At 35.3% G+C, this 60,948-nt stretch overlaps 2 protein-coding genes across 2 annotated transcripts; both read right to left on the bottom strand.

Annotated features, from left to right (window-relative positions):
• Positions 1-2,773: 2,773 nt before the first annotated feature.
• LOC128858018 (tyrosine-protein phosphatase 10D-like) lies at positions 2,774-9,581 on the bottom strand. The gene is made up of 2 exons (XM_054093937.1): positions 8,612-9,581; positions 2,774-4,094 (listed from the first exon to the last, which is right to left on the bottom strand). The coding sequence occupies exons 1-2, from the start codon at positions 9,579-9,581 to the stop codon at positions 4,063-4,065; spliced, it is 1,002 nt and encodes a 333-aa protein (XP_053949912.1). The 3' UTR covers positions 2,774-4,062.
• Positions 9,566-53,047, bottom strand: LOC128857516 (tyrosine-protein phosphatase 10D). The gene is made up of 13 exons (XM_054093267.1): positions 53,033-53,047; positions 43,838-44,084; positions 30,910-31,188; positions 30,520-30,567; positions 22,580-23,252; positions 22,091-22,515; positions 21,585-22,016; positions 20,431-21,518; positions 17,790-18,096; positions 16,803-17,485; positions 16,478-16,736; positions 16,276-16,404; positions 9,566-9,877 (listed from the first exon to the last, which is right to left on the bottom strand). Exons 1-13 carry the CDS (start codon positions 53,045-53,047, stop codon positions 9,651-9,653), a joined length of 4,812 nt encoding a protein of 1,603 aa, XP_053949242.1. The 3' UTR covers positions 9,566-9,650.
• Positions 53,048-60,948: the final 7,901 nt, after the last annotated feature.

Genomic DNA, 60,948 nt, shown 5'->3' with positions numbered 1-60,948 from the left:
GCATGCCCAAATGAGTGAGCAATTGAATTAACCCTCTGTTCGAAACCTTTTTTAAAACCTTCGGTTGGACACCCGGGTCTGGCCTTTTTTTCGTCCCATTCGAGGAACTTTTTAAAAGGTTATAGGTGAAAATTAAATTTTAGGAAGCTATCTGGAAGCTCAAGTCGTTAGCTATAATAGAAATATGTTCAATTTACGTCCAAAGTCGAAAAAGTCCGGCCAGACACGGGTGTCCAACGGTGAGTTAACTAGAGAATGACCGAACTTCTGCTTCGGTTCGGCTATGTTTGGCTACAAAATTTTAGTTCCGCTTCGGTTTGGATTCACCCAAAAAAGGAGCCGAACTTTCGCCGAACATTTCTTTAAACTTTTTTGTTACAATTTTTTTTATCAATTCTTAGTTTTTCAAGCATTTTTTGAATACTGGGTACAAAGCCCACATTTTCATCTGCTCATCCATTGGTTACGGTTAAAAAGCAGCTGTTTAGTGCAGCAGGTCAGCCACTTCGATTCACCATTTCTATATTCGCTATGCTTGAGCTCTGCTCGCTTCACGACAAATTTGCATGTGAAAGCAACAACTAAGCTGTGGAGCAATATTCTTCGCTATAGCGAGTCATAACACTGGTATAACAATCTATTTTCAATGCTACCAAATCTCTCTTCTGATATTTCATTAGTTGTTGTTTAGTCTACTGTTTGGTCTACTGTTAACAACAATGGCGATAGCGCGCCGTACAACATTATCGACAAAATTCTTGAACGCGAGGACAGCTGGAACGCGGTAAAAAGATACATCGAGGACGTACTACGAAAAAAAAAGATAGACCTCGATATAGCGCAACAAAGCGAATCCATACAGCCTATAGCATGAAAGCAGGCTACATATACAGCGAACCCAGACGTGGGTCCTCCGAAGTAATGCAGAAAGTAATCCCAGGAAGCGTGTCTCCCAAGATTGTTTTAGTGGCCACACCACTCGACGCAGTAGACGACGGCCGCTGTAAGTGCGAAGGCATTTTGAACTCTACCTAACCCACAAAAATATAGAATAGTAGTTCTAAGTTCTTCTTGAGAATGAAATCTGAAATTATATATTATCCAGAATTAAAAAAGCCTACTCTATGGGCAAGATGAGAAAACGTCCTTAAACTGTTGTTATTTTTTTAATTAAAAGAAAGTAGAAAATAAAGGAAGAACATTTTTTTTTAATTAAAAAAAAAATAAAAAATTATATATTTTTTTAAATGAAAAGAAAACAGAAAATAAAGATAAAAAAAGAAATAAAACATAAAAATTGTTTTTTTTATTAAGATAAAACAGAAAAAAAAAATATTTTTTTTAAATGAAAAGAAGACAGAAAATAAAGGAAAGAAACCATTTTTTTTTTAATTAAAACTAAAAATAAAAGAGCAAAAAATTATGTTTTGTTTTAATTAGAAGAAAACAGAAAATAAAGGGCAAACATTTTTTTTGTATTAAAAATAAAAACAAAAAAATTTATATAGTTTTTTAAATGTAAAGAAAACAGAAAATAAAGGAGTAAATAACGGTTTTTTATGAAAAGAAAACAGAAAATAAAAACAAAAAAATTCATATAGTTTTTTAAATGTTTCGAAAACAGAAACAAAATTTTTTTTAATTAAAGAAAACAGCAAAAAATTTTTCTTTTTAAATGAAAAGAAAACAGATAAAAAATTTATTTTTTATTAAAAGAAAACAGAAAATAAAGGAGTAAACAAATATTTTTTTTAATTAAAAGAAAACAGAAAATAAAGAAGAAAAAAAAAAATTTTTTTTTAACTAAAAGAAAACAGAAAATAAAAGAAAGAAACATTTTTTTTTAATTAAAACAGAAAAAAGAGCAAAGAATTATTATTTTTTGAATTAAAAGAAAACAGAAAATAGAGGAGTAAACATTTTTTTTTTAATTAAAAGAAAACAGAAAATAAAAACAAAAAAATTTATATAGTCTTTTAAATGTAACGAAAACAGTAATTTTTTTTTTAATTAAAGAAAACAGAAAATAAAGAGGCAAAAAAATATTTCTTTTTAAATGAAAAGAAAACAGACAAAAAATGTATTTTTTATTAAAAGAGAACAGAAAATAAAGGAGTAAAAAAATATTTTTTTTAACTAAAAGAAAACAGAAAATAAAGGAGTAAAAAAATACTTTTTTTAACTAAAAGAAAACAGAAAATAAAGGAACAAAAAAATATGTTTTTAATTCAAATAAAAAAGAATAAAAAAAATTGTTTTTTTTTATTAAGATAAAACAGAAAAAAAAAAATATTTTTTTTAATGAAAAGAAAACAGAAATTAAAAAAAGGATACAATTTTTTTTAAATTAAAACAGAAATTAAAAGAGCAAAAAATTATTTTTTAAGAATGAAGTAAACAATAATAAAGAAGTAAACAAATATTTTTTTTTAATTAAAAGGAAACAGAAAATAAATGAGTAAATTTTTTTTTTAAATTAAAATAAAACAGAAAATAAAGAAAAAAATTTGTTTTTGTTTTACTAAGATAAAACAGAAAACAAAAACAAAAAAATATATGTTTTTTTAAATGAAAAGAAAACAGAAAATAAAAGAAGGAACTAATTTTTTTGTTTTAATTGAAAGAAAGTAGAAAATAAAAGAGCAAAAATTTTGTTTCTTTAATTAAGAAAGCAGAAAATGAAAGGAAAAAAATAACAGAAAATACAAACCATTGCCGTAATATTTAATATAGCCAATAAGAAAATCAATTAATAATTAAATATGTTTTTGGAAATGTTTCTATTTTATTTCGAATTGTTTAGGCTTAAAAAAATAATCTTTCAACTATTTTACACTCTACACATTATTTAAAAATATTAAACATTTGCTTGATAAAAAAATAGTTACATAATTTTACAGTTAGTAGCAACATAAAATAATAAAAGTAACTTGTTCCTGGCTTTTTAAATTTATATAAACGTTCTCCTTCTCCTCCTTCTTTGCTTGATTCATTCTTTACAAATACAATTACAAACTTTCAATTGCACATTACAAAAACAATATTATATTTGTTTATATGTATATTATAAAATATTACAACACTTTCATACAATACGTACAGACGTGATAAGATTTGCTACATAGACATTTGTATGTATGTATGTGATAGTCTATGTACTGTATATGTATGGATATTTATGTATTAGCCATATATGTACATATGTATATGTATGTGTAAATTGGCTTTCTTAACATTAACTCAGCACTGCGGGAGTACAGTCATGGATAAATAATAAAATTACAAAAAAACAAATACGCAATTATCACCGTTCACTATTTTATGAATTCAGTTAAAGAGAACGAAATACTTTGGATTGCAAAAAATAGATTCCTATATGTAGTGGGTGGTGCAGGCATTCTATATAATGCGTAAAAACGTAATACTTGCTGCAAAAAACAAAAAAAAAAACTGTGTGTTGCTGCTGCTGCTATTGCTATTGATCCACAATTACTTAAACGTAGTTTAGTTAGTTAATTACAGACTTAATTATTTATAAAATGTAGGTATAGCATTGTTTTTGTATTATCATCATTTGATGTAAAAAAGTTTACATTGGCTTAATTTGCACATTCACTAATTCTTATTTTCGTTTTATTAAGTGTTTCTAAGTATAAATATTTTCTTTTGTTTTTAAATATTTGTTCGTTTGTTGGCGAGATTCTTTTCGTTTGCTGCCTTAACGCCGCTCTCGACATGCTGCTATCCACTATTTGCATATTTCCCATAGTAAGCAGTACTTTTTTGTTGTTCTTCTTTTATTTGCTATGTTTATGTATTTTTAATCCTTGTATTTTACTGTTTTTATTTAATAATTTTCATACACTTTGAGTTTAGCGGAGTCGCATGCATCTGCTCTGCTGCAAACAACGGTTCGTGTGGTCCGTTAGTTAAAACTTTTTTTCTTAGTGCATTCGCTTATTGATCAATTTAGTTCGCAAACGTCTGATCGCCTACTTATTTGCATTTGTTCAGCTTTAAATATACATACATAGTATTTAATTTGACTGTAGTTAGTGCTTTTTACATTCCCGACTCCGCGATGCCTTCATCATCTGTAAAGTGGAGTAGAGTAAAAGGAGAAGAAAAATGTAAAAAAATATTCTTTATAAATATGTGAAGCAATGAATATTTAATATACAGTTCAGGTAGTTACTCATGCGGGGAATTTTAATAGCCATGCAATTAGTATGGGAATTAGAAAATAAATAATTTTCACAGTTAACAACTTTTGCCAATTGAAGGATAAACCAAATACTACTACTACTATAACTATAACGATTTATGTCTATTGTGCAGCACTATAACTAAGATATAAAAAGCAGAAATAATGCTCAGGCAGGCATTTGTATCTGGTGTAAATAAAATATTCGTATTGATCAACGAAAATTGTCTTTTTTTCAGCATTTTGCTTTACGATGCTTGTGCTGAGTTCGAAGATTAAAAATCGTATGCAACAAAAAATCTTAAATCTTACAATCAATTCCGATCATGGAATTCCGTAAAGGTGAATTCACTAATTTCTACAGTTTGTCTACTAACCTTGAACCGTTTCAGGTACTAGAGCATATCAACTTGGTTAGGGTCTAGATGCTATTGCTTCTAACACTTATAATCTTAATATTTTTAATAGCTTATAGCTTTATTTATGTTCCAAGTTAATTTTATATATTGTAAATAAATAAGTAAACCATTTTGCTGTGAATCAAACAGCTCAGTTACGAGTATGCACCCAGAAAAAAAGCCCACTGATAAAGAGCCGAAGGCAAATTCTCAAATTCACAGTTTGCGATGTTTGAATTTTACCGAATTAGAGCTGGTTTTTTCCTATTTTGTACGTTTTTCCTATTTTGTGCGTATAATCAATTTTGGATTTGGGATCCATCTTTTAAAGATAGTTGAAATGCTCATTACAGTTTCACTAGAACGTACAACGCAACTACAATTAAATTTAACCCGTCATGAAATCAGGTTGTTAGGCAACATTTAATCAACAGTAATTATTGATTAATGTATGTTAGTAGGTCACAGTGAAGCGCTGATTAAATCCAGATATCACTTTTTGGTATCACCTTAACTAGAGGCTCATGGCCTAGAGGCTTCGCGAGGTACCTTTTATAATTCGTGAATCAATGCAGACACAAGTAAACTCAGGAGATTTGTTTCCTACTTCGGACCATACAAATATACAGATAATTTTGCTTTTGAATAACTTTTTTACTAAAAAAAAAACAAAATTATTTTGAGTTATGGAGATTTTTATTTTGACCTTTACGGGCTCCATCGCTTGTCTGTTTGTATACTGCAGCTGTTTAGTTCACAAAAGTCAAATACGATTGATGTGCGATGTCATTTTCGAAAATTATAAAACTTCCGATGGGGTGATTAATTTTGCGCCATCGTGTACACGTTCATATAATCTTATTAAGAGCCAATACTTGCAAAGAGGTGAGTAGATACATATTTATCTATCGAATGATGACCCAACAAAATTAATTTCTTTTCTATGACCAAAAAAATGAGACCTATTTTTTATAAATTTTTTTATTTAAGGGGTTACATATGTCCAGAATTAAAAAAATCGATTTTTTTTCTATATTTTTTCTATCTTAAGAATATACTGTGAAATTTTCATGCGGAAATTTCCAATATTATAGCTTCTATAGCCCATTAACTAGGTAGAGTGCGGTCCGCGCGCTACCTCAAACTTTAAACTCGTTTTTCTCGAAAGTACTTTTTCCGGCACGGTCTGCATGATAACTCATACAGTTTTTAATATTTCTCGGTGTAGTTTTTTTAAATATTTGAAAGTGTTTTCTCCAAGATTTGATTTTTGATATTTTTATTAAAAAATTTTATAAACATAATTAAAGTGTGACATTTATGATGCATACTTTTATTTAAAATGTCGTAAATTGCAAAATTTTTCGAAATTCAAAAATCCGGCTCTACAGACTATAACTACAACTTTATTTAGCAAGAATTTTTTTACTTCTTACATATCCATCAACATTTCAAGAAGAAATGATGCAGACCGTGGAGCATCATTTTTTCATTGCACTTTGGGCCACGTGTTTTTTTATATAATAGGTCTATTTATAAGTTCGTGCGGTTTTACAACAGATGGCGTAACTTGATTATTATTCCATCGATCCACATTTCCAAACATTCATTGGAGAGCTACTGTCGTAAGGCACAAACGTCAGTATAAGTTTTTTATTTGAAGCGTAAACAACAATATTTTTACCACACTTGAAAATGTCGAATTTCGTGCCAAATAATGTGTTTTTGCGGGGAATTCTTCTTCATTATTTTAATATGAAGAAAAAAGCAGCCGAAAGTCATCGTATCTTGGTGGAAGTTTATGGTGAGCATGCTCTATCTGAGCGAACGTGCCAGAAGTGGTTTGCACGCTTTAAAAGTGGTGATTTTGGCTTGGAAGACGAAGAACGCGAGGGTGCGCCGCCAAAGTTCATGGATACCGAATTGGAGGAATTGCTCGATCAAGATCCGGCTCAAACGCAAGAAGAGGTTGCAAAAACTTTGGGAGTTGATCAATCAACCATTTCCAAACGTTTAAAAGCCATGGGAATGATCCGAAAGGTAGGCCATTGGGTGCCGTATGAATTGAAGCCAAGAGACGTTGAACGCCGTTTTATGGCATGCGAACAACTGCTTCAACGGCACAAAAGAAAGGGTTTTTTGCATCGAATTGTGACTGGCGATGAAAAGTGGGTCCATTACGACAATCCAAAACGTCGGGCAACGTATGGATACCCTGGCCATGCTTCAACATCGACGTCGGCGCAGAATATTCATGGCCTGAAGGTTATGCTGTGTATCTGGTGGGACCAGCTGGGTGTTGTGTATTATGAGCTACTGAAACCGAATGAAACGATTACGGGGGATGTCTACCGACGACAATTGATGCGTTTGAGCCGAGCACTGCGAGAAAAACGGCCGCAATACGCCGATAGACACGACAAAGTTATTTTGCAACATGACAATGCTCGGCCACATGTTGCACAAGTGGTCAAAACATACTTAGAAACGCTCAAATGGGATGTCCTACCCCACCCGCCGTATAGTCCAGACCTTGCGCCATCCGATTACTATCTCTTCCGATCGATGCAACATGGCCTGGCTGACCAGCACTTCCGTAATTACGATGAAGTCAAAAAATGGATCGATTCGTGGATTGCGGCAAAACCGACCGAATTTTTCACAAAGGGAATCCGTGAATTGCCAGAAAGATGGGAAAAAGTAGTAGTAAGCGATGGACAATATTTTGAATATTAAATTTGTAACCATTTTACGTCAATAAAGTTTCAAATTTCGAAAAAAAACCGCACGAACTTATTCATAGTCCTATTACTAATTTTTGTAAAGAAAAACTAAAATGAATTTTGTTATAAAGTTTAAGTACCAATAAACAATGATACGTTTTTTTATATTTATTTCTATTGTTATCCCTTCTAAAAACAGTTTTTCTGTACCACCAAAGCTTTGAAAATGATCGGTAAATTCCGTGTAAGATGGAAGAGTTTTGTCGAGGCCCTATGCTCCCGAGAAGAGTGAACAAGGAAAAAAATGGTTTGACAGCTTAACATGGCAAACTGTGTTGAGTAAGGTTTGGCAAGTCATCAGAAATCGTTTAACGCCAGAGCAACGCTTTCAAATAGTGGAAATGTACTTAAAAATTGCCGTTACGGTGAATAGCGAGTTCAATCGAGCCATACTGACAGAATTTTTGTTTCTTAAAATTAATCAGCTAAACATCGACGACATTTGGTTCCAACAACACGGCGCTCCTTGCCATACAGCGCACTTAACAATCGGTTTATTGCAATATTCATGCCAACTTTGAATGGCTTCACGGCCAAATTTATAGGAAAAGGTAGTCAAAAATTGTACTGATCGAATGGATTCTGTAACTTGCGGCCACGGCGGTCATATGCCGGATATTATATTGCCATAAAATTATCTATTAGATTATCCAATAAGAAAAAAAAATCATTCCAACAATATTTTTGTTTTGTATTATCAAACCCGCAAGGGAGCAGAGGTCGAGGTCGACCAAAAAACACTTGGAGCAGGCCCATGTTGCGCGAACTAGCAGATGCCGACATCTCATGGGACGGTGCAAAAACAACAGTACAGAACCGTGTGCGATGGAAGAGTCTTGTGGATTCCGTATGCTCCCGAGAGAAAAAAAAAAATATTTTTCTCCTTGTTCACTCCTCTCGGGAGCATAGCATAGGGCCTCGATAAGACTCTTCAATCTTACACGGTTCTGTGCTGTTGTTTTTGCACCGTCCCATGAGATGTCGGCATCTGCTAGCTCGCGCAACATCGACCTAAGCTCTTAAAAAAACACCCTCTACATAAATTAAACGGAGTTGAAAAAAAAATTAAAACTTATATTTTACAAATCTTAAAATCTAAACTACTTAACTACCGTATATACGAGTATGCCATACAATATAACAACAAGAGTAACAACATAACGCATCACACAAACTTTAGTAAACAAGCACAATTTTAACGTATTGTATAGAAATATTCTACAAACCCATAAACGGATTGGCGTATATGATGCCACCGTTCTCACCAATACCACCATTGCCAACACCATTTAAAGCGGCCTTGCCCTTAACAACTGTTTTACATAGTTTCGTATAGTTATCGCCTTCACCAACCAGAGTCGCTATTTCGTCTTCGTCATTGCGCGTATTGCAACTGCTGCCCAATAACTGATCATAACAGCTAACATCTGTGCTGATCACATCCGCCTCAATGTCATCGTCGTCCTTTTCCAAACTATTGCGATTACTACCCGCCAGCGAGCTATGCATTGCATGCGAATCCTCATAGCTACCACCGCCACTATCATCATTGGCATTATGCGCCACATCAATATGTGTACCATAAACATCGTCGAAGAGGCCATCGTCCTCGGCCTCCTCCTCATCCTCATCGACATCGATCGAGCGCCGCCGAAATACATCATCATCGATGTCGCCGTCATTACCTGAACCGGAGCCACCGCTACCAGAGCCGGAAACTGAAATAGAACCACCACCACCACCACCAGCAGTGCCATTGGCCACAATCATTATATCTTCCTCGGCGAAACTGAGGCGTACATTGCCGCCACCGGCACTGCCACTACCGGCGCTGCCATTGCCAATGATAACGGCGCTACCGTTACTAATGCTGCCCACTATGCTGCCGCGTGGTCCGCTGACAACACTATTACCGCCACTGCTATTGCCGGCATTACTATTGCTATTGCTGTTGCCATTGTTATTGACCAGAATAACCTCATGACTGAGGCTATTTTTAATATCACAGGATGATGCGCTGAATGTGATTAGCTGTGACTTTCGTCGGTGCTGCAGCGTGTGGTGGCCATTCATCGAATTATTGCCACCGTTTGAATTGTGATGGTTTCCTCCTGCTCCCACGCCGAAGGTATTGGTTGTGTGGACCACATTGCCGCCGATGCTGATTACATCGATGGCACCCTCCTTGCAGATCATCGAACTGGGTTTGTTATCCACCAGAACGATAACCACTGAGTTATTGTTATCGTTCTGGCTAACCGAATGTCATCTGTCCGCAGAAATGGTTTCGGGATACACATGTGCGGCTGTGCTGAACGATGAGGCCATCGAAGCACCATGCGCTGCGCCACCAAATCCAGTCAATGGCTGCTGATCATCGTAAATAATGGCTGCGTTCTCATTATCTATTTCTTCAGCCTCCTCCGGTTGCAGTTCGTGTGCTTCAATAGTAGCAATCACTTCACCATTCTCGTCCAGCTGTTGTTGTTGTTCTGTAGTGACGCCATTGCCAACGATGTGTGGGATTAATTGAAAACAATTGTGCGTGGCGATATTGCACGTGAATGAGTGTGTATGTTTGTATTTAGATGTGAATTTATGGGTGGGTGGAAAGGGTGATAAGCGTTTGGTTTGCGTTCCGCATTTCGTAGTTGTGGAAAAGAAGAAATTTTCGTATTTATTTGTTAGTTACAGGTTATAACCCGACACCTTCTTAGCTTCTTGAAAGTTATCCAAAATATAATATAAATGTAAATATGTGAAGCAAGAAATAATTTAGTTAAACCATTTGTTAGTGAATAACAACAAAAAAAAAAAAATGGCATAAAATGTAAAAGCGTAATTTTTCATGTTGGGGCTACAAAAAATTTCAGTCGTCTTGAATTAATACTCGCTGTAAAAGTTTTTTTTTATTTATAAAAATGAGAAACAACAATATAATTGTTATTGTACAGCAAAAAAGGAGCACTGGCTGCCAGGGCCTTCGGCTGTAAAAGTTAAAGTTTTTTATGTATTCTTCCTTGGTATAGGATGCAATAAATTGGAGTTATCTTACATTCATTAATCTAAAGAATTTTTGTAATATACACCTTCAATCTGTCTGATAAGGCCCAATAGGAAATCTTGTTCTAGAAAGTGGGAACGACTAAGAACAAGACAATCGCAAAATATGCTTCAACGTTTCGAGGTTAGCGTAACGCAAAACAAAACCAAAACAAATAAAAAACACTAGACCAAAATTTTAAGTACCAACTTTTTTGGGACACTGGACACTGAAAGCTAATGATATAAACCAGCTATTGCGATTTGAAAGATCCATAATGAGAAAAATCTACGGTCCTATTCTGCTTGAAAATGGCACGTATCGCATCTGTTATAACAACGACCTTGAAAACCTTATTGATGGTGAAAATGTAATACATTTTATTAAAGCGCAGCGGAATAGATGGAATGCCGAACGAAGAATCCAAAAAAGGGTGTTTACTTTGCGTCCAATTGGAGGAAGAAAGAGAGGCCGACCAAGAAGGGGATGGCCTGATGACGTAGAAGCAGACTTAAAAGCGATGAACATTCGTAATTGGAGAAATGAGGCAAGAGAGAGACTGAATTGTAGGAGGTTTGTTGATGAAGCTGTGGACCATAGACGTGAAGCTAAGAGAGAGAGAATTTTTGTTGAGGTCTTTTTTAAATACTCTACTTTAGTGGCAATCATAACTGAGTACATGATGATTTTTTTTAAATATTTGCGTTGTACTATATTATTTCGAGTTAGAATTTTTTCGTTAGTTTTTCCTTTAAATATTGCTAGTTCTTTAGTCAAAACCATACAAATCAAACTTTGAAACTTCATACAAATTAAAAAAAAATCAACCATTTTCATCTAAATTTTGAATTTTTTAATCTGAGTTTTTTAAAAAAAATTACTGCGTAAAAGATGGTTCACAAAATTTTAATAAAATAAGTCCAAGTTTTAAGCGGCTAAAAATCGCGTTGAGCTACACACAGAAAAAAAGGACTTTTTTCACCCATTTCAATGAAGGTTGAAGAAAATAATTATATAATAATGATTAAAATGAAACCCGAGGTGCCCAACTTTTCAAATCCTTTTTTTGTCTTGTTCGAGGAGCCTTTTTAAAAGGTTATATCCATAAATCGATAAAAAATAAAATTTTAGAAAGCTACCTGGAAGCTCAAGTCGTTAGCTATAATAGAAATACAATATGTTAAATTCATGTCCAAAGTTGAAAAAGGTTTGGCCAGACTTGGGTGCCTAAGGGAGGGTTCAAAAAATTGTTTGGTGATGGCTCTTTGCTGGATTTGATGGATGTGGTCTAGCGCATTTGCTTCCACAAGAAATTAAATTTTATATAAAATAAAGTGCAAAAAGTTGTCGAAAAAAACGTATTAGAATTATTAAACTTGCATTTATTGCTTTTTTTACAGGGTGGGCCAAATAAGACGTACTAATGTTAAGCACAAATAACTTTTTTATTTTTTGACATATTTATTTTTCTCTTTTTGTAGGTTATAATTGAATTGTTGGAAATTTATTATGGAACCCTACAGTACAACACAACGAGTTAAAATTATCGAGTTTTTCTATTCTTACACAATTAGCCACACAAATTGATTTTTTAAATAATGTTTTGATGTCGGATGAAGTGCATTTCCATTTAAATGGTTATGCCAACAAACAAAACTGTAGATTGTGGTGCTCTGAAAATCCAAGGGCAACACACCAACATCAGTTGCACCCATCTAAATGTATTGTTTGGTGCGATGTTATGGGCACTAAAGTTATCGGTCCATATTTCTTCGAAAATGAGGATGAAACGCCGGAATGGATTTCCGGGGCTTCTTACAGAACATTGATTGAAAATTTTTTGCGGCCAATGGCGGAGCAGTATCCTAATTTGTGGTTTCAACAAGATGGAGCAACTGCGCGTACTGCTAGGCAGTAGTCTTTAGTCATTAGTAGGTCTTATTTGGCCCACCCTGTATTAATAAATCTTATACACTCAAACGCTAAATTAATAATGAATGGCGAAATATCTGACGAATTTGAAATGAAAACCGGCGTGAGGCAAGGTGACTCACTATCAACGCTTTCATTTAATTTAACACTGCATTCAGCAATAAGCGAAATAGCTCAAGGTGGCACAATATTTAAAAAATGGACACAAATATGCGCATACCCTGACGACATTGTAATTCTTGCGAGAAATAGGGAGGCTCTTCAGAACGTTTTCATGCGCTTAGTGCTACAAGACCAGCGGGCCTCAAGATAAATGAAGAAGAGATGAAGTACATGACACGATCGTTTCATGATAGTCACACCAGAATCGGAAGTTATGTTTTTGAGTTCATGCAAGAGCCGCCGTAGCCGAATGGGTTGGAGCGTGATTACCATTCGGAATTCACAGAGAGAAGGTTGGTTCGAATCTCGGTGAAACCAAAATTAATAAAAACATTTTTCTAATAGCGGTCGCCCCTCGGCAGGCAATGGCAAACCTCCGAGTGTATTTCTGCCATGAAAAAGCTCCTCATAAAAATATCTGCCGTTCGGAGTCGGCTTGAAACTGTAGGTCCCTCCATTTGTGGAACAACATCAAGACGCACGCCAAAAATAGGAGGAGGAGCACCCAAAAAGGGTGTACGCGCCAATTATATATATATACGAGTTTAAATACTTAGGCGTAATACTCAGCATAAATAAGGATCCGTACTTATCAATACAAGAGCGCATTCAGGCAGCTAACAGAGCATATTTTGGCCATATCAAATTTATGAAGTCTTCATTGATATCAAAGGAACAAAAGCTCCAGATGTACAAAACTATAATAAGACCGGTTCTCACCTACGGCTGTGGAACATAAGTCCTTAAAGTTAATGACGTGAATTTACTGATGCGATTTGAAAGAAACATTCTTAGAAGAAGACGGTACATGCCGTATACGGCGTATTGCGTATTGTAGAGGAGGCAATGGTCCTCCCCGGACTGTAATGTCAAGATGATGACTTATTTTATTAAAATTTCAAGAGCCATGTTACTACGTACCCCAAAAATTTTCTAAAAATTCAAATTAAAAACATCAAAATTGAGGTGTAAATTTCTTAGATTTTCTCAATTTTGTGTAAAATTTGAAAACTTGATGCACAACTGTGAGCATGAAAATAGCAGTACCTTTAATAAATTATTTTGAATTATTGTCATTTATGAAGTCCTTTATTTTTTTCCTATAAATCATACAAAAGAAAGTTTCATTGCCAAATAAAGGGTTTTCTAATAAGAGGTGTTATTCCCGTAAAATATCAATGGTTTCATTGTTTGTGTGGCACGTAGCGCCGTCTTGTTGAAAATAAACGTTGTTCAGATCGATCCATCTAATTCTTGTCATAAAAAATTGTTTTTCATCTCTCGATAGCGCAATCCATTCATATAACTGTTGCTTTCTACCTTCTAGTAAGGTCCAATGACTCCGGCGGACCCAGATCTGACTAATTTTGCTTGTTGACGAAGCCACCGAGGAGGAAATGGGCCTCATCACTCACGATGATTTTTCGATGGAATTCCGGATCACTTTCATGCATTTCAACGACCCAATTAGCAAAGATACGACGTTGTTGATGACGTTTGTGGAATGCCTAATTCCAAAGAACGACGAGGAATGCACAAACCTGGGGTTTCTTCAACACTTTCTGCTACAACAGCACTTTCAGCTTCACATCACTTATCCCAACAGCTCGATTTTTTTTCACCAATTTCTGTATTGCGGTCTGACAAGGTGCTTTAGGGTGACCCAAAAATGTTCGAGTTTTACGACTGTTTTTGCCAAATTTTCACCATTTCTGTAGTGAATTTTAAACGTTTATCGTTCCATTTTTATTAATGGCGTAGTTCCTACTTGTCAAATATCAAAAAATGACAGCTTCAAAAGTGACATCAACCGAAATAGCAGACTATTCAAAATAACACCTGTTATTGGAAAACAATTTATCTACAAAAGCTTAAGGGATTTCAGATGTGTAGAGTTTATCTGAATAAATCTGACAACTACGTAAATAACTGTGCTTTATCGGTGTCGCTATGTTTTAAAGTGAAACATTGAAATAGCAGTGCCTTCAGGTTTTTTAAGGTCACACAAGGAATATAAATAAAATTTTGCACAGATTTAGACGAAAGTACGTTTTTTATTATTACATATATTTTTAATTTGATGAGTATCATGCATATATTTCTTACGTTTCGACTATAGTGGATCGAGCGGAACACTGCACCACAGAACAGCGAAAGCAGATTCTGAAATTGAGCGCAGATAGAAGATCTTAAACAGAAACACAAAATATTCTTTCATGTTCAGCAAAAATTATTTCAAATGCAATCAAATTTGTGGAAAAGCCGGAAAGAAGAGGAGGAAAATAAAAAGGTTCTCCGCATGACTTTCGCAGAATTGTTAGAGAATCCCATGAAGTCAGCCATACAAATTAAAAAAGAGTTGAACATAACGCAGGCCCCACACACAAAATTGATGGCTTGTCGGACACAATATTTATGTGGAAATAATGCAGAATATTGTGTTTCCGTATTGCAGAGAGAAAATGCCAATAAAACGGGTCTACCTGTAGCATAATTATTCTAAACACACGAGTCGGAAGGACAAGGATTGGTTTCGCGCAAATAAAATTGAGGCTATGGAATTGTCTCATTCTCCCGGCCTCAGTGCTATAAAAATCTGTACGGGGACTTAAAAAGAGCTGCACACAATGCCAAATCGAATGACAGTTAACAACTCGCGGAAATTATTAAAGCTGTGTGGCAGAAGATTTCGCGGCAGCGATGAGAGCAATTGGTGTACTCAATGTCTCGCCGTTGCGCTGCCGTAATTCAAAAATTGGGGAATTCAACTTAATATCAGTTACAACTCTGTGTCTGCAAACTTTGTAAATGTAGTTTGGTCAGAATGAATTATTTATTTGCCCACTGCAATTTTAGTGTTAGCCCTGAATTTCTAACTTTTGTTATAAAAAGTTTTGATTTTCGTTATAGAATTGATTTAAATATTTGTTAAGTTAAAGAATTAAGAAATAGAATAATATTTCAAAATAATAATAACAACTTTTTAATCGCATCATAGATTAAAATTTTTTTTGAAAAAACTCAAAAATTTTTTGGTACTGCTATTTTCGTGCCCGCAACTGTATATGGTTTTTGAACAAAAAGAACTAACAAAACTAAAAAAAAAAAATACGAACAACTTTTGTATACAAGGTGGCGAATATTAATTATACAATTTTTTTTAACAACTTTTTACTCAATAAAAAAAATGATTTCGAGTGATCAAAGTCCTTATTTTGACCTTTACGCGGCCCATTGTTTGTCTGTTTGAATACTGCAGTTGTTTATTTCAAATATGATTGACGTACGACGCCATTGGCAAAAATTATAAATCTTCCGATAGAATGATTAATTTTGCGCCACCTTGTATTTATACATATTTGCATTTGCTTTTGCAGGAATTGCTTTCCATACATCTGAGAAACTAAAAATATTTTTAAATATATGTATATAAATAATTGCAATGATTACTTTTAACTTAATAAAAAGACTATCCCTGGGAATATGAGATTTTTTTATGTAAGATATTTTCACTTTCTGTGAAATGTACTTAGATGCCTAACGAGAATAAACACGAATAACCTTAAACCAGCCCAACCAAACGGTCTAACTCTGTTAAGAAGTTATGCTTTACTTAGAACGCTTTTACATTTTTTGTACCATCAAAATCAACACCAAAACCGAAAAATTAAATAAAAAAATATTAAAATTGTAAAATCTGTTAGTTCAAATTACAAAAAGCAACAACAAGAAAAAACATGAAAAAGGACTCACCTTCGTAGCCTTCATTGTCATGAATTTCCCGCGCAGGTCCAACAATGTTCTCCTTACCTTCAAGCACAGCCAACAAACACTGATGAATGCAGATGTACTGCTGTTCCGTTTGCACCATCCAAACACGTTCTGCAACAACAAAGAAATGCAATATGGTTAGAGCGTAAAATATTTCGTTATTTGAAAAAATTCTTTGATTTACCTTTACGCATGGCATAGACTATGCCGAAAATGTCGACAAAATCTGACGTCTTTATCTGCTGTAGAATGCGATCGAGTGTGATGAATGTGCCCGAACGACCCACACCAGCACTACAATGCACCACTATTGGGCGTTGATCGGTGCCGATACGATCGCGGAAAGCACGCACGAAACGCACCAGAGTTTGTGGTGGATTTGGAACACCGAAGTCCGGCCATGTGGTAAAATGGAAGTGACGCATGATGCGCTGCTCACTGCCCTGTTTGAAAAAAATTCATAAAATCAGGTCTTATAGCAAAAACTGATATAGTTTTTAAAAACCTACCCTGCACAGCATAAATTCGGTCATTACCCAATCAGCATAGTGACTGTCATTCAATATTTGCACTTTGATATCACCATAAAAGACGGGCACCGTATCGTTTGGCCAATACTGATCGCACTTCTCACGTCCTTTCTCAAAACAGCGAGTCAACATCACAATGGCACGCGAATTACTCTCCCAACACATGCGCCAGAAATCGTCACGTGTCGAATGCAATGGGCCTTGTGTGACAATAAATTCACGCGGCGAATTATGGCCTGGCACATAGTTTGCATTAATATAGTCGGAGCCCTCATCATCGTCGACTGGCTGCAGCTTGAAGCGCGAGTGATCGTAAGGTAAAATGTTGGTGAAACGATTTTTGGGACGATTGCATGGTAGATCAGCGAATGTGCATGGCTGATCGCGTCCGATATGCTTTAGTTCTTCAAATTCCTCACTAAAACGGAAATCCGAATCGGCCGACATCAGACGATAGTGTTCCGCGAAATTCTTTATCAACACGGGACGGTTTTGTTCGATTACGCTGTCTGGCAGCGACATGTTGTCGTTGGCACGAGAGTCTTTGGTTGCTTTGCGGCAACTGTTGCGACGACGTTTAAATACAAACAAAGTAATGAGTAACACAAAAATAATGGTTAGTGGCACGGTGATGGCGACGATCAGCGAAGTGTTGTCTTGATCTGTGAAGGGGAAAATAATGAATAAGTAAGTTGAAGCTGTGCGTTAAGTTTAATAAGTAAAGGAATTAAAAAAAAAATGAAAAAAACTATTTGTTATGCGCCTCCCGTTTAGTATACTCACCAGGTGAGATCAATAGATCTTTAGGTGCATATATTTTTTGTGCAAGACATGGCATAGGGGAAATTGAAAATTTGTAAGCAAATCTCAGTAGACAATTGCATGGTTTTCATTATTCATAATATTTATAATTACAAATGTGAAATATCACTTATAAATTGAATTTTATATAATTCATCTATTCACCTGTTTGTATCGGGAAACTGTAGGCGGTGTCGGTAAATTTGTCGGGTGCTGTGAATGCTCTCACTTTCACCTTGTACGTGGTGCCAGATTTTAGCGGTCCATTACAGTAGCCTATTTTACGATTATCGCAATTTTCTGTGCCAATAGTAAAGTCCTCTACGGAGCGATTTTCAAATGGATAATATGGGTCGATTGCTTGATACGGCAGCCATACACTATACGATTGCACATCATGCCAACTGGGCATCTCTAGGCCCGAAGCATTTTTGGTGTCATCCTCGGCGACAATGATTGTGTACCAACGAACCTTAAATAGAAGGATATTTATGTACGTACTTATATGCAAACCATTAAAAGAACAAATATTACTTATATTTATAATTCTAAAAGTATATAATACACAGTATACTTAGTCCTGCCATAAGTTCTGTTACAAGCTAAGTCCGTTATAGATATAAAATTAGAAACGTTTTTTTAAGGGGTTAGGGGCTCAGAATTTTCTTTTTAATTTTCTTCAAATCTACCCGACCTCCGAAGAAATCTGATGTTGTAGTGCCAAAGAGCCAAGCCTGATTCGAGCGAAGGCGGGGCAGACACACAGAAAGTGGTCCGCCGTCTCATCCTTCTCTCCACATGCTGGGCAGCGTGCACTGTCTGAGATGTCTACTTTTTCCATGTGGTTCGCTCACAAAAAGTGGCCCGCCATCAGTCCAACCAGCCTCCTACAGTCCCCTCTGCTTGTGACAGGAGGAACTGCGACAGTTGGTCGGACATGACAGGTAACATCAGTTTTGTCCATCTGCAGCCTTTTTCAGCCTGTCAAGCTCGCTTGTGGGTTAGAGCAACCGTTTGCCAACCGTGGCTTTAATGGCTGCAGAAGGGAGTGGCAGAACGGGCTCTGGGCCAAAAAAGTTGGCCTCAGAGCCCAGTCTGGCTAAAGGGTGAGAGATCTCGTTACCCGAGATACCCCCGGGATACGTGTGAGTATCAGGCTAGCAAAAAAAAGATGATTGAAAATCATCATTTTTCGGGCCTGACTACTCCTAACCCCATAAGTTCTGTTACAAGTTAAGTCCGTTATAGATCTGAAATTTTAATACTTTTTTTAATGAAGTTTTTTTTATTTAATCATGTAAATAAAAAAATAATAAGTTTTAGATTTTCATTCGAAATTGTCCCCATTTGCTTTTACTCGAGCCTTTAAACGAATAGGCCATCCAGCTATTTCAGCACGCACGGTTCCCACGAATATTAACTTCACTGCTGGAACCAAAGATTGTTTGAGACTCTCAAAATTTCTGTGAGGTCTTCGACAGGCCATGTTCTCCAATTCTGACCACAAACTGTATTCCCATGGATTCAGATCTGGACTTTCAGACGGCCAATCTTCTGCGGCTATGAACCCAGGAATATTTTTTTTAGCCACTGTTGGGGGATTTTTGCCTTATAAGCTGCAGCAGAATCTTGCAGGAAGATTCAAAGCTCTCCATTGAAGAGAGTAGTGTTCAACTGCTTTTTCACGCTTTCTAATACATCCTGCTGGTAGACTTTTGTCCCGGTCTTAACCTTTTTTCGCAGCAATAGCAAGTTTTTTAATATTTCTCAACTTTGTTGCAGCAAAAACCGATCCATTTTGCAAATGTCTAACCGTTTACTAAATTTACGATAAATCACGGATGCTAAAGGGTTCTCCAATAAGAGGTGTTATTTTGATATTCAAAGAAAATGCTATTTTTATTTATTTTTATTTTTATATAAATGATCGGATGTTTATTTCATTATAAAGAGGAAGGTATGCCGTTAATAGTGGAAAATAACATCAGGCAAATGACCACCACGACCACGCTTACAGGACAATATCCTTTTCATGAAATTTTCCATAACCGAATTGCAAAGTGGCTGCCCTACAGGTATGTCCTCGATAGCCTCACGAATTCCATCTTTCAGGTCTTGAATCGACCCTGGGTTGTTGGCGTAGACCTTCTCTTTCAGGTGGCCCCAAAGAAAAAAGTCACAAGGTGTTAAATAACAAGACCTCGGTGGCCAATTGTGATCACCTCTTCGAGAGATAAAACGGCCCGGAAACTTTTCCCGTAAAAGATCAATGGTTTCGTTGCTTGTGTGGCACATAGCGCCATCTTTTTGAAAATAAACGTTGCCCAGATCAATACCATCCAATTCCGGCCATAAAAAAATCGTTAATCATCTCTCCTGTTTAACACCTAACACCTGTTATTGGAAAACCCTATATTTTGGCGGTAAAAATAGAAAAGTCGGTAGTTCCTATTCCAAGCGCTAGATAGACGACCCTCTTTATAAAAAAAATATATTTTCAAGACGGTTATTCAAAACGTGTATATCTACGCAAAGCATCGGCCCCTTTTATTGTAAAACCTCAACATGCGGAACACTTTTCGCAAATTAACTTGAGCAAACAAAATATTTTCATCTAAATTAACTCAGAAATAAAGACGCTGATGATTTGTATTCACGCGTTTTTAATTCCCTGTACTTTCATTTGACCAAATCACAGTCCAATTTTCTCCTCTCCTTTTTGTATGCATTTCTATTAATTTAAACCTACATTTAGACACATTCAAATGTGCATATTTTGTATATTTTGTGCCCAAATTTAACTTACCGGTCCATTTTGATCGGAGAAATAGTTCTTACGGAAGCGTATCTGTATTGTCTGTGAGCTGCGATACACCTCGGTGGGCACAACCTGTGTCGCTGGACGTGGAGGCGCCAAAATTGGCATTGTCTGCTTATACTCGCGCTCCGGTCCATAACCAACAGATGTTTTCGCTTGTATCTTAAAAATATATGTTTCGCCCGGCTTCAAATTTCGTATAGCGCCTGTTGTCTCAGTTGATTCGAATTGATGTGTTCGCATTTCAGTGACATTGTTCACATTCATGTAGGTGATGGAGAACTGACGAATAACACCGTTAGCTTCACTCGACGGCAGCAACCATTCGAAAACAATTTCACTGGGTTGGACATCTATCGGATGGAAACGTTCAACACGACCAGGCACTGCTTCATTTGTGCTAAAGCTTGCCGAGAGTGGTGAACTGCTGCGCAACACTGAAGATTCAGTGCCCGAACGCACGACAACTGTGAATGTGTAATTGCGATGTGGACGAAGATCCGTGATGGTAATTTCATTGCGGACGGTGATATTTTGTGCGAGAATGTTGTCGGCGGTTAAGTATTGCACATCGAAATCGTTATATTCACCCTTTGGAATGTCCCACTTAAGCGAGATTTCAGTATCAGTGATGTTGGTGGCATGCAACTGGGTAATGGGTTCAGGAAAGAGACGATCTTGACGTTGTATAGGCTGACTAGACACACCACCACTCACTGTCCAGACAGTGATGTTATAAAGACGTCCGGGTATCAAGCCAGTGAACGTGACTTTGCGATCTGTGTCGTTAGCGAGCTTTTCCTTATCTTTTATCTCGGGATCACCGAGTGAGAAACGGTAGATATCGAATTTCGAAGATGACTGTGGTGTGGGCGTGTAGGATAGAGTGATGGTATCGCGCTCATCCTCTTGCCTATCATTAACAACAACCACTTCGGACTGAATTAGCGGCATGGTGCGCGCGGAAAAGTGTGTGGAGCGTGAGAAGATACCATAGGAAGTGGTTTGTATATCGAAATTGTACTTTATGCCAGGCATAATATCGCTTATCAAAACTCGCACGGAGGAAGACTCATCTTGTGACGAATAAGCAAAAATAAAAATTATACAAAATTCACTAATTTAAAAGCTACTCAACTAACCTGACTTATTCTCGGGTACAGTTTTAGTTTGCGCCTTGTTGGGAATCTCTGAGGGCCACCATTTAACTATATACGACTCTACGCGTCCTTCGGGCTTAGGCCATTCCAAAGTGATGTTGCGTGCGTCCACCCAAGGTACGATATTCGATACCTCATTAGGTGGCACAGTATAAACCACTTCTTGTGCATTGGGACTCTCTACGCCGAAGCTCACTGTGTTCACTTGTATGGTGTACTTCTCGCCCTTGATCATCTCGGTAATGTCTGCTTCTGTGGAACGTACGCTAGGCAAATTTACCCACTGTTCTTTGGCCTCAGTGCGATAACGCATCGAGTATTCTGTGAAGTCGCTATTTTCGGGAGGTGCCCAATGCACCAGTACCGAATTGCTGCGCACTGTCTCGATGGACATATTGCGTGGCGGATTGGGAACTGCGTAATTGAAATATGGAAGGTGTTTTTTTATAGTTTTCGTATTCAATTTCGCTATTTAAGTCGTTACTTACACACTGCTTGGAAATATGCATGCGGCTCACTTCTCAAACCATGACTGACGGCAAAAACTTTCACCTCATATCCAGCGCCGGCATGCAAGTTGGTTATGACTAGACGTGACTCCTTTGTATCTATGGTGCGCACTTCGGAGGTGCCGTTGCGCGAATAAAGCACTTCATATTTCTCCTGTTTGGAGTTCACATCACTCTTCCAGCTTATATTTAGACCTGTCCGTATGCTCTTTAGATCCTCAATTATGGGTGATGATGGACGTGTTACAACGAAAATTGTGGTTTCATTCGACTCCATTTTCTTTGAGACTGCCTCCACAGAAAGCGAATAGTTGCGACCTGGTAGCAGACTTTCCAAAATAGTGCTTGTTCGGTCGGTGGTAAAAGTGCTGGTGTCGCCATTGAAAGTCTCCAACTCGTGGTAGCTAAGAAAGGGCATTAAAATTATTATAAAATTACTTATTTATTTATCGAGTAAAAACTCCTTACGCTATGCGATACTCATCCTGCGTACTCGAGGGATCCGGTTCCCATGTGATGCGCATCGTATTCGTTTTGTCATCATTGAATGAGCGCAAATTGTGCACTGGCAATGGACGTAGCGTTACATCGCCAGCCGCAGGCCACGATGTCACTTTCCCCGAAACGGTTTTCACAATCACATTAAATGTTTTACCCGGTTCGGTGATGTCACGAAAGTCGAAGTAGGCAATCGGATCATTGGTTCGCGACACAGTTGATTGCCTACGCGATGCTGCTAATGAGACTTGGTACTTGTCGAACTCTGATATGCCTTTTGGCGCTTCCCACAATACTCGAAATGAATTCGATGTTATGTAATCCTTATCGAATGTGACGTTCAGCGGTCGCAATGGGACAGTGCGATATTGTGCGGTAGTCGGTGGGGATATTTCATCTTCTGACATGGTTTGCACGGATATGTTGTAAGCGCGGCCGGGTACGAGCCCTTTAAAGGCCGCTTGTGCGGGACCGGGCGGTTCGCCTTCCTTCTCCACATACAACACACTTTCTAATGCATCCGGCGGTTCGATGGATACTTTGTAGTGGGTATAAATGCCAGCTGGATATGGTGGTTGCCAAAGCACGAGCAATGTGGTCTCATTGCGGAACCATACAATGAATTTACCGGGTGTATTGGGCTCTATTCGGATTAGTCGGTTAACGAGTGTGTGAGTGTTGGATGAAGTAAAACATGAACGAGATAAGAATGTGTTTATAAGTAATGGCTTTGAATTATAAATATGTATATGTAGGCATATATGAGGTTAGCGTAAAATATATATAACATTTATACGATGCTTGAATGCAGAAGCAATTTGCAAGCTCTTTACATTTCCTAATTTTTTGTGCGGCATGCTGAATTAGTGCTGAAGAAATTATTCTAATATATATAATATAATAAATATTATGAAGTAATATTTGTAACTACTTTTTACACTTTTACTTACGTTATTTTGATAAACAGCTACTTTTCAACTAAAAATATTTGTAAGTATGAAAAATTATTTTATGTTGTATGATAAGTTATCATTGACCAAACAAAATTCTTAAAACTATTACCAAATATTAATGAATTATGGTAAACAAATTTCAATAGGTGTGGCCAACATAGTACTATTAACCGGCCCTCGTGGAATTTGAAGGAATCAGCTGATTCGCTGACGTAACCGAGGCCATGACAGTGGTTTGTTTACGAACAAACTGAGATTGCGAATAAAATCAACACAGTCTCGGCTCAAGTTACTTCGTTGCTGGCTGAACAATGATTGATTAAATGAGCATACAAAATAATGCAAGTGAAATAAGTAGGCAAAATTCTGCGGTATGGCGTGAAAGTCCGAAGTAACCACAATTTCGCTTCGGATGGCCAACCCTGTAATCTAACATTCTTGTATAGCGACTACCTCAGGTAAGTGGATTTGGGTTCGAACTTCGAAGCCTATTGCGGTTATGTAAATATGCGAAAAAATGTTATCAAATGGCAGGCGATCTTCGTCAGACCATAACAAACCTCCGTGTGCATTTCTGCCATGAAAAAGCTTCTGACGTTAAATCGACTTTATTTATTTAAATAAAACATTTGAGAGCGTTAAGAAGCGGGCTAGCTCATCGGGCATTTGGAATTTGAACCGATTTCTTGGACCTTGGCAGATAATAAAATATCCGTTATGTACCAGAAATTTAGTTTATGGGTGGAAATCCACAAAATAGATTATTTTTCACTTGACGTGGAGACGATTTATGAGTTGAACGCAGCCGAATCTTGCAAAAATATACGGAAAAATTGGGTTAGGCGTCATGGACGTCATTCAAATTCATTAATCGGCTTTTATTTATTGCCGAATTAAATTAAATTCCGAATGACAGATGGATGTTAATACAGGAAACACATATATAGAATTATATTGATGAATTTAATTGCATAAACTTCAGCTGCCAGTGCCAGTTCCTATGACGACTATTTACCTTTTATGTTACAAAAATGCCCTTCGTTGTTTTTTAATATTTTTTATTATAATAAAATAAAGTAATCAACTTTTCGATTAATTGTGGAATAAACTTCTATTTCACGGTTGGCTCAGCCAGTACTCGTCTTAAGAGTTTGGCTCCCGTGCATAATTTTGATCTTTAAAAATAACCCAAACAAGTCTTAACGCATCATACAATTTAATCACTGCTCCGAAGAATTGAGAATTTTATTATAATATTCACATGGTCATTTTATCCGGTTTACGATAGGGAAAAATAATTAGACAAAGAGACGAGACTTTGACTCAGCTGCGGTTTGAATGAACGCATGTGCACTGTATTCGCCTCCCAGGCATAGCATTACGACACCTGAATACGACACTTTTTTCAATACTCTTGGTACAAGATTTCTGGTAGGGGGCGACTACAACGCCAAACATACATGGTGGGGCTCACGTACTCCTAACCCAAAAGGAAGAGAGCTTTATAAATGTATTGTTAAAAATAATTTTAAAACGTTGTCGACGGGGGAGCCTACCTACTGGCCGAGTGATCCATCGAAAATTCCGGATTTATTAGATTTTGCTGTATACAATGGTATCCCAGCCCAATTACTGGAAGTTGTCAGTTCTGAAGAACTCAGCTCAGATCACTCTCCAGTCATTATCAGTTACGACACTCTAACTAGCCTACGGCAACAGAAATACAAAACATTAACTAGTAAGAGTCAAATAAAAATTTTTCAAGATTGGCTAACCCAAAATTTGGAACTTAATATTTCAATTAAAACAACAATTGAGCTAGATAATGCAGTCGAATATTTCACAAATAAAATCCATGAAGCGGCCATTTTTTCTACTCCCCAAAAAGGTAATGAGATCAAATATCGTAGCCGTATACATGTATGTGGAGAGATAAGAGCATTAATTAAGCATAAGAGACGCCTTCGAAAAAAATGGCAAACTACTAGGAATCCAAGAGACAAAACTGCTCTAAATAAAGCAACAACTGAAGTCAAAGAAAAACTAAACGAATTTAGAAATAAATCAGTATCAGACTATATACACAGCCTAAACGATAGAAATGTTGATGATCATAAGATTTGGAATGCTACAAAATATCTCAAACATCCCAAAAAGAGAAATGCGCCTATAAAAGATTGTGGCAACGTTTGGTGTAGGACAGACAAGAGTAAGGCTTATGCATACGCTAGATATTTAGAGGCAATGTTTTCTCCGTTTATAAACCAAAGCAACAACGATGATGATGTGTTAGCATTTCTCGATACCCCATGTCAACTATCTCTACCGATCAAACATATTACACCGAATGAAATTCGCTCTGAAATTAAAAACCTGTGTAACAACAAATCTCCTGGATATGATAAAATTGACGACAAAGTAGCCAAGTGTTTGTCGAAAAAAGGAGTTATGTTCTTAACTCTGTTATATAACTCAATATTAAGATTAAACTATTTTCCTACACAGTGGAAGTGCGCCGAAATAGTTATGGTCCTTAAACCGGCAAAACCTGAAAATCAAATATCCTCTTACAGACCAATCAGCTTATTGACAATATTCTCCAAAATATTCGAAAGACTATTTTTGCGCAGAGTATTCCCAATACTGAAAGAAAATAAGGTCATACCCGAACATCAATTTGGTTTTCGCCGATACCATGGTACACTTGAACAATGTCACCGTGTTGTTAATTTCATAACCGACTCCTTTGAACGAAGGGAATATTGTTCAGCCGTATTTTTGGATGTACAAAAGGCATTCGACAAAGTATGGCATCAAGGTTTGTTATATAAATTAAAAAAATACTTCCTGCACCATTTTATCTAACACTAAAGTCTTACCTCACCGAAAGATCATTTTACGTTAAGGTAAATGAAGAAATAACTGATATTAGATACATAAAAGCTGGAGTACCACAGGGTAGCGTACTCGGTCCTATACTTTATACGATTTTTACATCTGACATACCCGAAACCGAAAATGTCCTAATGGCTACATACGCTGATGACACCGCTATACTAGCTTCAAGTCCGTCCCCAATTGATGCAACCAATCTAGTTCAGATAGAACTAAACGAGATACAGACGTGGCTGGACCGATGGAAATTAAAAGTTAACACAAACAAATCTGTGCATGTTTTGTTTTCATTGAGACGGAAAGAATGCCCTTCACTCTATCTAAATGGTAATATAATTCCCAAACATGATACGGTCAAATACCTTGGCATACATTTGGACAAACGGCTAACCTGGAAATGCCATATTCAAGCAAAAAAAACCCAGTTAAAGATAAAAACAAACAAACTTTACTGGCTACTAGGACCAAAATCAACACTTAATCTAAATAACAAAATATTAATATATAAGGCTATACTAAAGCCAGTATGGACCTACGCAGTACAACTGTGGGGAACTGCTTGCAATTCTAACATAGAAATTCTGCAAAGATATCAGTCAAAAACTTTAAGGCTTATCACAAGTGCACCCTGGTTCGTCACAAATAAAGCCATACATACTGATCTAAAAATTCCCTTTATAAAAGATGAAATTAAAAAAATTACCACAAAATATTTACAGAGATTAAGTTATCACGATAACCCGCTAGCAATTGCATTACTTGATGAAACTAATGAAATTAATAGACTTAAAAGACATCATGTATTAGACATTCCATTCAGAACCTAATAGATAAATCTAATATTAAAATGTATTAAAATCTAACACATAAGTCTGAATATAAGTGTACATTAATCGTAGTATACACATATATCATTATTGACCTCAATGGAGCTCAATAATATAAGTCAAATTGTTAATAGTTAGATAATTTGCTTATTATTTTAAAAATAGATTGCAAATAAACGACAAAAAAAAAAAAAAAAAAAAAATTTATAGGATTGAGTATAAGAAAATTGAAAAAAATTCGAAAAATTAAAAAAAAAAAATTATAATTGTGAAACAAATTTTATAATTTTGAAAATAAAAAATTTATAATGCGGAAAAATTTATATAAATAAAAAAAAAATATATAAATACGAAAAAAATTTTATAATTTTGAAAAAAAATTTATAATTGTAAAAAAGTTTAATAATTTAAAACAAAAAATTTATAAATGCGAAAAAAATTTTATAATTTTGAAAAAAAAAAAAAATTATATTTGCGAAAAAAATTTATAATTTTGAAAATTTTGCTTAGAGTTTTTCCAAGTGCAATATTCTCGGTTCTTTTCAAAATATATGTTATATATTCTTATATTTAATTTTTTTGAACAATGTGCTACTTCAGATTTATTTTATTTTATTTATTCTTTTTTTCAAAAATTACATAACAATTTTTTTACAACAATTTTTAACGTAAACATTTAATTTTTATTTTTTCGCAATGTTTTTCTTAGAAGTATATTTTATCTTTATAAATACAATATATTTAAAAACGTTAAAAGGAACTCTGTATTCATTGAACAGGTAGTAGCAGTAGACCAAGAACAACAAAAAAAAAAGAAAACTGGAAAAATTTTCAAAAATTATAATCTTGGGATTTATGCAAGGTTGAAAATTTTGATGTAGTGTTTTTCAAAGTAAAATATTGTCGGTTTTTTTAGCTTTCAACCTTTTTTTTTTGTTTAAAGCACCCATCCACATTTTTTTTAATTTGTTTATGTTTCCTTTCAAAAATGACATCAAAAACATTCGTACAATTTTTAAACAAAAACAGTTCTTTTTTTGCCCAAAATTTCTTTTTAGAAAGTATATTTTATCCTAAAAATGGAAAAAGTATTATATGTAAAAAATAAAAAGGAACCGAAAAAATTTTAGTTTAAAAAACTCTATAACCAAGGTACATTACACAGGCAGTAGGTTAGGTTAGGTTGACCTGGCTGGCTGAAAGCCATCATCATAGCCCTATTACGTTTCTTTGTAGAAGACATCTTGTAATACTTTGGAGCTCTATCCCCGAGAAGTATTCCAACTTCTCATATTGTAAAGCTCCTAAGCATTTTAATCTGGTTCTAGCTAATGCAGGGCAAGAACATAGAAGATGTTCTAGCATTTCCCTCTCTTCTAGTTCATTGCAAAATCTGCAGCAATCATTGTTTGTAATTCCCACCTGCTATGCGTGTGCCACAGTCAAATTTGGCTATCTGGCCTGTCAGCATACGTACCTGTATGATAGTTCTGCTTTCCTTTCTACACATGTTTTTCGCGTTTTTACAAGTGGATAGATTATTCCACTTCCTCTCTCATAACCTCCTGTTTTCATATCCGCAGCGATGTCATACCGCATTTAAAGGTTTTAGTATGTCGTTTTCTTGTTCGAATTGTCTGTAAATATCGCTTTTGATAATCTCATCTACAATTTCGTTTCCTTATGTCCGGGTACCCAATAGATATGCAACCGTCTGTCTGCGGCTAATGTCTCTATGGCTTCCCTGCTTTTTAGAACATTTTTAGATGAAATTTCATATGAGTTTATCGCTTTTATCGCAGCTTGGCTGTCAACGTATATATTTAGTTTGGATTTGTTTGATGTCTTTGCGAGTGCTATTTCCGCAGCCTTACCTACAGCAAAGACTTCTGCTTGAAAGATACTACAGTTGTCAGGAAGCTTAAATGGCTGCCTGATGCCTAGCTCTGCGCAATAGATCCCTGCCTCCTCCTAATATTTTCGAGTAAATATATTAAAAGTATTCGGGTTAGGTAAACAGGTAGTAGCAGTAGAGCAAAAATAAAGCGCAATACATTTTGTTTTTATTTTGATCCCAAAATTGTTAAAATCTTAAACAAAGATTTTACAGTTTAGAGTAATTTAATTTTCACAATGTAGACACCAAATAAATATAAAAAAAATCGAATCTGCTGCAAGGCGAATCTATTAAAGGTGGTTTTGGTAAATCAGCTGATTTGTTTTTTTTTCTTTCGCCGTGTCTATTTGGCCGTCAGCGCAGAATGAAACAAGGCGAATTCATTCTTTGTTTTCTACTTTGCAGTGACAATTAAACGTACAAAACATTATTGTTGGTGTAGTGCCACCAACTTTAATGAATGCGCCTTGACCTTGGCTATATCAAAAATTTTAAAAATTTAATAAATCTTAAAATTATAAAATTATATTCAAAATATTTAAAGTTTACTTCTTATTATACACAAGCCTACAAATAAATGAGAAGAGGAAGAATTTTGCCAAGAATTGACGACAATGCCCAAAATACTTGGTTCACTTGACATGGCATCGCTCAAGAGTAATAGTAATTTGCTAGGCATGCATGCTAAAAAAATTAAATAGACTCTTGAGTAAAGCGAATAAATTACAAATAATTACACAGAAAGGATAGTCGTGCGAATTACCTTTATAAAGTGCGAAACATTTAAAGAAGTTTTTTCTGATTACGAGTAGTTGTAAATATATACATATGCACCTATGTGTCTGTGAACTTTTGGCAAAACAACTTCTTTGACTTTAACAACTTTTGCTCTTTTATCGAAGAATTTAATATTTTAGTTCAGATTTTCTTTACATCAGCTGCCTATATACATATGTAAATGACCCCGAAATTTATTGCTTCACAGATAAAAAGTGCTAAGCCGATTCAAGTTGTTTTGGAAAAAGCCCACAGAACATCTATACATATAACAGGTATTCTTGTAAATTAATAAAATACTGTTTTACGGTAATTCGAAATTATTTTATTACTCTATGAACACAGATATACTCGAATTTCGAACATTATTGCAACTACATACAATTGTTTTTGCGTTTACATTAGTGCTATACATACAGATATTGTTGTAATAATAAATAAATGAATGTGTCACAACAACAAACGACCAAGAATTGATTATTTAGTATCGTAAAGTACAGTTATTAGGCCATTCAATCCAGTATATTAATAAATGAGTGCAAATGTTTGAAGTTTGGTTACCTCGCAGAATTTTTATATCCAGCAATTCTTTATGCCGCGTCCTTCTACCTTTTAGTGGCGTAATGAATAGGCAAGTATTAGCAAAGATTTGATAAAGTTTAATAATTAATATGTAGATTTGTTTGCTCGTGTATCAGTCACAAATGTGTTTTAATTACTAATTTCATATTAATAGTAGGAAAGGAATAACCTTTTTAGTGACAAATCTGAAACTAACACCAAAGCATTGTATGATTTTTTGTTTGTTTGTATGTTTTGCTAAAGCCTTTGCGTAAAGCGTTGTTTTTTTTTTTTTCTTCCTAATTTCTTAAATTAAACATCCATTACTCCCTAATTCCGCTTAGTAGTAACATTTATTAGGCCTGAGTTCGCCTTTGTTTCGAGACTTACTTGTTGTGAAATTTCGACTGGTATACGCCACCGATTCCTTGCCATCGTAGACGGTGTAGGCTTGCACCTGATATGTGGCGCCGGGCGTCAACTCTTTGACGCTATGTTGGAATGTATTATTCACTACGAATGTGCGATTATATGAGCTGGAGGCCCCCGAAAGGCCGAGCACTTTGATGCGAAAGGATGTGTAGTTGCCTTGTGTGGGTGGTGACCATGAAATGATTGCATTTTTGCCGCTGCGCACTTGTACGGACAGATTCGAGGGAGGATCGGGCGCTGCAAAAAAAGTGAGAGAAGATTGTTATTTTAGAATTTATTATTATTTTAATTAATGGGAGATTTAAAAAAATAAGTTGTTAAAAACGCTTGACAATATTTAGGTACGCTAGTATCAAGTGGTCAATTTGTATTACATAGTTATTTTTAGAGAACGTACGTATTTTTTGTTAAAAAACTTTATCAACTTTTTGTTTTTGTAACTTTATTTTGAATACTGGAACTATTAAAGTTGATGACACTAGACCAACCACGTTTTGTATATTAGAATGTCACGATAAAAGAAAGTAGAGTAGTTTTAAATAAAGGGTGGTTAAATTTCAAGCTCCGATGAATGTGAACCACACCTAAGCGTCAACGACACCGTTGGACTTCTTTCTTTGGGGTTCTTTGAAAGAAAAGGTGTATGTCGATAAGCGAGCAACAATTCAAGAGCTAAAGGATGAGATAATTCGGCACATTAACGGCATAGAACCTCAATTATGCCTCAGCGTCATCGAAAATTTGGCCCATCGGATGGAGGTGTGCCGCCGAGGCCTCGAAGGCCATTTGACCGATATTTTATTCCATACATAATTGAGCCATACCAATATTATCATAATAAAGAGAAATGACATAGGTATATTCCTAAAAAAATTGTATTTTATTCAAAATCAACACCGGCCCTTGAAACTTAACCACCCTTTAGAACGGCAATGCATCCTTCCTTTTTCGAAAGAAAAAAAATCGGCTTTAATCGAAGCTAATGAATTATGTTGAATAAAATTGTTTTAAAATATCTTTTGCTCCTCTATCGGGAGTGCCTAGTGATCAATTGCTCAATGTCATTGTTGCAGGCAAAAGCAACAATGGCCAAAATACGAGGCTTCCGAAATTATAATAAACAACACTTTAAGTTCACTGTATTTTATTTCTTGTTCATGAAATATTTTATAAGTATATGAATTTAAAGTTTATGAAATTAATAATGTTTAACAAGTTGTTTAAATTGCGTTAACTTAGAAGTGAAGTTTTTATATATTGTCGCGCCTCGTACGCGTCTGAATTTCCGTAAGCAACTGGACCTTTAAAGCACGCTTCGGTCAATTCAACGGCGCTTACAGTTCAGGCATAGTTGCATTTTTTGGTAAATATTACAAAAGAATTTTTTAGTATGAAGCGATAATTCAGGTTTAGTACATAAATATTTGAATACAGTTTTCGTCTAATTAGTACAAAAAACAATTTTAATATGGGATTGTATTATTAATCGGTAACAGTCATATTGATAGAAAATGCCAATTATTACCTTATTTGCCTTATAATAAAGGAAAGCAAAACTAAATATCTGAAAATCTGGCGCAGAGAAGAGAGACGAAATCCTGACAGCATTCGACTTGATAAATTCACTTTTGAGGGGTCCAGCACATTCAATATATGGGAGTTCTATTAAAATATGCCAACAGCAGTAACGAGGCCTTACAAGACAGAATAATGGTAGCAAACAAAGCAAACGTATTACATCGATACGAAATTGCTGAAGTTTAAGCTGATTACACGCAAATTTAAATTAAGCCTCTACGAGTCAATACAGGATTCGGCACTCGAAGTGTAACCTGTAACCGCTCGCCCAGCGGTGCATCAGCTGTCTGTTAGTTGGCTTAATGATAGTCCAGAGTATTCTTTACAAGCGCGCGGAAGCATTTTGCCGAGAGTAAACGCGAAAAAAGAAAATCTGTAGTGGGCTTCAAACGTAATAGTGTGATTGCATTATATTTGCCTGGAAAATCACAATCAGCGATTGCTCGTGAGCTCGAGCGCCCCGAAGTAAATAAGGTTTTTGTTTATCGCACCATTACTCGTTACAATGATACTGGTAGCATTGCGAAACGTCATGGAGTTGGTTATCAAAAGACTGCAATGTCACGTGAAATGGTTTAAAGGTGAAGAAGCGACTTGAGCGAAATCCCCGACGAAGTGCCAATCAAATGGCGAAAGAATTGAAAATATCTAGCCAGAGCATCCGCCACATACTAAAAAATGTTCTCAAATCAAGCCTTACAAGATCCAAAAGGTGCATGACCTAAAAATTTCAACTACTTTTTTGCTGTTGTTTCTACATGAAGTCGCTCGTGCAAGTAATGACGATCAATTTGAATCCAAAATCATTAAACTCGGTTCATTTTTGACTAAGTTATGAGCATTAAAAAAAAAAATTTCTTATATAATTAAAAAAAATCCATTTTGAGCCGAAAAACAAAATTGCTGATAAATCTTGAAAAAATTTTTTTTCGGGCTAACAAAAAAATACGTGTCTCATTATTTTGACCAGAGGGCAACATATTTGAGTTACATCGCAATCTTCGAAGACCCGAATAGCCCGGTTGAATTGAAATGGAAAGCATCAGTAAATAAAAAATATATCTAATTTTTTTGGCCATAGAACAAATTTAGGAGATAGCATCAATAAACATTTTATTTTGGGTCATTCTACTATGCAGTTGCCAGTTTCTTTTATTTTACTAAAAAAAATAATAATAATTGGCACGTAAATAAAGGTCTATTTTCAGAATTCTGATTTGTTTCATTATTACACTGATTTTTTTTAATACGATAATTTTTTTGCCTAACACTTTAAATGCATAATCCTATATATTTCTTAGGCAATTGGTTTGGAGCTTTTTATTTGGCGCTTTTTTATGGTAGAAATACACTCGGAAATTTGTCATTGGCTGCCGAAGGGCGACCGCTATAAAAAAAAATTGTCTACAATTTTGGTGTTTAATGAACGGAGATTCGTAGCAATGCAATTGCGAATGGTTTTTTTCTTTTCACTCCACTTGGGAGCATAGGGCGTCGACAAGACACAGTCTTGTGTTGGTTTCGTTAATCTATTTTGCTTTCTGGCAGGTTAGGCGATTAGCATACATACATTAATTTTTTTTATGGTGAAATGATTTTAAAGGTTTTAACAGAGGTTCTTTAACAGCTGAAGGGGATGTGTTTACAAAAAAGCTGAGATTGTGTTGGTGAGATATGAGAAAAAATCAACCAATGACACTTCGTTACCATCTGAAGAACGACTGATTGGACGAGTATGTGAATAAATGTGAAATGATCGTACAGAATTCGGCTGCCGAATCTTCCAAGTGACGAAGCAACCAAAGTTCTCCTCACAGTTTTCTTTTTCACCATAGCTAAATAGCAAACCTGGTAAAATCTAACATCCTTGGTGCATTATTAAGATCCGAAATGGATGTCTACGTAACAAAAGTAGAGAAGACGTGATCCTTATATATAGATTTGGTGAAGGAATACAAAGAGTGATTGAGAATAAGAAGCCCGATGCACATATTCATAATTATTTATTAATCCTACTTTGGCACTACATATTTTTGTACGCTAAGACCCATCTTTGCCAGTTCGACGACGCCTATTTTAAATTGTTGTGCAGTGCTTCCGATGTAAAATAACATCGGATTTTTTGGACCGGATTAAATGATTTATTTTTTATGTGTAATTGTTGAATTTTTCAGTTTTTGTACATGTTTTTTAATCTATAGGTTAAATAAACAAGTAAACTGTTTCTCGTTTCCAAAAAAATCCTCTGAGCTATATAGCGTTCTGAGGTTTCTTCAGCGGTGTTTTTCCTTACTTAGTGAGGAACTTCATAACAGCGCAAATCTTATTCTCATCCATAGTTATTTTTTTCTTTTCGATTCTTCTCTATTTGATACCGATCTTTATACATTCCGTGTCCTTTATATTTCCCTGGATCACTGCATTAACTGCAGTTATTGGTGGGTAATCGGTTTTAGTTTGTTCAAGGTTGATGACACGTTTTACGTTCAATTTAAATTTTTCTGGGCTAAAGCTATAAATTTCTATCGCGAAAATCAACAAAAACAAAATTAGAAAATATGTCACGCAAATTTACAATTTTACAAATTTATTTTTTAGTTATCAAATCAGTTTTAAAGTCTTCAATTTAAGTAGAAACATGTCCTGGTTAATATTTTCAAATGTTTTTTTATTTCTGTTTGTCATCTGAAATGCTCTTCTCTGCCATGCGAATACAAAAACCTTGTGCCCTACATCTTTGGAAATGCATTTCACAGCATATGTACAACCATTCATACATACACATACAGATGCAGTTTATGGCATATTGGCAAACATATAAACTAAAAATATTTGCATAGACTATATTTGATTGTAATTAGCAAATTGTTCAAAAGCCAGCCTCAAGTAATGAAAGTTTACTCAAATGTCATTCATTAATTGAAAAGTTTTAAGGGCATTTTAAGAGTTTTTGACAATGAAAGGAAATCGAATGAAATAACTACGATTTCCTGCCATCATTTTTGAAATCAATAATGCTATCTAATGGGGGAAAATATAGATTTATTGCATATGGATATGACCCAAAAGCGATTTTTAGTTTATTAAAAAAATTCTGACCGTTGTTTGTGCGTTCGAGATTGGTCGGGAAATGTCTGGCTTCTCTCTCCATTGCATCCGAATACTTCGACATCAGGCTCATTTGGGTTCCCGGTCACAGCGGCATAGAGGGAAACTGCTGGACTGGCTAGCTGTGGAAAGATGGGCCTCGAGTCAACTCAGCGAGAGCTGGGCTAGTGCGCAAACGTGCAAGGGCGCGAGATCCTTCTGGCCACGGGTAGATCGGGGACTCTCGAGGGAACTCCTGAGGCTAACAACGCCCCAGCTCTTGAATTTCATGTTCATGCGGTGAGACTTGGGATTGCCTCAAGTCCGTTCTGCAGAAGCAGTCGAGGTGGAATCATCTCACCATCTTCTTCTCAGCTGCCCTGCTCTTATCTGGCAAAGATTTAGACATCTGGGCTCTCATTTTTTTCGCTGCGCCTGCGGATATAGCGGGTCTGAATATCACAAATCTGGTGATGGAAGAATTTTTGAATATTTGTCGAAGTGTGCGCTAAGCTGTTTAGCCTAACCTAACTAGCCGTGGAATGACGACCTTCAGAAGTTTTTGAATTGCCTGAATGCTTGTTGCGACTTATTTATTCTCTTTTCGATGTCTAGGTCGAAATAATGCATTCTAGATAACAGACACTTTGAACTCCCTCTATAGGTGTTGAGTTTAGTAGAAATGAACGAATGCTGTTTATATTTATGCGCATGACCTTGGTTTTAGAGACATTGATGTTGAGTCCTACTTTGGATGCCAGTGCCGATATTGATTAGAGGTTTCGTGCCCTGCGCTGTAGTTGTGCGCAAGGATGCAAATATCGTCGGAGTAACTGGGGTCGTTTAAGGATCCACGGTGACCTCATGTGATGACTCCTTGATTAGCTAGATCCTTAGATGACGTCTAGGACAATGTTAAAGAGAGTTGGAGAGCGGCAGCTTTGTTTAAGTCCAGATTTTACGCTTATTGGATCGCTTAATTGTCCTTCATGCAGAATTCGGCAGCGTGCGTCTGTGTATAAGTTTAATTAGGGGCTAATTATCTTTTTGGGAATGCCTTTATATCGGAGCGCGGGCCAAATAGAGTCGTGTCGAAGAGTATCTAATGCCTTAGCAAAGTCAATAAATATTAGATAAAATAGTGACCGATATTCCACGCTTTGTTGTACTATTACCCGAAGACTGTTTACGTGGGCAACACATGACCAGTGCGGTCTGAAGCCAGCTTGACAATTAAACTATGAAATTAGCGTACGATATCGCCTTGAAACAGACAGGTTTAATTCGCCAAAGGGGAAAAATGTAAGAGGGTTTTTTTTTGATTTTCCAATGAACGGCGTTATCTATGCAGCCATTATAAATTGAACTACCGATTTTTTGGATTTTTACGGCTATAATAACATTCGTGATGTGTTAGATATTTAGAAACTCACAAAGTGGATCTCTTTTTGCTGGAATAAACTTGGGAAATATTGAAATCGAATATGAAAGTTTGAGTAACCACCCGAAATGAAGATGTCAATTGGTCGCTTGCTGAGATTCGATTTTATTAGACTAGTATCGGCGAATAGTTGGTGGTTCGGAGTACGTAGGTTCGAATCTCCGTGAAATGCCAAAATGAAGAAAAAGTTGTTTCTAATAGCGGAGGCGGTGCTTGGCCAAACACACAAAAAGGGTGTTAGCGGCAAGTATAGATATATATATACAGGTATCCCTTGTATAACGCGGTCTTATACAACGCGGTTTCGATATAACGCGATTTGGAAAAATTAGGTTTCAGTACAACGCGAAATTTAGGCTTATATAACGCGAAGGGGAAAATATATAATTATAAAATCTGGTAACACTAATTTGCGTACCACATATATATAACATGTAATGTATTTTTAATGTAAACCGGGAATTACCCTTTTTTGCCTTCACAACATGTGTGAGTATACCAGAAAAGGAGCTTAAAAAAACCACCCACCAAAAACTGATAAAAGATTTTGCAATTATAAAACCAGTAGAAGAACCACAAGGTCCCACAACTAGTTTCTTATCCAATAGCGAAAACTATGTTGAAGAAATATCTTCTGATGAAGCTATTGCTCCCCCCAAACGCCCACGTGCAAAGATCTTTGAAGACAGTGAAACAGATTAATTACCATAAGAAGTTTGGAGAATAACAATAAAGTTTTTAATAAACCTTTAATTTGTTTTAGTTTGTTTTTAAATTTTTTAATGTGCACATAATTATTTAAATTTTGTTTTTTGAATTTTGAAATATGTATGTACATATGTATTATTATTCATACCTTGTGTTTTTAATTGTATAAGAAAGTCTGAACTTTAGTATTGTGTTGAAATATATGTGCATCTGTTATTTTGTATGTATTTTATTTAAAAAAACCCTATTGGAACATAACCCCCAAATTTATATGAAAACTATGTTTTAGATAACGCGGAATTACATAACGCGCAACTCTTCTGGAACGTAACTATCGCGTTATACGAGGGATACCTGTATATATTTATTTGTGGCCGATAAGGATAAATGTCACGCCAAACAACAACCAGCGAGGATTCAATAGTTCAAACATAAAATCACGGTTGCCACAGGAAGTACCGAAACTCGCGAAAAGGCACTAAAAGTTGGGTTGACAGAGTGAGTTACTGTAAAGCCAGTCGTGGAAATCATTTACGTGAAATTGTGCTCCATGTTTTTTGGCACAGTAAAAAAAAAAAATAAAGAATTGAATTTAAAAACCTAGATGAATCACTCCGTACTTAGATATGCCTTACTTCATGTAGTTTTATGCAAACTTTATGGCTATTGAAAGAATTGCAGCGTAGTTATGTCAGCGCTGTAAGCGAATGATTTGCCGGCATCCAAGTTATTTGTGTTTCTGACCATCCTATTATGCACCCCTTGGCTTAGGGTGAGCAATTGTAGAAAAGTAATGATAGTGAAAATGTTTGTATCAGTTTGCTCCAATTTCGTAGTTGAATAACTAGGACTTCAATTATACCACTGCAGTGAGACTCGAAAACCTATCGAAAGAAAAAAGGTAGGACAAATAAAATAATTCCATTAAAGGGCGGAATATTTTCCTACATATACATGTGTGTGTGGATATGTACAAATAAATTATGCCCATGGGTAATTTATTCGATGCAGTTGGCATACAAACAATGTTGAAATGCCAGACGGTCAGTGGGGAATGTTTGCATTTGTTGTACTTCTATAAAACATTGAAGTTTATCGACAAAGTTGAAGTTGAATTTGGAGTTTATGTAAGCCTATGTAGGTATGTATGTATGTGTGCAGTATGCACGAATGAATGCTTCATGAACGCACCTAGTAAAGTTTCACAGTGCTAAGTGGTCTGCTGTCGAGGGTTGGGCGAATGTCGTTTATTACGAGTCGTTTGACAGTGCCCTCAGGTGTTATGTTAGCAGATAAGTTTTTCGTAAGATTACTTCAACATTTGTTGACGAATACTAATTTGTAGAAACAAAGTATTTGCAAGGGTTGGTACAGCAGAGTCCAAGTTAGAAGAGCGAAATAGAATATTTTATGACCAATTGGGTACAAAAAGTGTTAATGAACTAACAGCTCAGCTTCTTCCACGCGGAAGTAGATGGCATCCGTCTTTATTGAAGAGCGAAGGCTAAAGGACTTGAGCTAACACCAAATTAAGGGGCTACGCCAGACGGAGTCCTTACTGTGATGGTATAATCGAAGGAGGTTCAGGAAACTCATAACTCGCCCTAAGGACAAACTGGGAATGATTGCGGGCATTCCCGTAGTTCACTGCAGATTGCGTAGCCATTTGCACAGGGTTTTGGGTATGGTCCACTGACTCCTATTGTTTCTGCAACCAGTCTCCGGAGACTCCAGCGCACCTTCTTATTGAATGTGATGTTATAGTGCGAAGAAGTATGAGATATCTCGGTCGGATGCGGCCGGATGAAAAAAATACGCTAGGCCCAACTCAGCTTTATTTTAAATTTATTAAAGGAAATGGGTTTGGATGAGGTACTGTGATGAGTAGAGGGCATAAAAGACCATGAGGTCGAAGTGCAAATCTCATTTTCATTCATTCATTCAACAGCGCAGAAATGGTTTTAGATCGTTTCGCTGTCAAAGCGATTCTTGGCGATAAGATGCTTTACCGGAACTATATTATAAGGCCAAGAACTGTCTTTGCAGCAGCAGTCTCCGAAAATTGTTGGTGGTAAAGGCGGCCGCCGTAGCCGTATGGGTTGGTGCGTGACTACCATTCGGGAGTGCGTATGGAAAAGTTTTTTCTAATAGTGGTCGCCCCTCGGTAGCCAAGGGCACACCTCCTTCTGCCATGGAAAAGCTCCTCACAAAAAACCATTTGCTTAAAATTGTAGGTCCCTCCATTTGTGGAACAACACAAGACGCACGACACAAAAAGGAAGAGTCGGAGTCGGCAAAACACCTAACAGAAGTGTAAGCGTCAATTTTTTTTTTTAAATATTGGTCAAATAAAGATTTCTGAGCATTCTTCGCTTTATTTCTAAAATAAAATATACAATACATAGTTGGAGTTATATAATTAGACTCAAATCGCATATGCACCATTTTTTTCGATAACTTTTGACTACTTTGAAGACAATTTCATAATTCCACTATTGAAGAAGTTTTGATAAAATATTTTAAAACCTAATTTTCACAAGCCTCTCTTGAAGCCAATTTTGTAACAACCAGAAAATTTTGTAAATGCTTGAAAAGGGAATAATCCCTTGGGACAGATCTGGACTATATGGCGGATGTATTAGTGCCAACCATTGGCGAATGTTTCACTTTCAATTCCACCAAACATACAATAACGACGGTAAATGTTAACATATTTTTTTGTTTTGATTTTTTTTACATTTATTTTTGATTACACATAAAAAAAAAATTATACTGTTCAATCAGTTTTGCGGTTCGAAAAAAGAGGGCTGCAAATAGCCCCATTTTTGTTATGTTGATACACTCTTCATATGAGCGTACGAGAAGTTTCATTTCAATCTGTCAATTTATTTTCTGTTTACCAGTCATTTAGTATCGCCGTGTCACAGTATTTTCTACAATGGATAAAATTAAGTATCGCGCACTGGAACGTTTGGAAGGTTTAAAAGCAAAGGAAATTTATGAACGAATGTTGAAAGTGTATAAGGACTTTCTCCCATCACTTGGTACAGTAGAAAGATGGGTTGCCGAATTTACCCTACGGCCACGTTGAAGACGATCCACCTCAGAGACGTTCAAAAACAGCAACAACTCCAGAAATCGTAGAAAAAATACAGAATATTGTATTGGAAAATCGTCGAGTGACTGAAGGAGGGTTAGATAGAGAGTGGATGTCTAGGCATCTCATTGGGCAGTGTAAACAATATTTTGATTGAAGTATTATGTTTCAGAAAGCTGTGTTCACAATGGGTGCCGCATTCGCTAACAATGAAGCAAAAACACATTCGAATGTGACTTTCTCAGCAACATTTACAGCGTTTCCGAAAGGATAAGACGGATTTTGTGTGTTGATTCATCACTATAGATGAGTCTTGGGTCTGTCAACATGATCTTAAATCCAAACGAGAGGTTGTTGAAACGAAGTTCGGGTCCACAAATCGCTCAATGTTTTTGGATGCGAAAGGAATTTTCGTTGTGGATTACTTGCAGACTGGTAACACAATAATTTTCGAATATTATTGTAACCTTTTCGACCAGCTGAAGGAAAAAATTCGTGAAAAAAGACCCAGCTTGCAAAAGGAAAGGATCTTTTTCCCCAGGACAATGAATCGTGTCACAAGAGCATTTTGACAATGGCTAAAATCCATTAATTAAAGTTCGAATTGTTGGAGCATCCTTCGTAGTCACCAGATTTTATCTGTTTCCAGACCTAAAATAATGCTTATGTTCCACGTGATGTTTATTAAATGATGAGGTCATAACAGCTGTGCAAGCGTATTGCAGCTCTTGCAGGTCCTCACTGAAAGGATGGAATTCATAAACTAGAATCTCGTTAAAACAAGTGCATTGATGTTCAAGGAAACTATATACATATACAAAAAATTGACATGTACAGCCTTTCTGGGTCTTTGGCCGAGCCCCTCCTCCTATTTGTGGTGTGCGTCACTGACAAGACTCCGCCGACTCAAACCGACTCCAAACGGCAGTTTTTGTTTTTATGAGGAGCTTTTTCATGGCAGAAATACACTCGGAGGTTTGCCATTGCCTGCTGAGGGGCGACCACTACTAGAAAAAAAGGTTTTTCTTAATTTTGGTGTCTCACCGAGATTCGAACCGACGTTCTCTCTGAATTCCGAATGGTAGTTAATCACCAACCCATTCGGCTACGGCGGCCACCAAGGAGACTATACTAAATAATAAAGTGTATTTCAAACCATAAGATTTTGTTTTTCTTATCGAACCGCGAAACTTGTTGAGCAACCTAGTAACATATATAATGTGCCATTTTTTCAAAATAAATCTTTCATTACTCATTTGAAATGGAAGCAGTGTGAAAATTAGCACTTGAAGTACTTTGTAGTACTTTGCCCGATTTATCATAATAAGAAAAAAATAAAACTCTAAAATAAGCACCTTAGCCTCGAACTTTTTGGGAGTAAAATTCATACGATGTAGCTAAATATTGGCATACTGCATGAATACATTCTCATATCTATATGTGCGTATAGACATCGAGTATGTAGAAACGCTGACAAACCAAAATACATTACAAAAGTTTTTATATAAAAGCTGCCTAAAGTGCGTGCATTGCAAATTTCAAAGTCGCTGCTAGCAAAAAATAAAAATAATAATTTTGCGAACTTTTGGCGGAAGCGTAGAAGAGAAAGTTTTGTGTTCGCAAATCTTAGTTACGGTCATTGCACTCAATTAGCACTTTATTAGAGCAACCAAAAAATTGGAAATTTATTAGAGTGAGGCGCAAATATAGCACTTAAATTTATAGTGTTCTTAAAAAAAGTTGAGTTCGCCAACAAACTTCTAAAATTACTACCAGATATGTACATTTTTGTAAAATTCCATTTATGCATACCAGCAAGTTCAGACACATTCGAAGGTGTCGGCACATGCAGATGAATACGCTGCCACTAAGCTGCTGAAATCAAACATTTTTTCTCCATTGTTAGCGTGAAATCATATTAGGCCAAGCCATCTGTTGCTTTTTTCACTCCAGGAAATCAATTAATTCACACTAAGAGCTGCAGATTTTTACTTCAGGCATTTAATAATACGCTTATAATGTACTCATACATTTACACCTACTGCAACATTTTTGTAATTATTACGCAATCATTTGAGGGCTATTTGAATTTGTGCACAACAAAACCAAAACAAAAATTACATAAGCCGCCAAGCATGAAGCGAAAAATGTTTGGCTTAAGGAAACTTAACTTTTTTATTCCACTTTGAGCACTTTGTAAATTACAAAAGTGTTGTTACAAGACAAATTCCGTAATTACACTTGTGTGTGGGTATCTTAAGTCAACTCAGCATACCAAGAAAATATGAAAATAACGAAGTGCCAAATGGCTACACCTTCACAACATCTCAGCAGATAAATACTAATGCATTTCGCTGAGTCGACTTAAGGGCTTGTTAAGTGCTCATTTAGATTGTCGATAAGTGCTTTGACATGTCTTTGACACCTATCACCTTGACAGCAAATTGATATTTCCTAACTCGTAAAAATGTCAAACTTTATGAGTGACTGATAGTGGTTTTTAGGCGGACAAAAATTCGGAATTACAAAAATCGCGGAGACGTGATTTGTATGGAAGAAAATGGTTATTAAAGCAACCGTATTTGATATAGTAAGACAAGGTTTTCTGGTAATTAAAGTGAAGATTGTACTATTTTCGAAAATAAATATGCAAAAAAAATTATTCCATCTAATGGTATTTCGCTGCAACTGTAATACTGTGCTTGATTTATACACTTGATTTATATGATATTTAAACACTAATATTCATTCAATATTCATAAAAATTCGACAAATTTGCATCAACATGTCAAACCTTTCAATCAGAGTTTGAGGTAAAAATTTAGGTGCACAACAGTTTTTTTGCTCATTAAATTCTAGTATCTAAAAGTGCAAGTTTTAATTGACTAAAAATTCTCGTTGATTTTTGATAATTTTTTGCTTTGACGTTGTAGCGCACGAATGCCAGATAGCGAATGCACGACATATCCACTTACCTGTGGTAATTGTCACTGTCCACGACAGAATATCGGGATGCGTGAAATTTGTGTAGTACAACCAGAAATTGTACTTAGTGCCAGGTAGCGCGTGGGAGAATTGAATCTCCTCGCCAATCTCACGCGACGGTATTGTGGTGTTTGGCGCTGGTTCGCCATGTGGCGGACTGTAGTCGATGCGATAATAAACATTGTCCAGCCCTTGATTATTGGGTATGCTTATGGCTAAGTCGGCACAAATTACACTCTGCAAAGGAAAGAGAAAATACAGAAGGAAGAAGATAATTAGTTGGATGTGTGAATGTAATTAAATGCGGTATTTGCTCACAATATTTGAAAATAGAAATCACGCGAAAATCGAGTAACTGAATGGAAATTACAAATTTCACAATTTACAAATTTCAGACAATTTAATAGATTTAAGAAGCAATGATATAAAATAAAATATAAGAAAGAAAAGCGAGATATAATAAAAAATATATAGTAAAAAATATAATAAAATTAATAAAAATTACAGTAAAAAATAAAGTGATATAAAGAAAATAAAATAAAATAAATTTTTAATCAAAATTTCATAGAGAAAATGAAAAAGATGAAAAAAAAAACAAAAAAAAAAAAAATTAATTTATAAACTAAAAATATATTCAATAAAAAAATAGTAGATAATAATAAAAAATGAAAGAAAAAATTGAGAATAAAGGAAGGTAACATAAAATTAAATATTTTAATATAAAATAAAATTAAAAGCAGCAATAGGAGAATTAAACTAAATATATTATTAAAAGTGCAATAATAATAATAATAAATAAATAAAAATTAGATAAAATAAAACGAAATATAACGATATAAATAGTAGAAAAATAATAATATATTCAGTAAAAAATTATAGAAAATATAAATACAAAAATTAGAAAAACGAAATGAAAGAAAAAAATTGAGAATAAAGTAAAGTAAAATAAAACTAAATAAATAAAAAAATAATAATTGGCGCGTACACTTCTGTTAGGTGTTTGGCCGAGCTCCTCCTCCTATTTGTGGTGTGCGTCTTGATGTTGTTCCACAAATGGAGGGACCTACAGTTTCAAGCCGACTCCGAACGGCAGATATTTTTATGAGGAGCTTTTTCATGGCAGAAATATACTCGGAGGTTTGCCATTGCCTGCCGAGGGGCGACCGCTATTAGAAAAATGTTTTTTATTAATTTTGCTTTCACCGAGATTCGAACCAACGACCTCTCTGTGAATTCCGAATGGTAATCGCGCACCAACCCATTCGGCTACGGCGGCCGCCAATAAAACTAAATATTATAACATAAAATTAAATTAAAAAATGAATATGAGAATTAAATTAGATATGAAAAATGCAATAATAAAGTGAAATAAGTATAAAAAATTAAAGGAAATAAATATAAAAAATTAAATAAAAAAATTGAGGAAAAAATAAAACACAGTACAAAAACAAAAAATTATAATAATAATGCAAAAAAATAAAATAAAACTATATTCAATAAAAAATTCAAAAATAATGAAAAAATAGAGAATAACAAAATGAAGTAAAATAAAACGAAATATTATAATATAAAATATTCAAAAGAATGAATATGAAAATGAAATTAGATATGAAAAAAGGCATTTATAAAATAAAATAAAATAAGTATAAACAATTAATAAATAAAATGATGTAATAAAGGGTGTTTTTTTAGAGGTTAGGTTTTCAAGATGAAATAAAACGTATATAATTTAATGTTATGGCCAAGAATTTAGCTTTATTATAAAGATAAGGGTTTGCCATTATGTTTTAAAAATGATTTCGGGCAAGTGGCCGCCGCGGCTGGCTCGAATAAATTCCAGCCGAGAGGCCTAATTTTCGACCACTTTTTGCAGCAATTGGGGCCGTATGTCAGCAATAACGCGCCGAATATTCTCTTCCAAGACGTCAATCGTCTCGGGCTTATCTGCGTAGACAAGCGACTTCACATAGCCCCACAGGAAATAGTCCAGCGGTGTTATATCGCACGATCTTGGAGGCCACGCCACAGGTCCACGGCGCGAGATAATGCGCTCACCAAAAGTTTCCTTCAATAAATCGATTGTTGCGTTGGCTGTATGGCATGTAGCGCCGTCTTGTTGGAACCAAAGGTCGTCCACATCAACATCGTCCAATTCAGGCACGAAAAAGTCATTAATCATGGCTCTATAGCGCTCTCCATTGACTGTAACATTATGGGCGGCTTCATTTTTAAAGAAATATGGACCAATGATTCTCGCTGCCCATAGAGCACACCAAACAGTGACTTTTTGAGGATGTAACGGCGTCTCAGCAATGGCTTGTGGATTATGTTCACTCCAAATGCGACAATTTTGCTTATTGACATACCCATTCAACCAAAAGTGAGCTTCATCGCTGAACAAAATTTTCTTCGATGCGTCGCGCGAACCGAACCATTATTTTCTCAATAAATTTGCACGATTTGCAAACGTTGTTCAGGTGTAAGTCTATTCATTATGAAATGGCAAACCAAACTGAGCATAAATCAAGTGACAGCTGTCAAAAAGACCATCTACGAAAAAAGTAGTGCCAACTTGAAAACCTAACATCTAAAAAAAACACCCTTTACAATATAATAAAGATGATTTTAAAAATGTAGATAAAATAAAATAAGATATTAAAACAAATATACATATATATATTAGGGCGGGTCGATTTAAAAATCGCTCATTGCTCTGTGAAAATCGTATTCTAGGAATCAAAATAAGAAACTTTGCCGAAGGAACCATACCTCTAAAACGAATTCTGATGTCCCCCAATTTCAAAATATCATCATTTTTGGCATTTACTTGAAAAAATCAGCTAAATGGCTATGTTTTTTCTTTATTTTTATTTATTTATGATAATATTTATTATTTATTTATAATAATATCTATTTTTTCTCTTAAGAAATTTATTTAGTCAGAACAAATGTAAATGAAAAAATTAATTTAAGTGAGTTATAGAAAAGAATTCGTTCAGAATTCGTTTTAGAGAATTAGAAACAAATATTAATAAAAAAAGTAAAGAATAAAGTCCAGTAAAATAAAATGAAATTAATGAAATGAATAAGATGATTAAATTAAATATTATTATAACATCCAAAATAAAATGCTACAACAAAAAAATAATAAAAAAATAAAAAAAAGGAAATATATATTCAATAAAGGAAATATATATATATATAAAGGAAATATATATTCAAATAAAATTAAAGAATCAAAAATCAGACAAAAAATTTTAATAAAAAATTGTAGAATATAGTAAAGTAGAATACAATAAATAAAATGCAATAAATATAAAAGAGAAAATAAATAAAAAAGTAGATAAAATAAGCAAAAAACAAAAACACAAAAATACTAAAAAAATACAATAATAAAACAAAAGTATATTCAATAAGAAATAATAGAAAATATTAATGCAAAACATCAAAGTAATAAAGAAATTTAAGAAAACAATGTTAATAAAAAATAAAAATTAGAGAATAAAGTAAAGTAAAGTAAATACATAAATAAGAATTTAATAAAATGAAGTGAATAAAAAAGTTAATAATAAATGATAAAATATAATAAAAAGTAATTAAATAAAAAACATTAAATTAGGTAAAATAAAGTAAAATGTATTCACGTGGGGTAGCAAATGTGAGAAAATGACCGACAACTTGACCGAGAATTGCAGCTTGAAAAACTACCATCCGTCTTCATTGAAGCCATTTTAACGGGGTTAATAAGGAAATGAGAATTGGAAAGGTTCAATTAATTATTTTATAGTCATGTATGTACAACGTGGCGCATAATTAATTACTCAACTTTGTTTTTCAATAACTTTTTTACCAGTAAAAACAAATAAATAATTTTGAGTGATGCATTTTTTGCTTTACCTTTACTTTCCGATAGAGTGATTCGTTTGGCGCCACCTTGTATTTGATTAAAATTGCACATTTGTTATTTCTTATTTTATTTAAACTTATTCATTTATATTTTCTTAAAAATATTAGTAAGAAAATTCAATTGCGCCTATTGCCAACTAACTATCGCAACTGTCTTTATATAACTTTCGGCGAAACAAATTAACTACGGCCAATGAATGTAAGAAAAATGTCCTCAAAAAACATTTGCATTTCAACTAGGAATAATTTTACACACACAATAAAAGGCTACTAACTTCGAGTAGCAAGAACTTTTTCAATATTTTACAATTTTTCTTTTTTTGGCACAAAACTCTGTAGCGATAAGAGTCGTACCGCAGCATCTCTTCGAACACTAAAATGCGCAAACAATGCCAGCACAACTAGGAAACTGATAAAAATAATGGGTTTTATCTTTGTTTAAAAATTAAAAGAAAAATGTGTGTGCCAACGAAACGGTTTTCGAAAAATCATGCAAAAGAGAGGATTGCTTATTGGAGTCGACGAAGTATGGCGGAGAGGATGGTCGGCGTTGGCTTTTCGTTTCACCTGTTTGTTCTAATTTCCGTATTTCTTTGCATCGAAGTGGCACGCATTTACGGGGGAGCAATTATTGCCTTCCGTATAATAATTTTTTTTCATTCACCATCGAAATAACGAAGTATTTTCTTAGTAGCTGAACTGAAGTCACAGCAGCCATTCAAGTTTACCTATTTAAGTATTCACATTGCGTTTCATTCCGTTGGATTTTATTACCTTCTTCACTAAGCTAACTAGCCGAATACATATGTATACTTTTTTTATTTTGGTAGTGCAGTTGTATCGCGAAAAAGTGTATGTTTACTACTGCAGGAAATTAAAATTTTAATTAGAACACTGGCGTTTATGTGAGCATTGTTCCAGGAAAGATAAATTAGTTCGTATTTCGATTACAAAATGTGGATGTGTTGACATTTTCGTAAATTCTTCTTCAAAGCTTCGCTCACAATGCTCCTCCCAAACAATCGATCTTGAGCTTTTGCTTCGTAGTTACGTATTCCCAAATCCTTGAGATCGTGTTCCACCGCGTCGATCCATTCACCTCAATTGAAAAAAATTTCGAATTGTGCTTTTTGCTTATTTATATAAATTTATCAAAAAAACACCGAAATCTTCATTGAAATTGATGGAATCGGAGTTAAATATCTCCGAAACATCGACTTATCGCATTTTAACTTATCATTTGGGCTTACGAAAGATCTGTGCACATTTCATTCCGCACAAGTTAACTGAGGACCGAAAATTGCTCAGAATTCAGCATTCGAGAGACCTCATTAAAGAGGCGAGAAAAGATGAGAACTTCCTTTACAACATTGTAACTGGTGATGAAACGTGGTGTTTCCACCAAGAATCTGAAATTAAGCGTCAAAGTGCCGAGTGGAAGGTCCCAGACGAGCCACCACCCGAAAAATTGCGTTTGGGAAGGTCATAGATCAAATCGATGCTTATTTGTTTTTACGATTCCAAGAAAATTGTCCACAAGGAGTTCATGCCAACCGGCCAAACAGTCAATGCAATCGTCGAGTTCGCCCTGAATACCGCGAAGGAGGAAGCTGGCGCTTATTGCATGATAATGCACCATCTCATCGATCCACTCTTCTGACTGAGTTTTTAAATAGAAATCGCATTTTAACTATCAATCACTAACCGTATTCGCCTGATATGGCTCCCTGTAACTTCTACCTATTTGGAGAATTGCATTTGGGCATTAAAGGAAAACGTTTTGCGTCCGTAGAGGCCTTCCGAGAGGTTTGTACCGACATCCTGAAGGACATTCCGGATTATGGTCAATGATTTGACACACTCTTTCGAAAAGCTTTTAGATCGCGCAAAACAGTGTATCGAGACCAGACAATTTGAATAAATAAAGTCGTTCTCATCAGAACAAATCGTCTGCCCTTTCTATTTTAGCTCAGTGGTGTTTATTTTGGACTTCACCTTGTACTTCTTTTGATAAACTTTCCAAAAATTCACAGGAAACGATTTTCAATTTTACTCTAATTTGTTATTGAACTTTTTTGATTGCTCAGTAATCCTCTATTACTTAACGCTCAAAGTTTTCTATATTAAGTTAAGAAGACGAAAAAGAAACGATGCCACTTAAATAGGTTAAGGAAACGTGCGCAAATATCAATGAATAATTTATAAGTCGGTAGAGTTCAGGCAATATTGACGATGAGTGTTTCAATCAATATTTATTTTCCTCTCTCATTTTACAGCATAAGTAGAATATTTACTCACAGCGTAGGTAAAAAATTTATGAAGAATGCCAAAACTCATTTAGAATTAAATTCACACACACGGGTACAAATTATGTACAAGTACATGCTTCGCTTTAGAAATGAGGCACATAATTTTTGACTTTATAAAAACTTCCATATAATAAGTATCGGGTGTGTTTTTAAGAGCTTGAGAACTAAAAATGATAATACAAAACAGAAATATTGTTGAAATGATGTTTGTTTTTATTATAATTTGGTAGATTGCATTTTTCATGGCATTTAGTTTTTTAATTGAGGACCGGCATATGCCAGCCGCGGCTACGGTTCATTTGATCAGTCAAATTTTTTACTACTTTTTCTAATAAATCTGGCCGTATGGCGTCAATGGTGGCTTGAATATTACAATAAATCTATCGAGCAAGTTGCGCCGTCTTGTGGGAACCAAATATCGTCAATGTTTAGCTGTTTAATTTTTGGAAACAATGGCTCGATAGCGTGCGCTATTCACCGTAACGGCAACTTATTTCTCTTTTCGAAATAAATAAGAACCGATGAAGCCGCCAGTACTCTGTGAACTTCTCATGCAGCTAACAAAACCTCCGATACATTTTTATATATTGGATTGGGGAATAAGTTCATAGCGTTTTATATTTTCTTTTATTTTACAACGATTTTCTTGCTGTTTGGCATTCGATAGAACTCTTTCTGCTCTACGGAACTATAATAATTGTATTTTTGACTTATTAGTTTTTTTCCAGTTTTGAAGGTTAGAAATGGAATACTCAGGAAGCAAAAATTAACATTTTGCGACACCTCATCTACTTTGCTTTTCATCGATGTCAAAAAACTGCCGAAATAGCCCGTGACATTTGCGACGTATACGGAGAAGGTGTCATGGTTTGTAAAGTTCAAAAATGAAGACTTAAACGTCGATGATACGTTCCGCTGCGGGACAGGCCTTCTGAATTCGATGAAGAACTTCTCAAATCACTTTTGGAGGAGAACGGTCGCCAAACCAGGGACACTGGGAAATGCTCGAAAAGAATACCACGATCAACAAGGAGCTAGCCCAGCTAGACCGCGTGAAAGCGGCTATTCGACTGAAAAGACCTGAACGAGGTCTGAGGGAGCTCTCCGAACTTTGCACCGCTACCTGTCAAACTATATGAAGGGCGTTACCTTCGATAAAAAAGTGGTCTTTAAAAACTGGCTCAACTACTTCTTTGACACCAGACCACTTTTTGACGCAATGGCATTAACAAATTGGTTGAGAGGTGGGAAGAGGTTGTAAACAGCAACGGCGAAAATATAATTGATTAACTTTTTGATATAATTATTGTTTTTTGTTTAGATTAAAAGTCAACGGTAAAAACGGTACGCACTTATTCCCCAACTTTATCATTTAAGTGTCCACCATGAGTATGATCACAGGTAAAATCCGCCAAACAGTCGATTCTAACGATGAGTGCCTAATTGTTGAGAATGTCGAGATATCTAATTGAAGTTTGTTCAGCAACAATTTGCGCTACAGCAGCAAAATTCTCAACAGAACGTCTAGTTTTTAGACCGCCTTTTGGTCCTTTTTCTATCCTCGACTAGTTTCTTGTACTTATATATTTACAGATGGAGGCTACACACATAAATTTGTACATTTGCTTATATGCCAGGATGTGGCAAAACGACGTTAAAAGACTTAAAACCCCATTTGGCAGCGTATCACTTCATTCAATACTCGTAGTTATTTGTTTTGGCAGTGGGTGTTATGCGCAGCTTGTGTCTTCTCTGACTGCCTGGCAGACAATGGCTGTGCTTTTGCAATTTCCTCACTATGAATTGATAAAGACAACATCGAAAGTGATAAAAATGCACACAAATGCATATAAGTAAATAAGTGTATGAATATAGATGTAGAAGAAACACTATGCGACAAAGACAAAAACCACAAAACCAATTCTCTAAAAAACATAGACAAAAAAATATGATATATCCTCCTAGAGCTTTTTCTAGTTAGCTAGCGGAATGGAGTAAAACAAATCAATTTTCAAATTTGAAACAAAAACTCTCTAGCTGAAACCATTATTTTTGCGCAAATGGTTTGAAATTGTTTTATTGTCGATCTTTAGCTCTTGGGCGCTATTACGACTACTAACATGCCGGTCAACTGCGATTATTTCTGTGATTTTATCTGCATTTTTGAAATTTTTTTAGCATCAAAAATGCCTGAACGGAATCAATAATAAATAACACCAACTTGGTCCCACCAAATACATAGCACAACCTTCGCAGCATGAATATTCTGCCGAGGCGATGACGTAGAAGCATGACCGGGCAGTTCCCATGACTTTCTTTTCTTTGAATTGCAGTAATGAATCCATTTTTCATCACCCGTCACTATGCGAGGAAGAAAACCCTTCCTTTTTTGCCGCTGGAGCAGTTGTTTGTTCACAGGCGAAAAAACGACGTTCAACATCCCTTGGTTTTAACTCATAAGGAACCCAAGTCGCCTGTTTCTGAATCATTACCAAAGCATGCAATCGCATGTAAATGGATTGGCGGGTAACTCCTAATACTGAAGCACAAGCTCTTCTTGCGTTTAAACAATGCCTCCATTTCAGCGTCTTCGAAGGTTTTTGGCTTTCTTTCGCGCGGACGGTCGTCAACATTAAAATCACCGTCTTTGAAGCGACGAACCAATTTCATAACGTTGTTTCACTTAAAGCAGCATCTCCATAAACTTTTTGTAGCTCTCGATGCGCTTCAGCCGTCGTTTTTTTTTCGAATGAAAGAGGAAAATCAACACTTCCCGCAAATGACGATCATTCGACACAAAATCAGACATTTTCACAAAACCAAAAGTATATGATACCAAAACAAAATCACTAATGTGTCGAAGCAGTTTGTTTACCATATGCCTAAGCTTGGTTTATGACGTTTAGGTTATGTTACAATCGACTAGCACACACTGCTGGCGGCATCTATTGACAAGCAGCGGGAACTTACTTGCGCACCTAACATATATATCTACGTCGTTTACTGATTTCGTCCAGCTGTCTATTACTAGCAGCAAATTGCGCAATTAAATTAACTAGTGCTGTTCTTTGCCTTTTCTTTATTTCGTTAATAATAATTAAATAAACCTAAAACTCTAAAATATTCCACCACATCAATTTCTATAGATAAAAACCTTTCAAACCAGTGTTGACAGCTGATTGCCAGTTTTGCAGTAAATCTGCCATATGTGAACGGGTAATCACTGCATATGTGGACGTATTTTTAGGAGATCTTTGTGAATACTCCATATTTTGCATTCTTCAGCTTTTTTAACTCTCAGCTAGATTTCTTGCAACCTTAAATCGGCCTTTTCCCAAACTAGTCTGTTATCTGTAGGCTAACTTGGGGAAGTATTTTCAGGAAGGTTTTTCTCCATTCAGCTTAATTAATTAAAACTACGTTATTTACAATATGCGCTGTGAATTAATATGTGTAAATATTGGTGCACTTATTTCCTGATCCAAATGGGATTAGAGTTTAATACAAGCTTAAGGTGAGCTTTATTTTTCAGCCCCAAAAAAGGTGCTTGCATTGAAATCTACTACTAGACATCGTGCAACATTTTCATACCTTCTGACCCTCTGTCAAGGGGTGGATCGCCCTTCTCCTGCATACCCACCTAAATATGGTGTATGCCAGAAAAAGGCGTTTCCGAAATTTTTGGTTTGTTCGTGTGGCGCCACCGGCGGTGAATTGAGGAAGTGGTTTTGCTAAACATTGATTCCAGGCTTTGATAACATCATACAAATGAAGGCACACACTCACACATATGCAATTGATTTAACATGCATATGCATACAATAACATATTCATACGGGCACACAAACACATGCATGTAGGTGTACACCTATGTAGGTGTATATGTGCATTCGCACCGGACTAACGCCTACAAAATAGTCGGCTGTCGGTTGAACGGCTAAATGGCATATCAAAGTGCAAAAGAGCAAACAATTCTCAAATGTTGAAATTTGAGCTGAAGCCAAAAGGACTTTGCAAGTAACACACCCACACACGTGTAAGCATGTATGCACACGCCTATCTACGTCCATACATGTCGGAAATTCAGATATAAAAAAAAACGACTCAAAGGTGGCGAAAAAATTGCAACAGTGTGTAATCTGAACAAGTCGAGTAGGTAATGACATTGAGAGTCATCAAAGAATTCAAGCTGGCGAATTTGACTAGGAGGATCGGTGGATTTGATAGTTTTTTGGCTGAAAGGTTCATTGAGTGCCGCAACAGCACAGCAAATGCAAAAAATTCTATGTACTTGTTGACATGATTGATGAAGTTAAAGGACTTTGGTGTTAAAGGGTTTTTTCTAGTAAATTTTTTACAGTAAAATTTTGTACTTTTATTTATGTAAACAAAAATATGTATTACGCACATACACACATATGTACATATACATAAGTGTTTTTTTCCCCAGTTTTGCGTTACATCGACAATCAGACCGTTGCTGCTCTTCAAATTTGTTTTATTTTCTCACTCAATTTGGTAAATTTATTCAATTGCTTGAAGTTTTACAAATGGTATGCTAATGAAGCTAGTTTTTTATACGAGGTGGCGCAAAACTAATCATCCAATTTTATTTTTGTATACATTTTTTAACTGAGTAAACAAAATGATTTTGAGTGATTGAAATCATTATTTTGACCTTTGCGCGCTGCAGTTTTTGTCTGTTCACTGCCTGCAGGCTGTTTAGTTCACAAGTGGCAAATATGATTGACGTACGCGGCGATATTTGCAAAAATTATAAATTTACCAATGGAGTGATTAGTTTTGCCCCACCTTGTACATGTTCCGGTTTGGCACAATTTAAAAAAAAATTAAAAATGGCTATTGTAACGAATCAGCTAAGGCATCACGAGTCTGCGTACAAATTGTTTTTTTCCTCTTTTTATTCCTCCATATAATGAAATTGTTTTGCAACTGAAATTCTAATGCGCAGTCATTCATTCCATGCAAAAAAGTATTTAAAATATTACCTGCGGTCAAACAACAAGAAAAAAAAATTAATTACAAACGAAAGATTAAAAAATTAAAAACAGCATTTCAAATCAATATAAGTAAATAAAATACAGTAAGCTACCTAAAATTGGAAGCACTGGAATTGAAGTGTGCGAGAGAACTAAAAAGCGAGTGTCGAAAAAGTTAACTTTTATAAACAAAAATGAGAAGTAAGGTTAGGTTAAGTGTGCGGGGTAGGGTATACGAGTATACATTTTTTTTATTAACGACTGTTAGAGGGATTTTGCCTGCAGACGTTCTCAAGGTGGACATTTGAATGATGTAACTTTTTACATATAATTGTTAAAAGCCGTATTTTGAATAAAAATTAATTTATTATTTTAAATTAAAATGTATGCGTCTTTTGAAATACCCCTTACTAATTTATTTTTTAATTAAATTTTTTTTATAAAAATATAGTTCATTCTATAAGAAATACCATAATAATCTAAATTTGAAACTTTTTACATAATTTATAAACTACGACATATTGTATGCAAAATTTCAAAATTTTAAACCAGAAAAAAATTTTAAGTGAAAAAAAATTGGCTACGCAGTTTTATAGTCCATTGAATTTTAGTACGACAAAGCCCAAATTTGAAGACGCTCAAAATTTTCTTTGATTTTATTGTATATACATTTTTTTCCCCACTTGTTTCAAATGTTCTTCGTATAAATGCAATAATATTTATAATAAACTTGGAAAAATTGCAATTTTGCGTCAGTTTTTCTGGGCTTGAGGAAATTCTCAAATTCATTAGAATCCTTCAATTACAGAGTCGAGGTCAAGGACCACTTTCCAACATAAGAGGTTGCAGTGCATTATGGCCCAGTAAAACTACATATTTAGCTTGAGAGGCACATACGTTGTTCCAGCATTTTAAGATTACATCCCCTAGTAAGGACTTTACCTGGCATAGTCTCAGCTTAAGTTCTGTAGCGTCTAGGCTTGTGTGGGCGCTCTGACCCATTCATCATCTACATGCCTCATTCACGTCTATGCACTCAAGATCCAGGGCTCGCGGGAGCAGAATGCGGTTGCGAGAGAGTTTTATCTCCAAGTATTCCAGGCCTGTTGGGGATGTTAACTTAAAAGCAACTCGATTATCACTTAAGAGGGGAACGCGTTTTATAGGTTTCCGAGAATATTTTATTGCGAAAAATTCTTTTGCACGAATTCTTAAAATTTTGCAAATCAAAGTTATCAAAGTTTTTAAGCAATGCCAGAAGATAAGACAACGTAAAGCGGCTTGTTGGAGTTAAGATAGTTTACCACGCAGCTTTTGAGTAGAGGCAGAGTGAAGACATTCTGAAGAGATGCGATAAAGCAGCTCGAAGACATCGATTTACCACTGCTGGTGGGTGGGAACTTTAAAGTGTCATAACTTTTGTATTCTCAAATAATTATTTTAAATAAAGGTGTTTACCTAAGTTAATTAATTTTCTAAAAAAGTTTCCTCAGGCCATCAAGACTCATAAAGAACTATTAAATACATATAAAAAAACTTGGCTTAAGCTGAAATTCAATTATCAGAGTAAAGTCATGTTGAAGGAATGACATCGTAAAATGCAACAAAATTTTAATTCAATCATATGAGATGGAAAAAAAAACAGCAATCGAACATATGGAAGATCCAAGGTGAGCTTAATCCATTAAAAATTGATCGCAGAAGAAGCACCTCAGAGCAAATAATAGCCTGTTTTTTGAAAATCTGGTCATATAGCAACAGCACCACAGAGAAACTTAAAATAGTCAGCAGCTTTCGGAAAATTAAGGAAAATCAACCGCTGAAGACAAATCATCCTTTGCCAAGACAATTCGAGCTATCACGCATCGGTTCTTACGAGCGAGTTTTTTAGCACTCGAATTAATGAGGCATCCGCTTTACAGCATCTAATGATTTCTTTTTGTTTCCGAACATCAAAAATAAAATGCGAAGTCAATGTTTTTCAATGTCTAAAAAAGCTCTTGAAGCCTTCGAACAACTATTAATTTGTATCCCTACGATTTCTTCTCATATAAACCTTGCCGCCGATTTATAAACACGCCAAGTTTAAAACTTTGTACAACATTTTTCAAAATTTCATTTAAACATTTAATTTTTTAATCAGAATATTTAAAAAGGGGTCAGAGAAAGAGGAAAGCGGAAGAAAAAGCCTAGCATCTTTAACGAAAAAATTGTCAAAAATCTAGTATCTTTAATATTACAATTTTTTATATTAGAATTTGGTGGGCTATAAAACTGCATACCCAGAAAAAAATTTCATTAAAAAGTTGAAAAAATGGTCAGGCTGATACTCGCTTAATTACAAAAATTCAATTATAAGGTAATCCTCAATAAATATAAAATATAAAAGGCAACCTTCGCACTAAGTATGGAGACCACAACTTTCTACTTGTAATAAAATACTGCAATTTGCAGGATGACTTCTTTGCGGGCACTAGTCAGTAACTAGTTCTACCGCAGCACGAAATACAGGTATAGAACTGGGGTTGTATTTTGTTACCAAATGCTTCTAATTTTTTGACTACAGTAGCTATCAATTACAGGTTAATTACAAAATTGACGTTGTGTTTGTGATAAATGTTGTTTTGCTATAAATTTATTCTTTTGCATGCAAAAATCAAAATTTTTTCAGCTCTTACTCATAAATATACAAATATTTAAATTATGCGGACGTAAATATTTATGGAAACAATAAATTCGATTTAATATGCAAAAAATTAAAAGAACAGCGCATGAATGTGTATATGTAATAAAATGTATTAATGTATGGAGATGGTGTTTAATCATTTTGTATATTAATCATTGCGATTATTTAAATTATTTTTTATATTACTAAAAGTTAATAAATTGCCATTTAATGCAAAACTGGTCAAAATAGAAATACTGAGCCCACGTGTATATAATTCAATGGGTCACAAATTATGTGTAGGTTATCGAAATTATGTATCGTCCCCCTTTATTCTAGAATTACGAATGCATAAATTTTCCAAATTTGAGTTAATGAGTTGATTTGATTAACCTTTGGCCATTCTACAAGTATGTTTTACGAGTATCAAAACCCAGAATACCAAGGAAACAACAATTAATTGTTTATATCAGAAACCAAATCTTATAGTCTTAATAGAGCAATAAATTTTCAAATCCACAATTGACCAGCTATTCACAACACGCTAAGTCATGGAACAGATCTATGAAAGGAGAATCAACACACATTCCTTTCGTCAATTTCAAAGCTGCATTTGACATCACGAAAAGGAGTTGGCTACACACCAGGATGTGTAGATTTTATATCCCGCAAAACTAATACGGCTGCGCAAGATCACGTTGAGTAATACTAGCAGCTACCTCAGAATTGGGAAATACCCTCTGAGACATTTCATACCAAACGAGGTTTCGATAGGGTGACTCGCTGCCGCGTGGCTTCTTTAATCTGATGTTGGAGATCATCGTATGAGCCGCAGAACTTAATCGCCCAGAAACAATTTATTATAAGAACGTTCAATTGTTGGCATATTACGATGATGTAATTATCATCGACCTTAATAACCGCGCAGTTAGTTCTGCCTTTTCTAAGCTGTATAAAGAAGCAAAGAGAATAGGACTGGTGCTGAACGAGACAAGACGTAATACCGTGTGTCATCAAACAAACAGTCAACAAGTACTTGCACATCGGCATCCACGTCACTGTTAAGATTTATAATTTTGAAGTAGTAAGAAATTTCGTTTATTTAGGAACCAACATTAACACCAACCATAATGTCAACCTTGCAATCCAACGGACGATCTCTCGTGCCTACAAGTTCTATTTCAGTCTAAGTAGACAATAGAGCAGTAAAGTCATCTCTCGGCGAACAAAACTAACATCTTTCAACATTGGCGCAGAAGCTTGGCATGTTGTCCGAATGAAAGCAAATGCTCCGGCTCTGAAGTATTCGATGCGGAACAAACTGGTAGTAGCAGAGGAAGAGGAAGGCATCCTCTGCGTTGGAAAGATTAGTTGGATAAGGACTTGTTTCACTTGGTGTGTTCAACTTACGTCGGTTAGCATGCGAAAAAACCGATTGAAGCGCTCAAATCGATCCTCCCTAGTGCTCATAATTATATTTGTTTTGCAATGCTTTTATACTCAATGCGTAAATATTAGCTTGACGCACTCTCCTTTACTGCACAAGATTTCTGTCTGCGGCATCCTCAAGTAAAAATGTTTGCTTAACATTTTTGTGAAACAATTTAACTCTCTAAATGCTTTTTTAATGAATTTTTATTATACCTCTTTTAGAAAGGAAAGGAAATATGCGCATTTAGGCAAAAAGTAGAGGGTACAGATGCAGTAAAAAATTGTTTTTGTTAAATTCTACTATAAAAGTCTGAGTGCAAAAAATAATAGTTGAAGTCATTTTATACATAATATTTTCAGCGAAAATTTGAAAACTTGAATTCTGCATAAAAACACTCAGACTCTCTCGACTAGTACTGCCCTTGGCAAAGGTGGTCATGGAGGCAATCGCTTTCGATTTGATTAACAGTTTTGTAAATTTTTCGGAATTCAAAATTCATAGATTCATAGATATAGTTCTTATAATAAAAGTTTAATTATATACCGATTCAACTATAAATTTGTTTCGCCTAGTACAATTGAACTCTATTTTTATAAATCTCCATGCAAATATAGATGTAACAGAATTATAAGGGCATCCCTTTATAGCAGCTACTTGGCATCAATCTGTTCGCCAGTCTATTATAGACCCGTTAGTTTTTATTCTATACATAAATGTATATATATACTTATTTCTATATATATAGTGCTTAACAGCCGATTGATTCATTTACTACCTGCCTTTACAAGGATTATAACAGAATTTCACACATACGCTTTTTCACGCATGCACTCATGCACGCAATACATTTGTGATACTGAGCCACAAACTCGATTAACTTTTTTCATTACTGCCCCTATTTTTTGTGCCATGAATTCAATATAATGTAAAACATTATTCACATACCGCAAAACCAGATTGTTTGTAAATTTACAGTACTGATGAAAAAGTTAAAAAAATATCGGTAATCCACAGAGTATAGCTGATGAATGCGCAACAGCATATAGAATTGCATTTCCGTGGGCGCTCTTTAATTTTTAGAAAAAATTAAAAATTGTATACATTTATATAAATAGAAAAAGTATGATTCACTTTATGTTTTTTATTGCATGCCAACTGGCGAGTTGGCCTGTTCGTTATTATAAGCGAATACACACATTTATCGACAAAGTGTTTCTCCAAATATTACGGGCGGTAAATCGGGTGACGGCCGCCGTAGCCGAATGGGTTGGTGCGTGATTACCATTCGGAATTCACAGAGAGGTCGTTGGTTCGAATCTCGGTGGAAGCAAAATTAATAAAAACATTTTTCTAATAGCGGTCGCCCCTCGGCAGGCAATGGCAAACCTCCGAGTGTATTTCTGCCATGAAAAAGCTCCTCATAAAAATATCTGCCGTTCGGAGTCGGCTTGAAACTGTAGGTCCCTCCATTTGTGGAATAACCTCAAGACGCACACCACAAATAGGAGAAGGAGCTCGGCCAAACACCTAACAGAAGTGTACGCGCCAATTATTTATTTTTTTTTATTTTTAAATCGGAATTAAAAAGATGAGAAACGTATTTTCTACAGCGGCTGCCCCTGGTGTTAGTTTTGCATTACGTAGTTTAAAGCTTTAATGCAGAGAAATTGATATGTTTATGAGGACGTCAAGAATGTAAAAAACGCAAGCAGTTGAATCAGTTTTAAACTTTATAAAATTGCTTTTACTGCCAGCAATTTGGGAATTCTTGTTTCATAGGTTAACATCT

The sequence above is a fragment of the Anastrepha ludens genome, chromosome 3 (assembly GCF_028408465.1).
Source record: "Anastrepha ludens isolate Willacy chromosome 3, idAnaLude1.1, whole genome shotgun sequence".
Taxonomy (NCBI): Eukaryota; Metazoa; Arthropoda; class Insecta; order Diptera; family Tephritidae; genus Anastrepha; species Anastrepha ludens.
This window is presented reverse-complemented; position numbering and strand designations above follow the sequence as displayed.

Bases quoted from the DNA above. Each gene is read 5' to 3' on its own strand.
- LOC128857516 (XM_054093267.1), bottom strand. The intron at 30,568-30,909 runs GTAAGTCTCGAA...CGCCACTAAAAG, and splicing joins CAGTCGAAATTTCACAACAA to GTAGAAGGACGCGGCATAAA. The intron at 22,017-22,090 runs GTAAGTAACGAC...TCAATTACGCAG, and splicing joins TGCATATTTCCAAGCAGTGT to TTCCCAATCCGCCACGCAAT.
- LOC128858018 (XM_054093937.1), bottom strand. From the start codon at position 9,581: ATGATCTGCAAGGAGGGTGCCATCGATGTAATCAGCATCGGCGGCAAT. The intron at 4,095-8,611 runs GTTTGTAGAATA...TCCACTTTACAG, and splicing joins ATACGCCAATCCGTTTATGG to ATGATGAAGGCATCGCGGAG.